This window comes from Cinclus cinclus, chromosome Z (genome assembly GCF_963662255.1).
Source record: "Cinclus cinclus chromosome Z, bCinCin1.1, whole genome shotgun sequence".
In the NCBI taxonomy this organism is placed as follows: Eukaryota; Metazoa; Chordata; class Aves; order Passeriformes; family Cinclidae; genus Cinclus; species Cinclus cinclus.
Genome location: NC_085084.1, coordinates 38,257,774 through 38,326,138, shown reverse-complemented (window position 1 = coordinate 38,326,138; position 68,365 = coordinate 38,257,774). Strand labels below are relative to the sequence as shown.

The 68,365-nt window shown below is 52.6% G+C and overlaps 4 protein-coding genes across 4 annotated transcripts; all 4 read right to left on the bottom strand.

Annotated features, from left to right (window-relative positions):
* Nucleotides 1-8,583: 8,583 nt before the first annotated feature.
* Nucleotides 8,584-18,054, bottom strand: LOC134056960 (serine/threonine-protein kinase PAK 3-like). Its single transcript, XM_062513922.1, has 11 exons — nt 17,979-18,054; nt 17,039-17,076; nt 15,456-15,639; nt 14,438-14,501; nt 13,124-13,172; nt 11,814-11,926; nt 11,170-11,287; nt 10,433-10,532; nt 9,790-9,986; nt 9,062-9,199; nt 8,584-8,673 (listed from the first exon to the last, which is right to left on the bottom strand). The coding sequence occupies exons 1-11, from the start codon at nt 18,052-18,054 to the stop codon at nt 8,584-8,586; spliced, it is 1,167 nt and encodes a 388-aa protein (XP_062369906.1).
* A 4,846-nt stretch (nt 18,055-22,900) lies between these two features.
* Nucleotides 22,901-32,355, bottom strand: LOC134056959 (serine/threonine-protein kinase PAK 3-like). Its single transcript, XM_062513921.1, has 11 exons — nt 32,280-32,355; nt 31,279-31,372; nt 29,847-29,926; nt 28,753-28,816; nt 27,439-27,487; nt 26,131-26,243; nt 25,487-25,604; nt 24,750-24,849; nt 24,107-24,303; nt 23,379-23,516; nt 22,901-22,990 (listed from the first exon to the last, which is right to left on the bottom strand). The coding sequence occupies exons 1-11, from the start codon at nt 32,353-32,355 to the stop codon at nt 22,901-22,903; spliced, it is 1,119 nt and encodes a 372-aa protein (XP_062369905.1).
* A 4,923-nt stretch (nt 32,356-37,278) lies between these two features.
* On the bottom strand, nt 37,279-46,732 carry LOC134056958 (serine/threonine-protein kinase PAK 3-like). The gene is made up of 10 exons (XM_062513920.1): nt 46,657-46,732; nt 45,690-45,755; nt 43,139-43,202; nt 41,821-41,869; nt 40,509-40,621; nt 39,865-39,982; nt 39,128-39,227; nt 38,485-38,681; nt 37,757-37,894; nt 37,279-37,368 (listed from the first exon to the last, which is right to left on the bottom strand). Exons 1-10 carry the CDS (start codon nt 46,730-46,732, stop codon nt 37,279-37,281), a joined length of 1,011 nt encoding a protein of 336 aa, XP_062369904.1.
* A 4,842-nt stretch (nt 46,733-51,574) lies between these two features.
* On the bottom strand, nt 51,575-61,055 carry LOC134056957 (serine/threonine-protein kinase PAK 3-like). Its single transcript, XM_062513919.1, has 11 exons — nt 60,980-61,055; nt 59,985-60,078; nt 58,550-58,629; nt 57,428-57,491; nt 56,110-56,158; nt 54,805-54,917; nt 54,161-54,278; nt 53,424-53,523; nt 52,781-52,977; nt 52,053-52,190; nt 51,575-51,664 (listed from the first exon to the last, which is right to left on the bottom strand). The coding sequence occupies exons 1-11, from the start codon at nt 61,053-61,055 to the stop codon at nt 51,575-51,577; spliced, it is 1,119 nt and encodes a 372-aa protein (XP_062369903.1).
* Between the last annotated feature and the right edge of the window lie 7,310 nt (nt 61,056-68,365).

Below are 68,365 nucleotides of genomic sequence, written 5' to 3'. Positions count from 1 at the left end.
CAGCGCAGCGTCTGCACAGCTTTGCAGCTTGCCTGACATCACTCCGGCGACAGGTGACAGCAGCAAAGTACACAGCCCCTCCCTTTGAAGAAGCACCTGTGGCTGCACTCACCCTTTGCCAATAATTTCCAGTTCTGTATATTTAGCCTCCGGATCTCCTTCGCTCACCAGCATCCCTGTAAAAACCCAAAGGAAAGATGCTCACTTCAAAACTGAGATGCCAGCCTGCAGCAGATCACCAAGGCAGCCCCACTCTCTGGCCCACTGGGCCCTTTCAACTCCCTCACTGGACAAACAACAACACCATTGCCGCACCAGCACCACCAGCAGCACCACCAAAACAACAGCAGCAGGACAAGCAGCTCTGCAGCACATACGGTCTGCACTAAACTAGAAGCCTAAACTAAAATCTAAGCACGTGGAGAAACAGTCCAAGGACACAGAGATCAGAAGGCCACGACCAAGACAAGTGAGTGTGGTCTATAAAACCAAAACCTTTCTGTTCTTGGCCATGAACACTCTGTGCCATTCAACAAAAGCTGGCATCCTTGCAAGCAGCAAAGGCACCTTGGCTTCTGCAATCAATTTGTATCAACAGCTGCCCGCTCCAGAAGCGGAAGAATAGTGCCCAGTGCTTCCAGCAGAGGCATGATCTCCGCCTTGAAGCAGCACTTTACCTAAACAATGCCTTTCTGGCTTGCAAGAGCAGCAGCAGCAGCTGACGTTGCAACCTATTGCCATGGGCCTTAACAATGAGGTTCCTCAGCCTTCAGGAGAGGCTATGATCTGAAGATGACCTTGGCTGTGCCCCACAGGAGCTGGGCCCCACAGGAGCTCCCTGAAGTCGCCTCATTCACAAGGTCCCGGCCTCCTGCTCAGCCACAAACCATCTCTCTTTTGCCTTTTGTACTGAGGCAAGCTCAGGCAAAGCCAAAGCACGCCAGGCTGCCCTCAGAGGCAGCAGCAAGAGCCCGCTGTTCCTTCAGCACCTCCAAGCACAACAACAGCTCCTGTGTGGAGGCCGCAGCAGCCGACACTCAGCCCAGCAGGAACTGCAGGTGGGACAGCTCACGCTGACACACGATCACACAGGGCACTGCTCCAGCACACAGGCATCACAAAGGACATACTCAGCAGGGCCAGGCGCTCGTCCTCTGTCCTCTCTCTAAGCAGCTGCTCCATGCTGCCCGAGGAACTACTTGTGCTCCAGGTGCACGAGCTGCTCGCGCTTGACTTTCCAGCTTGGGGACAGGAGGCTTCTTCAGAGCCGGCAGCTGCAGCTCGTGCCGGCGCCAGGCCAGAGGAAGTGGAGCTCTGGGACAAGAAACAAATTTGGGTCAGAAACACGCCTGCCACAGATGCCCCTCCAATCCCATTTCAAATGCAAGCCCCTTGGAAGATGCTGCTGGCCACATCCTGGGCTCTTCACCTCTCGGCTTTTGCTGCCCCCTTCTCTCACACAAGGCGCAAATTCCAAAGGCTGCTTTTACCCGATGCACAACATGACCCCAAAGACACCGCTGACCAAAGCAGGTGCTTACTGATGTTGGCTGCTCAGGCCGTGGGCTGACAGCAGGGACAGGTTCATTAGCACCTTCCTCCTCTTCAGCCTCTTCCTTGACTCCAAGTTCAGCAAGAGCAGGGGCTGGTGCTGCCCCTGGGCTCTGGGCACAGACAGCAGCGGGAGGGACAGGAAAGAACCTGTCATTCAGAACCTGACAGATATTCCGCTACAGGCCCCTGCTGCAGCTTAGCTGCTCCTTGAGCTCCCCACAGCTGCTGATGAGCAGGGCCAGGTCCCTCCAGGGGACAGTGGCTCCTCCATATCCTGCAAGGCTGTCAAGTGCATCTTTGCACGGCTCTCCTCACCAGAGATAGGGAGCCTGCACAGCCACTGGCCACCAAGGGCCTCACTTGTACCCCAGCAGCATCTAAAGACACCCTAATGCTACCTCTTGTCTCTTGCTAAGAGGAATTCACAGCCCCTATCAGAGTGGTGGGGAACGGATGCCTAAATGTCCAAGTTCCACACCCCTTTCCCAGGGGTGAAACACTCTGCAAGTGCCAGAAAGATTCCAGCCTGACTCAGCATCTTCAACTACGCAGGGGAGGTGCTGTCTGATCAAAAACTTCCAGCTCTCCTTTGCTCCAGCCACAGGGCCACTCCCAGCTGCCACTTACTGATGCTGGATGCTCAGGCCCCACAGTAGCAGCAGCTGCAGCTTGGTGGGCATCTTCCTCCCCTTTGGCCTCTTCTTCAGGAAGATGCGCAGCCGCAGGAGGCTCTGAGGTTGCTTTTGGGCTCTGCAGACAGACAGCAACGGGAGGGACAGGCAACCTTCTTGATATTCAGCTCTAGAACCCAGATGCACTAAGGAGGAATCATCTGGATTCTAAGTTGCTCAGCCTCCAGCTAATTGGACCAATCAGAGCAGACTGCGCTCTCTTGCACAGGAGAAATTCCATCATGCATTCAAGCAACGAGCAACCCCACTTTCCACTGCTTAAAAGCTCTGAAATGGAACTGGGCAAAACAGACACACATCCTCCACACATTGCTGCTGCTGCTGCTGCTGCTGCTGCTGCTGCTGCTGCTGCTGCAGAGAGCCCGCACTGTACTTTCATTCATCCAAGCAGGCTGGCACTGGACTGCAGCAGGCCCAGCTCACAGCTTGCTCCACAGCTGTCCAATGCTACCAACGCCAAAGGCTCCTTTCCCACTCACCCAAGGGCTGGATTCTCTCCAGGCACGGGCGATGTGACCTGCAACACACAAAGGAAGAAGAACCCCATGCTGTGAGAAAACTGCCCGCTCTGGGAAAACCCACCAAAAAGTCAACCCAAAGCCAGAGCATATTGCTTTCACTCCATGCCTCCAGCAGCAAGCCTCGTGTCACACAGCAAGCACGACAACAGCACAAAGGATTGCCTCGTGTCTGTCTTTTGTCCTCTTTGGCCACTCAAGCCCCAGAAACCTGAGGCCCATGAAGTCCAAGTTCTGAAACAGTCATTGTTTCTGCCCTGCCCCACCCAGCAGGAGCTACAGCTCGTCTCCTTCCTGTATTTCAGTTTTCTGAAGAGATGCAAGCGTCAGTTGCCACGAGCTCGCTGAAAACTTTTGCCCCGAAACGCTTCAGCCCAAGCCCTTTAGCCATGGTGGCAGTTCTAATGTGACGCAGCACAGCAGCACCTCCTGTGCCCAGCAGCATACCGGAACTTGTCTGAAATGTCTATTTCAAGGGCCTTTCCCAAGCTGATTCTGTGATTTCCTCACAGAGGGAAGGGCTCTTTCAGCACACAGGAACTGTCAAGTCCCACACACATGTGCTGGGATGGGGGAATGCAGACAAGAAGAGGCTTCCCCTCAGTCCTGGAGAGCAGCGCAGTTTTTCCAAGCGCTCCTTCTAAGCTCTCCCTGTCTTCCCCTCTTAGAAGTTGTCATTCTTGAGCCAGCAAACGCAGGAGATTCCAGACTCCACTGCCACAGGCCATGCCGTGTGGGGAGAAGAAGCCCAGCAGGCTACATTACAAATGCAGCCCACGGCCCGCTGGCTAGAGACACCCCCTTGTCAGCTGCAGCTGCTGACAGCAGCTTTACCCAACAAAAGGCCTCTTCATGGCCTTTGGCCTTCCATCTGCTGCACCGAATAGAAGCGCCTACTTACGTGCCAGGTGGGTGAAAAAGTAGCCAGAATAAGCCACGGTAAAAGCCGTGCAAACTGCAGCACACACTCTCTCCATGGCGGGAGCTATGCTGCTCAAGTCAGCTCCAGACAGCACTTGTGGGGACAAACAAAAATCCTGCGAGAGCTCTCAGGGTGCAGCTGGCTGTCAGAGACCTCGTCAATCAGCAGGTTGCACCTGCAGGGAGCATGCCAAAGAGCTGCTCTGCCCACTGAGGCCTCCCGTGCCTGGGCACAGCAACTTTGCCTTGACAGCGCTGGGATGCGGCCGCTGACATCACAATAGCAGCTGCTCTAGGCTGCCTTGTGAAGTCATGCCGAGAAGCACACCTTCTCACTTCAGCTAAGGCCAAAAGGCACCTGCAAAGTTCTCCTCTGCTACAAAGCAACACAAAAAGGCCGCCTAGTTCCTAAGCTGTTGCTCAAGGCATCTGGGAGTAACACCAAGAACACAGGAAGCCCTTGTAGCCCACGCTGAGAAGCTGAACACGGAGGAGGGACCATGATGATGTGAGGAGAAACCAAAAAAGAGAACAGCACCTTTGGCCACTCATTGTCCTGTGTTAAATCATGAGGCTTGATGCAGGTGGGGCTCTAAAAGGCAGCATCAATGGAAATCCCCCCTTCAGTGCCAGCTGTGGGACAAAACCTCAGGAAGGCCTTTCAGAGCCCTTCTTCCTCACTTGTTTGCTGCAGAACAAGGTGGGACACAGGCCTAAAAAGGTACATTGATGAAAACATGGAAAGCTAAGCAACACATCCACTAAAATCACATCATCCTCCTGCTGCACTGCTGTGGCATTTCCAAGGAGGCTCGCCCATCTGAGGTGCACCTGAGGGAGCTTCCCTGGGCAAACGTGTGCCTCAGAGGGAGCTGCCTGCTGCAGATGGGAAGGAAGGAAGAAAGGAAGGAAAAGAAAGAAAGAAAGAAAGAAAGGAAGGAAGGAAAAGAAAGAAAAGAAAGAAAGAGAGAAAGAACGAAAGAGAGAAAGAAGGAAAAACAAAGAAAGAAAGAAAGAGAATAGAAGGTACCAGCATCATCGCTGTGGGCCGAGTCCCAAAGTGCTGGAAGGAGTAAAGCAGTGCGCCCAAGTGGGCTGGTCCCAGAGAAACTGAAGTTTTGAGGCAGAGACCAAATAGATCACGTGCTGGAGCAGCTACGGGAAGGCAGGCTGAGGAAAACAGAAAAACCACCGCCATTCCAAAACGTGGATGCTTCCTTCTCCCTCCTCCTCTTGCATTCCAACCTCTTTTGCTCTATTTGCCATGTTGTGGTTTAAGCCCAGGCAGCAAGCAAGTGCCACACACAGCCATTCTCACTCGATGCCCGGTCACCAGCAGGCTGGCCTGTGCAGAGAATTGGAAGGGTAGAAGCTGGAAAATTGCCAGGTGCAGAAATCAATTGAGCTGCATAGGGAATGCAGAAGCCTCATGCATAGGCCAAGAAACCCCTTTGAACTCATTCCCCATTTCCCAAGGGGAGGCAGGTGTTTCACATCTCCAGGACATCAGGGACCCCTCAAGCCTCACAGTGACTTGAGAAGACAAATGCCATCACTCCAAACATCCTTCCTCCTGCTGGTACCCAGCTTGAAATACTGAGCAGCATGTGGGATGGTCAGGAATATCTCTTTGGCCACTTTGGGTCCCCTGCCCTGGCTGTGTCTCCTGCCAGCCTCGTGTGCAGCATGACCCCAGGGAGCTCTGTCTGGGCAGCTCCTTCCCTAGTGCGGGGTGCCCAGCTGACACAGCCCTTGGCTCACACAGATCCAAACTGCAGAACTTTTCATCCCTCATCTTGGCCTCAGTTCCCGTAGCAGAACTCGTGTTCCCACCGTATCGGAAAAATAATATTAGGAGAAATGGGGCAACTGAGAGACTGGATAAAAAGTGCTTTCTAGCCTTATGGCATCAATCTCATAGAAAGGTGAGGCAATAAAGGTGTTACATCCAGTGCCATAGTATCAGAAGCCTTTCCCTTCTTCATTCCGATGCCTTATGTTCGTTTTTTCACTAGTCACATACTTCTGCAAAACTTGTGAACATCTTTTCATAGCAATCATTAATTCCTTACTTTCTGCAGCCTTGCCACAATGCATCATTTTTCAACCAATCATACAGCATTTCTAAATTCACATTGCTGCATCTTCATCTTTTCACTAACTTTAGAACAAGTTCTATTGCTACGTTTGAAAACCTTTTGCAACCTTACTTAACGTATTGCCTGGCTTGCATAACACATCTCTCCCTTTGCTTAAAACATATTTCCATTTCAAGTGCAAACCTGTATTCCTCTTTCCTGTCTGCTTCACTTTTTAGCTTGTAATTCTAAAGGCCTTCCCTAAAGTCTCAGGTTAAACATTGTATCCATCTCTACCTCTGAGCCTGGATGCACAAGGCCCGGAGAGCTCTCTGGGCTTTGCATTTCCCACAAGCGAATGAGCAAAGAGCTCATTTCCCATTTCCCAAGGTGTAATGGTTTCGTTTGTTTGTTTGTTTGTTTCCGGGCCAATGTACCAATAATGTAATAGTTTAAGGTTTGCCAGTTTTAATATCGTTACCTTTTGTGGTGAACTAGAATTAGGAGTAAAAGTAAAGCAGGCCAAACACTTACAAAGGGAATAAAGAAAAAGACTTTATTAACTACACAAAGAATAAGAATAATAAATTCAGAGCAGATTTTCAGACCAGCTCTTCTTTCCCCCTTTGTTACAGCTTAACAACATGCAGAGACACTTCTGTCAATTTCTTCCGTAAATTATCTTTTCCAGTTCACTTTAGGGAGAGGAGTTTCTTTTTCTTTAGCTATAAGGATCTTTTACTAAGAGAGGAAATTGCCAGTTCTCTTTTGACTCCACTTGCTCAGGATTCACAGCTGCCCGGGATCTGCTGTCAGGAAACTCCTCCCACTTCACAGTCTGTTCACAACTGAGTTGCGGGCCATGGTAAAAAGTCATGGGGTATTACTTGTAAGGATGAGCTACTCCAAGGCAAAAGTTCTCTTTAGCTCACTTCTCTCTCTGTTTATATATTATTCCCAGGAACAGAGATCCCCCTCTTTTCCTCAGGGCAAAGGATTCTTCAAACCCTTTACACCTTGCTCCACCCCCCCACCACCCCAGGTCTCTCTTTTTTTCCATGGTTTAAAGAAAATGTTTGTGAAGCACAGTCCACCCCTATAACTTACAAAAAAGATATTTCAGCCCACCTTCATGGAGTCTCTTCATTCTCCTTCCATTTAGAAACTTAGCTTTGACTTCATTGACTTTGGTGTATCTTTTCTGTTCTTCTTCCTCTCACCCACGGGAAGATGAAAGGCGGTAAGTCTTATCTGAGCATTGGAAAAAAACTTAAAATCTCCCACAGAAGTTGCAGGAGATGGGCCCGGCCATGCGGCAGCTGTGTCAGGAGCTCAGGCCGCCCAGGCCACGCTGGAGGGGCAGGACGAAAACTGCAAAGTCCAGCCAGAGGAGAAATGGGTGCCAAGGCTCTGGCTCCATGGCTTTCTTCCGGCTCTCACTGCACCCGGCTCCAGCTGCAGGCCGGGGGTTCTCCCTCTGCCTTGCCCAGCACACAAAGCCGTGGGGGGCTCTCCCAAACCGGGCCCAGCTGCCTCCCCCCAGGCCGTGAGGGCGGCCGGGCGGGCTCGGCCACCCCAGGGCTGCTCCGAGTCGGGGCAGGGCAGGGCCCCGCCTAGCCACGGCCGCACCGGGAAAAGGCGAGGATCCCAGCAATGGGCCTCTCCTCCTCTTGACCACTGGGGCCCCTGCTTAAAGACGGGGCCCGGCAGCCTCTGGAGCTTGGCGCTGTGCCTGGCCCGGGCCCCGTACTAGAAGGGACCGGTGCTAGGCCAATGCCACACCTTAAGAGGCCAAAAATGCAAGAGAGCGTTCCCTGGGGTTACCTGCTTCAAATGTGATGCACGGAGCAAACCGACTTTTCCAATTCTTTTCTCAGGCTGTCAACAACTAAACCAGCCTCCAATTGGTCCCATCAATCCACAGAGGAAGTTCTCATGGGGAAAAACTTGCTAGTGGGCCCGCCCGCCAGGGTAAAACCAGCACACAAGGGGAGGCAGGTGTTTCACATCTCCAGGACATCAGGGACCCCTCAAGCCTCACAGTGACTTGAGAAGACAAATGCCATCACTCCAAACATCCTTCCTCCTGCTGGTACCCAGCTTGAAATACTGAGCAGCATGTGGGATGGTCAGGAATATCTCTTTGGCCACTTTGGGTCCCCTGCCCTGGCTGTGTCTCCTGCCAGCCTCGTGTGCAGCATGACCCCAGGGAGCTCTGTCTGGGCAGCTCCTTCCCTAGTGCGGGGTGCCCAGCTGACACAGCCCTTGGCTCACACAGATCCAAACTGCAGAACTTTTCATCCCTCATCTTGGCCTCAGTTCCCGTAGCAGAACGCATGTTCCTGCTGGACACTCACCTGCGCCTGAGCCTGTGGAGAAGCCTGGCTGCCTTCCTCTCTGCCCAGGGCAGCACAGACACTCCCAAACTTTCCCAGCAGCTGCCACACAACCACGGCCACAGCGGCGTCCCCAGCAGTGACACCCCTGCTCTGCTCTGTTTTGCCCTCTTCTGCTCCTCTATTCACAGCTAAAAGCCTGTATCTCCACAAGGAGGTTTGTTCTGGAGGAAGACCTCCGCCCACTTCCAAACTGACTCCCAAACCCCATCCCTCTATCTTCCCATGCTTTAGAAACACCTGACCATTCAGACTCAAATTTACAGCTTATTCACAGAAGGAAGGGAAGCTTCCAACACAGTGATGGTTTTACAGTATTTATTTTGACTATCAGTCTAAACTATCTACAAACTACAAACTACAAACTACTCCTTCCAACCTACAAACTCAAAAGAACAACAAACAACAACGGCCTCTTGCACGGCTAGAATCTTCTGTCAGCCATAAACTGCTGCGCTGCCATGATCAGAGGCGTCAGGCTGGAGGTCGGCTTGGCTGAAGTTACAAACGGATGCTGCCCAAAGAGAAAAAGAACAAATGGACTTCTGCTTTCCTCACAGGCTGAAGCAGCCTTTCTCTGGCTTCCAGAGACATACAGAAACGAGGGCAGTCTGTGCACCTCTGTCTCCCTGTCCAGGACTTTCCTGCCACAGGCAAACATGGCTTCCAATTCCACAAATGCATGAAGCCAGAGGTCTGCAGCTTAAGGAGATTTAGTCTAATTGTCATTGCAAGGCTCCTTCCAAGCCATGGCAGGCCGGGATTCTCCTTGTTTTTCCTTTGGAAAGCCCCCAGAATGGAGATTCTTAGGAGCGGGGCCCACCTGACGCCTTGGACTTGAGCAGAGGAGGAGCCCCTGGCAGTGGGTAGCTGGCACAGCCTGTAGCTGCTCTGCCTTTTACCTGCAGAAGTTCCTGGGCAGACCAGCGCCTGTCCTCGTCTGTCTCCAGGCAGCAGTGCAGAAAGTCTCGCAACCAAGCCGACTGCTGCCTGGGCTTCTGCAGCTTCGGGGTGCCCCCGGTGCTGATCAGCTGTCGAGCCTAGAGAAGAAGGCAACGCCACACTCCACCTGTCTCCTTCGCACCCAAAACTGCTCACCCACACCCCGCTGGCCAAGCTGCACTCTCACAAGTGGCCCTTTCCTCCCTGCCAGAGGCTGCGACATGCCTTTCCCACCCCAACCAACTGAACCCAAAGCCAGAGGCAACCACAGCCAGTCCAATGTGCAAAGGCTCCTGCCTTCAGCCCTGATTTCATGGGCTGATTGGGAATCAGGAGCAAATCCATCAGCAAAAGCACACTCGGCTTCTCCGAGGACTGACACCAGCTCTACCGCCGCTTTGGAAGAGGGACTTTGGTCTAACTCTACTCTTCCCAAGGATTCTTCCGTAACATGCAGCTTGGCGCTGCTCACTGCTCCCTTAGGCAAAGCTGCCAGCAAGCAAATGGCATCAGCGTACTTTGGGCCGTTCCTAGTTCAAGGGCAAGGGGAATAATACAGGGCAAGAAGCACAAGAGACTATGCAGGCCGGGAGCTATGGTCTTCAGGTGTTACCAAGCTTGGCAGGCAGAAGAACGGGGGCAGATTTTCTTAGAGGGACAGGAGCATCTGAGAAAAGTTGCAGCGCACCGTGCGGGAGGTTTCCATCAGGTAAGGAGGAGCTCCTTCCACCATCTCCATCCCCACGATGCCAAAGGACCAGATGTCCACTTTGGGGCCGTAGGGCTTCCTGGTGAAAATTTCAGGCGCCATCCAGTAAGTAGTCCCGACAGCCGATCTGCGTTTGCTCTGCTCAGCCGTGAGCTGAGCAGCGAGGCCAAAATCAGCTGAGGAGAAAAAACACACTCGGATCAAGCCAGCGTGAAGTAGGAAAGCAAAGAGAAGAAGTCCCCACTCTCCCAGTGCCCAAGAAGGCAGTGTGGAATCCAAAGGGAATGCAAACAGGAATGGCATGCTGGCATTCCTAACAGCTGCAGCTGAGGAAATAGCAGATGGGCCACTTAGCAAAAGCCCCCCGTTTCACACAGTGGCTTTTAGTTCCCTGAAGCTCCAGACTGAAACTGCCTTGCTTGCCAGAGGACACACACAGCCCAAAGCCCCTCCTGACACCTTCTTCCCAGCCACACCGCCCTGCACCTTGTGGCTGTGCTCTGCGCTTGCAGCAGGGCAGCCTGCACTGCCACAGGCACCACTCTTGGGCAACTGGAAGTCACTCAAATGCACCCCCAGCCCACAGCCCACCACGGCTGGGCCTGCCCTTAACAACACCCACCCAGCTTGACAGATCCATCCAAGCCCAGGAGAATGTTGTGGCTTTTGATATCTCGGTGGATCACTTGCTTGCAGTGAAGGAAATCCAGGCCTTGCAGGCACTGAGGGAGGAAAAACAAACAGGAGATCTGACTTCGTCCCTCATGCAGTGCAGTGGCACATCTGCAAGACTGACTTGCTGGGGGACGCCGAGCCATGGCAGGCAAGGCTGAGGGGAGGGCAAGAGCTTGCTGCTGCAACATGACGACAGCAGTGCCTTTCTAAGAGAGGGTGTATTCGCTTTGAAAGAGAAAGGGCAATGCTTTTTCTGGCCAGTGCCCTGCAAACACAGACTGAAGGAGCACCGCTGCAGTGCCTGTGCTCTCTCCAGCCAGATGACAGCAAATGCCTTTGCAAATGCCCCTTTGGGTGCAAAGCTCTCCTTGGAGGCTGAGCTCTGGCAGAGTCCTGTGAGTGTCTCTTTGTCTTTGCCACTCGGCTGACACTGTGCCACCAGCACGGCTGCTCTTACAGGGAAGGAATGCAGCACACACAGGCAGCAGGCAAGTGTTTGCAGAGGCCAACGCAAACAAACGCACTAGAAGAAGGGCCCGCACCTTGGCAGGCCCTCCAGATGCACTTGCCCCCGCTCTGCCAGTCACAAGAGATAGGCAGAAAGGAAGCTCGGAAGATGAAATCAATCCTCCCCTTCCCACCCATTCCACCCAAGCCATGGCAAGCACCAACGCAATCCCTTACCTCGCGGGACACAGCTGCTATCTCTCCTTCTGCCATTTGGATCTCCCTAATGACATCGTGCAAAGACCCTCCGTCCATGTATTCCATCACGAGCCAGAGTTCCTCGTGCAGCAGGTAGCTGAAAGGAGGAAACAACCACCTGCAGGTGAATGCGTGCGCTTGCGTGACCTGATGGACCCTTTTGTCCGTGTCTCTCTCTGAGGAAGACAGGACAAAGGGAATAGGCATTCACAAGGCTCTACAGGGCTTGAACTCTGTGCAGTAGAAAAGACTGCTTGGTATGCACAGCTGTGCAGCAGGCCATGGGAAATACCATCTCCAGTGCTTTGTCAGAACTCAAGAACCTTGGGGGAAAAATCAAACACCAAACCCAACAGGACAATGGGCACGGAGGGCAGGGACTTGGAGGCTGCTGACGCAGTAAAATTGGGCCGAGACCTGCTCTTTGAAAGCGCACTTCAAACTAGATATGCCGCAAAAGATAAATGCAGCCCCCATGCAAACTCCTCCAAGATGCTGTGGATCAGCCCAGAAAGGGGAAGGAATTAACAGCTCCACCCTCTGCCAGCAACCAAAGGAGTGCTTGAACCTCTGGCTTGCAGCACGTCAGTGACCCTTCACGGCAGAAGAGCAGAACCACTCACCTGTCTACATAGTTCACCACATTGGCGTTCTTATTGTCCCGCATGACCTGGATTTCATTCACGCACAGTTCGTTGCTCTTCACTTGCAACAGACTGATTTTCTTTATGGCCACCTAAAACGACATGCAAACCATGGATCAAAGAAGTCGATGGCACAGGAACACAAGGCCAACAGGGACACTGTGATTTTGGGATGATACAGCTGCGCTGTGCCAAAATGCCTTGGGACTGGACATCAGAGGAACCGGAAGCTGAGCTTGCAAGAGCCCTTTACACTGCTTCCTTGGTCGCCACTCCCAGGACACACAGCCAGAAACCCTTTGCCTTGCAAACCTGGCAGAAACACAGTCTCAACTCTTCAGCTCAAAGCTCTAACCACCCTCGCTGCACCCACATTCTTCCCCCAGGGCCTCACTTTATCATCCCCATTTTGAATTCACGCACCACTTGCAAGCAGGAAACAACTTAGGCCTAGGAAAAATGGAGCAAAACTCCTGGGAAACCTTGGCCATTTCTAGGGGGCTTGATCATTACTCCGGTGGCCACCGGCATTCTTCACTGCACAACAACAGGGCAAACCCTTACAGATATGACAGATAAAATGCTGCCCTACAAACATCTTGACCGTCCCCCCCACCCCACCCCACACCCCCCAGAGAAATAAAAACCGACAGATTTTATGGAAAAATTGTTGTCATGATGAGAACATCATTAAGGACACATCAAAAAAAAACAAGGCTAGCACATCCTCACTTCAGCAATTTTCCATTTGTTCTGCTAAAATGCTTTTTAGCACACCAGTGACATTTGCAATTCCTGACTGATTCTAAAAAGAAATAGCTCATGCCTTGATCCTCTAGCGATACACACCAGGCTCTGAGCAGGGCTTAGGCCCTCGAGAGACTCCTTGCGGACCTCTCTCTCTAAGCACAGTTCCCAAGGGCAGCACTGCACGTGCCTAAGGAACTACCATCAAAATTCCCATGGATTTGGTGACAGCGCGAAAGGAGAATTCGGGAACCGCGAGCCAAAGCCCCAAAGGGCACCGCCATTCTCTAAGACACCGCCTTGCCACTAAGAACCAGCTAGCGTGTCCTCCTCAGAAAGACAGCCCTTGGCCTCCTTGCATTGCTTGCGGCAGCTCAGAAGGACACAGTCTGTCCCCACTGGGCTTGGCAGGCAGACCCTGCTCTGCACTTCAGTTGCCTTTGCAGCAAAGCTCTACTGGCGACCCAAAGCTCAGGCACAGCTCACAGCACAGGGGAGGGCACTCGAGAGCTGCACAAGCTGCAGCACTGCTTGACACTTACCTCTTCTCCTGTGGCAGTCTCCACTGCCGTGCACACAGTGCCGAAACCCCTAGAAACAAAACAGCAGCAGAGAAAGGAGAAGTCCTTTAGTCCCTGCAGAAGCCAGACACTGTGGCCCAAGGAGGAAAAAGAGGCCAGGGACAAACAGCAAATGCACCGCGACACATTCTGCTCTGGCTCCTTTCCCCCTTTCTCTTTCTGTGTCCGTGCGTGTCTGTGATTTTTCCAGACACACACACACACACACACACACACACACGGCCGTTGGGCCTGCTCACACTTCTCCTTGCAGTGGATGTGCCACACTCAGGCACCTCCACACAGGCCTTCTGAGAAGCCTGAAGCCATGTCACAGACATCAGAAGAAAACCTCTCAACACACATCCTTTCTGCAGCTGACAAGGAAAGTAGTCTCCAGCCACAGCTGCAGCCACAGGCAGAGCAGGCACAGGTCTCCACTGCTGCACACACAAATGGAGAAGTGCTCAAAGCAGAAGATCCTCAGACAGCTGCCTTCTGGCTCCAGAGCCATGGGCAGCTGCTTCTCTTGGGTGCAGCAGACACAGGAAGCACTCTACTTTTCAGGGGACTTCTTCTACATTTGGCTCCTCCCAGAGGAAATGTTGCAAATCAATCCCACTGACAGTCAGCAGAGCTGGCTTTCAGTAGGGAATAGCTTGGTGCTTTCTTTGCAGGAAAGGCCGCAACCCCACGGGATCCACGAGGGCTCTCCCCTCAGGCACTCGATGCCTTTTCCTCTAGAGTGCATTGGCATTGGACACTGGCCTGAAGCTTTGGCTTTTGCCACCTCAGCTACAAAAGAGAGCTGCTTCTTTTGTGTCTGCTTTTGGCTTCTAGACTAGCTAGGTGGTCATCCTGACCACTGAACCTTGTTTTCAGCAAAACGCTGGAACAAAGCTTCCTGAGAGCTGTTCCCTGACAGCCCGCAGCTGCTACCTTGACCTTGGAGGCAATGAAGTTTTTCCTCCTTTCATTGCCACGGATCCTGTATCCTTTTGGGACACAGAGAAATGATTTGTCCCAAGAAAAGCGGCAAGAGGGGGAAAGACACTTGAGGGACAGGAGATGTGCCAGGTGCTGCTCCTTGCTGCAGAAAGGACCATTCCAGCATCCAGGTGTCTTTGCCATGCCTTCAGACCACAGCTATCAATGCTGACCAAAACTGAGGCATAGCAGCGTCTCAGCGCAGCGTCTGCACAGCTTTGCAGCTTGCCTGACATCACTCCGGCGACAGGTGACAGCAGCAAAGTACACAGCCCCTCCCTTTGAAGAAGCACCTGTGGCTGCACTCACCCTTTGCCAATAATTTCCAGTTCTGTATATTTAGCCTCCGGATCTCCTTCGCTCACCAGCATCCCTGTAAAAACCCAAAGGAAAGATGCTCACTTCAAAACTGAGATGCCAGCCTGCAGCAGATCACCAAGGCAGCCCCACTCTCTGGCACACTGGGCCCTTTCAACTCCCTCACTGGACAAACAACAACACCATTGCCGCACCAGCACCACCAGCAGCACCACCAAAACAACAGCAGCAGGACAAGCAGCTCTCCAGCACATACGGTCTGCACTAAACTAGAAGCCTAAACTAAAATCTAAGCACGTGGAGAAACAGTCCAAGGACATAGAGATCAGAAGGCCACGACCAAGACAAGTGAGTGTGGTCTATAAAACCCAAACCTTTCTGTTCTTGGCCATGAACACTCTGTGCCATTCAACAAAAGCTGGCATCCTTGCAAGCAGCAAAGGCACCTTGGCTTCTGCAATCAATTTGTATCAACAGCTGCCTGCTCCAGAAGCGGAAGAATAGTGCCCAGTGCTTCCAGCAGAGGCATGATCTCCGCCTTGAAGCAGCACTTTACCTAAACAATGCCTTTCTGGCTTGCAAGAGCAGCAGCAGCAGCTGACGTTGCAACCTATTGCCATGGGCCTTAACAGTGAGGTTCCTCAGCCTTCAGGAGAGGCTATGATCTGAAGATGACCTTGGCTGTGCCCCACAGGAGCTGGGCCCCACAGGAGCTCCCTGAAGTCGCCTCATTCACAAGGTCCCGGCCTCCTGCTCAGCCACAAACCATCTCTCTTTTGCCTTTTGTACTGAGGCAAGCTCAGGCAAAGCCAAAGCACGCCAGGCTGCCCTCAGAGGCAGCAGCAAGAGCCCGCTGTTCCTTCAGCACCTCCAAGCACAACAACAGCTCCTGTGTGGAGGCCGCAGCAGCCGACACTCAGCCCAGCAGGAACTGCAGGTGGGACAGCTCACGCTGACACACGATCACACAGGGCACTGCTCCAGCACACAGGCATCACAAAGGACATACTCAGCAGGGCCAGGCGCTCGTCCTCTGTCCTCTCTCTAAGCAGCTGCTCCATGCTGCCCGAGGAACTACTTGTGCTCCAGGTGCACGAGCTGCTCGCGCTTGACTTTCCAGCTTGGGGACAGGAGGCTTCTTCAGAGCCGGCAGCTGCAGCTCGTGCCGGCGCCAGGCCAGAGGAAGTGGAGCTCTGGGACAAGAAACAAATTTGGGTCAGAAACACGCCTGCCACAGATGCCCCTCCAATCCCATTTCAAATGCAAGCCCCTTGGAAGATGCTGCTGGCCACATCCTGGGCTCTTCACCTCTCGGCTTTTGCTGCCCCCTTCTCTCACACAAGGCGCAAATTCCAAAGGCTGCTTTTACCCGATGCACAACATGACCCCAAAGACACCGCTGACCAAAGCAGGTGCTTACTGATGTTGGCTGCTCAGGCCGTGGGCTGACAGCAGGGACAGGTTCATTAGCACCTTCCTCCTCTTCAGCCTCTTCCTTGACTCCAAGTTCAGCAAGAGCAGGGGCTGGTGCTGCCCTTGGGCTCTGGGCACAGACAGCAGCGGGAGGGACAGGAAAGAACCTGTCATTCAGAACCTGACAGATATTCAGCTACAGGCCCCTGCTGCAGCTTAGCTGCTCCTTGAGCTCCCCACAGCTGCTGATGAGCAGGGCCAGGTCCCTCCGGGGGACAGTGGCTCCTCCATATCCTGCAAGGCTGTCAAGTGCATCTTTGCACGGCTCTCCTCACCAGAGATAGGGAGCCTGCACAGCCACTGGCCACCAAGGGCCTCACTTGTACCCCAGCAGCATCCCAAGACACCCTAATGCTACCTCTTGTCTCTTGCTAAGAGGAATTCACAGCCCCTATCAGAGTGGTGGGGAACGGATGCCTAAATGTCCAAGTTCCACACCCCTTTCCCAGGGGTGAAACACTCTGCAAGTGCCAGAAAGATTCCAGCCTGACTCAGCATCTTCAACTACGCAGGGGAGGTGCTGTCTGATCAAAAACTTCCAGCTCTCCTTTGCTCCAGCCACAGGGCCACTCCCAGCTGCCACTTACTGATGCTGGATGCTCAGGCCCCACAGTAGCAGCAGCTGCAGCTTGGTGGGCATCTTCCTCCCCTTTGGCCTCTTCTTCAGGAAGATGCGCAGCCGCAGGAGGCTCTGAGGTTGCTTTTGGGCTCTGCAGACAGACAGCAACGGGAGGGACAGGCAACCTTCTTGATATTCAGCTCTAGAACCCAGATGCACTAAGGAGGAATCATCTGGATTCTAAGTTGCTCAGCCTCCAGCTAATTGGACCAATCAGAGCAGACTGCGCTCTCTTGCACAGGAGAAATTCCATCATGCATTCAAGCAACGAGCAACCCCACTTTCCACTGCTTAAAAGCTCTGAAATGGAACTGGGCAAAACAGACACACATCCTCCACACATTGCTACTGCTGCTGCTCCTGCTGCTGCTGCTGCAGAGAGCCCGCACTGTACTTTCATTCATCCAAGCAGGCTGGCACTGGACTGCAGCAGGCCCAGCTCACAGCTTGCTCCACAGCTGTCCAATGCTACTAACGCCAAAGGCTCCTTTCCCACTCACCCAAGGGCTGGATTCTCTCCAGGCACGGGCAATGTGACCTGCAACACACAAAGGAAAAAGAACCCCATGCTGTGAGAAAACTGCCCGCTCTGGGAAAACCCACCAAAAAGTCAACCCAAAGCCAGAGCATATTGCTTTCACTCCATGCCTCCAGCAGCAAGCCTCGTGTCACACAGCAAGCAAGACAACAGCACAAAGGATTGCCTCGTGTCTGTCTTTTGTCCTTTTTGGCCACTCAACCCTCAGAAACCTGAGGCCCATGAAGTCCAAGTTCTGAAACAGTCATTGTTTCTGCCCTGCCCCACCCAGCAGGAGCTACAGCTCGTCTCCTTCCTGTATTTCAGTTTTCTGAAGAGATGCAAGCGTCAGTTGCCACGAGCTTGCTGAAAACTTTTGCCCAGAAATGCTTCAGCCCAAGCCCTTTAGCCATGGTGGCAGTTCTAATGTGACGCTGCACAGCAACACCTCCTGTGCCCAGCAGCATACCGGAACTTGTCTGAAATGTCTATTTCAAGGGCCTTTCCCAAGCTGATTCTGTGATTTCCTCACAGAGGGAAGGGCTCTTTCAGCACACAGGAACTGTCAAGTCCCACACACATGTGCTGGGATGGGGGAATGCAGACAAGAAGAGGCTTCCCCTCAGTCCTGGAGAGCAGCGCAGTTTTTCCAAGCGCTCCTTCTAAGCTCTCCCTGTCTTCCCCTCTTAGAAGTTGTCAGTCTTGAGCCAGCAAATGCAGGAGATTCCAGACTCCACTGCCACAGGCCATGCCGTGTGGGGAGAAGAAGCCCAGCAGGCTACATTACAAATGCAGCCCACGGCCCGCTGGCTAGAGACACCCCCTTGTCAGCTGCAGCTGCTGACAGCAGCTTTACCCAACAAAAGGCCTCTTCATGGCCTTTGGCCTTCCATCTGCTGCACCGAATAGAAGCGCCTACTTACGTGCCAGGTGGGTGAAAAAGTAGCCAGAATAAGCCACGGTAAAAGCCGTGCAAACTGCAGCACACACTCTCTCCATGGCGGGAGCTATGCTGCTCAAGTCGGCACCAGACAGCACTTGTGGGGACAAACAAAAATCCTGCAAGAGCTCTCAGGGTGCAGCTGGCTGTCAGAGACCTCGTCGATCAGCAGGTTGCACCTGCAGGGAGCATGCCAAAGAGCTGCTCTGCCCACTGAGGCCTCCCGTGCCTGGGCACAGCAACTTTGCCTTGACAGCGCTGGGATGCGGCCGCTGACATCACAATAGCAGCTGCTCTAGGCTGCCTTGTGAAGTCACGCCGAGAAGCACACCTTCTCACTTCAGCTAAGGCCAAAAGGCACCTGCAAAGTTCTCCTCTGCTACAAAGCAACACAAAAAGGCCGCCTAGTCCATAAGCTGTTGCTCAAGGCATCTGGGAGTAACACCAAGAACACAGGAAGCCCTTGTAGCCCACGCTGAGAAGCTGAACACGGAGAAGGGACCATGATGATGTGAGGAGAAACCAAAAAAGAGAACAGCACCTTTGGCCACTCATTGTCCTGTGTTAAATCATGAGGCTTGATGCAGGTGGGGCTCTAAAAGGCAGCACCAATGGAAATCCCCCCTTCAGTGCCAGCTGTGGGACAAAACCTCAGGAAGGCCTTTCAGAGCCCTTCTTCCTCACTTGTTTGCTGCAGAACAAGGTGGGACACAGGCCTAAAAAGGTACATTGATGAAAACATGGAAAGCTAAGCAACACATGCACTAAAATCACATCATCCTCCTGCTGCACTGCTGTGGCATTTCCAAGGAGGCTCGCCCATCTGAGGTGCACCTGAGGGAGCTTCCCTGGGCAAACGTGTGCCTCAGAGGGGGCTGCCTGCTGCAGATGGGAAGGAAGGAAGAAAGGAAGGAAAAGAAAGAAAGAAAGAAAGAAAGGAAGGAAGGAAAAGAAAGAAAAGAAAGAAAGAGAGAAAGAAAGAAAGAGAGAAAGAAAGAAAAACAAAGAAAGAAAGAAAGAGAATAGAAGGTACCAGCATCATCGCTGTGGGCCGAGTCCCAAAGTGCTGGAAGGAGTAAAGCAGTGTGCCCAAGTGGGCTGGTCCCAGAAAAACTGAAGTTTTGAGGCAGAGACCAAATAGATCACGTGCTGGAGCAGCTACGGGAAGGCAGGCTGAGGAAAACAGAAAAACCACCGCCATTCCAAAACGTGGATGCTTCCTTCTCCCTCCTCCTCTTGCATTCCAACCTCTTTTGCTCTATTTGCCATGTTGTGGTATAAGCCCAGGCAGCAAGCAAGTGCCACACACAGCCATTCTCACTCGATGCCCGGTCACCAGCAGGCTGGCCTGTGCAGAGAATTGGAAGGGTAGAAGCTGGAAAATTGCCAGGTGCAGAAAACAATTGAGCTGCATAGGGAATGCAGAAGCCTCATGCATAGGCCAAGAAACCCCTTTGAACTCATTCCCCATTTCCCAAGTGGAGGCAGGTGTTTCACATCTCCAGGACATCAGGGACCCCTCAAGCCTCACAGTGACTTGAGAAGACAAATGCCATCACTCCAAACATCCTTCCTCCTGCTGGTACCCAGCTTGAAATACTGAGCAGCATGTGGGATGGTCAGGAATATCTCTTTGGCCACTTTGGGTCCCCTGCCCTGGCTGTGTCTCCTGCCAGCCTCGTGTGCAGCATGACCCCAGGGAGCTCTGTCTGGGCAGCTCCTTCCCTAGTGCGGGGTGCCCAGCTGACACAGCCCTTGGCTCACACAGATCCAAACTGCAGAACTTTTCATCCCTCATCTTGGCCTCAGTTCCCGTAGCAGAACTCGTGTTCCCACCGTATCGGAAAAATAATATTAGGAGAAATGGGGCAACTGAGAGACTGGATAAAAAGTGCTTTCTAGCCTTATGGCATCCATCTCATAGAAAGGTGAGGCATTAAAGGTGTTACATCCAGTGCCATAGTATCAGAAGCCTTTCCCTTCTTCATTCCGATGCCTTATGTTCGTTTTTTCACTAGTCACATACTTCTGCAAAACTTGTGAACATCTTTTCATAGCAATCATTAATTCCTTACTTTCTGCAGCCTTGCCACAATGCATCATTTTTCAACCAATCATACAGCATTTCTAAATTCACATTGCTGCATCTTCATCTTTTCACTAACTTTAGAACAAGTTCTATTGCTACGTTTGAAAACCTTTTGCAACCTTACTTAACGTATTGCCTGGCTTGCATAACACATCTTTCCCTTTGCTTAAAACATATTTCCATTTCAAGTGCAAACCTGTATTCCTCTTTCCTGTCTGCTTCACTTTTTAGCTTGTAATTCTAAAGGCCTTCCCTAAAGTCTCAGGTTAAATAAACATTGTATCCATCTCTACCTCTGAGCCTGGATGCACAAGGCCCGGAGAGCTCCCTGGGCTTTGCATTTCCCACAAGCAAATGAGCAAAGAGCTCATTTCCCATTTCCCAAGGTGTAATGGTTTCGTTTGTTTGTTTGTTTGTTTCCGGGCCAATGTACCAATAATGTAATAGTTTAAGGTTTGCCAATTTTAATATCGTTACCTTTTGTGGTGAACTAGAATTAGGAGTAAAAGTAAAGCAGGCCAAACACTTACAAAGGGAATAAAGAAAAAGACTTTATTAACTACACAAAGAATAAGAATAATAAATTCAGAGCAGATTTTCAGACCAGCTCTTCTTTCCCCCTTTGTTACAGCTTAACAACATGCAGAGACACTTCCGTCAATTTCTTCCGTAAATTATCTTTTCCAGTTCACTTTAGGGAGAGGAGTTTCTTTTTCTTTAGCTATAAGGATCTTTTACTAAGAGAGGAAATTGCCAGTTCTCTTTTGACTCCACTTGCTCAGGATTCACAGCTGCCCGGGATCTGCTGTCAGGAAACTCCTCCCACTTCACAGTCTGTTCACAACTGAGTTGCGGGCCATGGTAAAAAGTCATGGGGTATGACTTGTAAGGATGAGCTACTCCAAGGCAAAAGTTCTCTTTAGCTCACTTCTCTCTCTGTTTATATATTATTCCCAGGAACAGAGATCCCCCTCTTTTCCTCAGGGCAAAGGATTCTTCAAACCCTTTACACCTTGCTCCACCCCCCCACCACCCCAGGTCTCTCTTTTTTTCCATGGTTTAAAGAAAATGTTTGTGAAGCACAGTCCACCCCTATAACTTACAAAAAAGATATTTCAGCCCACCTTCATGGAGTCTCTTCATTCTCCTTCCATTTAGAAACTTAGCTTTGACTTCATTGACTTTGGTGTATCTTTTCTGTTCTTCTTCCTCTCACCCACGGGAAGATGAAAGGCGGTAAGTCTTATCTGAGCATTGGAAAAAAACTTAAAATCTCCCACAGAAGTTGCAGGAGATGGGCCCGGCCATGCGGCAGCTGTGTCAGGAGCTCAGGCCGCCCAGGCCACGCTGGAGGGGCAGGACGAAAACTGCAAAGTCCAGCCAGAGGAGAAATGGGTGCCAAGGCTCTGGCTCCATGGCTTTCTTCCGGCTCTCACTGCACCCGGCTCCAGCTGCAGGCCGGGGGTTCTCCCTCTGCCTTGCCCAGCACACAAAGCCGTGGGGGGCTCTCCCAAACGGGGCCCAGCTGCCTCCCCCCAGGCCGTGAGGGCGGCCGGGCGGGCTCGGCCACCCCAGGGCTGCTCCGAGTCGGGGCAGGGCAGGGCCCCGCCGAGCCACGGCCGCACCGGGAAAAGGCGAGGATCCCAGCAATGGGCCTCTCCTCCTCTTGACCACTGGGGCCCCTGCTTAAAGACGGGGCCCGGCAGCCTCTGGAGCTTGGCCCTGTGCCTGGCCCGGGCCCCGTACTAGAAGGGACCGGTGCTAGGCCAATGCCACACCTTAAGAGGCCAAAAATGCAAGAGAGCGTTCCCGGGGCTTACCTGCTTCAAATGTGATGCACGGAGCAAACCGACTTTTCCAATTCTTTTCTCAGGCTGTCAACAACTAAACCAGCCTCCAATTGGTCCCATCAATCCACAGAGGAAGTTCTCATGGGGAAAAACTTGCTAGTGGGCCCGCCCGCCAGGGTAAAACCAGCACACAAGGGGAGGCAGGTGTTTCACATCTCCAGGACATCAGGGACCCCTCAAGCCTCACAGTGACTTGAGAAGACAAATGCCATCACTCCAAACATCCTTCCTCCTGCAGGCACCCAGCTTGAAATACTGAGCAGCATGTGGGATGGTCAGGAATATCTCTTTGGCCACTTTGGGTCCCCTGCCCTGGCTGTGTCTCCTGCCAGCCTCGTGTGCAGCATGACCCCAGGGAGCTCTGTCTGGGCAGCTCCTTCCCTAGTGCGGGGTGCCCAGCTGACACAGCCCTTGGCTCACACAGATCCAAACTGCAGAACTTTTCATCGCTCATCTTGGCCTCAGTTCCCGTAGGAGAACGCATGTTCCTGCTGGACACTCACCTGCGCCTGAGCCTGTGGAGAAGCCTGGCTGCCTTCCTCTCTGCCCAGGGCAGCACAGACACTCCCAAACTTTCCCAGCAGCTGCCACACAACCACGGCCACAGCGGCGTGCCCAGCAGTGACACCCCTGCTCTGCTCTGTTTTGCCCTCTTCTGCTCCTCTATTCACAGCTAAAAGCCTGTATCTCCACAAGGAGGTTTGTTCTGGAGGAAGACCTCCGCCCACTTCCAAACTGACTCCCAAACCCCATCCCTCTATCTTCCCATGCTTTAGAAACACCTGACCATTCAGACTCAAATTTACAGCTTATTCACAGAAGGAAGGGAAGCTTCCAACACAGTGATGGTTTTACAGTATTTATTTTGACTATCAGCCTAAACTATCTACAAACTACAAACTACAAACTACTCCTTCCAACCTACAAACTCAAAAGAACAACAAACAACAACGGCCTCTTGCACGGCTAGAATCTTCTGTCAGCCATAAGCTGCTGCGCTGCCATGATCAGAGGCGTCAGGCTGGAGGTCGGCTTGGCTGAAGTTACAAACGGATGCTGCCCAAAGAGAAAAAGAACAAATGAACTTCTGCTTTCCTCACAGGCTGAAGCAGCCTTTCTCTGGCTACCAGAGACACAGAGAAACGAGGGCAGTCTGTGCACCTCTGTCTCCCTGTCCAGGACTTTCCTGCCACAGGCAAACATGGCTTCCAATTCCACAAATGCATGAAGCCAGAGGTCTGCAGCTTAAGGAGATTTAGTCTAATTGTCATTGCAAGGCTCCTTCCAAGCCATGGCAGGCCGGGATTCTCCTTGTTTTTCCTTTGGAAAGCCCCCAGAATGGAGATTCTTAGGAGCGGGGCCCACCTGACGCCTTGGACTTGAGCAGAGGAGGAGCCCCTGGCAGTGGGTAGCTGGCACAGCCTGTAGCTGCTCTGCCTTTTACCTGCAGAAGTTCCTGGGCAGACCAGCGCCTGTCCTCGTCTGTCTCCAGGCAGCAGTGCAGAAAGTCTCGCAACCAAGCCGACTGCTGCCTGGGCTTCTGCAGCTTCGGGGTGCCCCCGGTGCTGATCAGCTGTCGAGCCTAGAGAAGAAGGCAACGCCACACTCCACCTGTCTCCTTCACACCCAAAACTGCTCACCCACACCCCGCTGGCCAAGCTGCACTCTCACAAGTGGCCCTTTCTTCCCCGCCAGAGGCTGTGACATGCCTTTCCCACCCCAACCAACTGAACCCAAAGCCAGAGGCAACCGCAGCCAGTCCAATGTGCAAAGGCTCCTGCCTTCAGCCCTGATTTCATGGGCTGATTGGGAATCAGGAGCAAATCCATCAGCAAAAGCACACTCGGCTTCTCCGAGGACTGACACCAGCTCTACCGCCAATTTGGAAGAGGGACTTTGGTCTAACTCTATTCTTCACAAGGATTCTTCCGTAACATGCAGCTTGGCGCTGCTCACTGCTCCCTTAGGCAAAGCTGCCAGCAAGCAAATGGCATCAGCGTACTTTGGGCCGTTCCTAATTCAAGGGCAAGGGGAATAATACAGGGCAAGAAGCACAAGAGACTATGCAGCCCGGGAGCTATGGTCTTCAGGTGTTACCAAGCTTGGCAGGCAGAAGAACGGGGGCAGATTTTCTTAGAGGGACAGGAGCATCTGAGAGAAGTTGCAGCGCACCATGCGGGAGGTTTCCATCAGGTAAGGAGGAGCTCCTTCCACCATCTCCATCCCCACGATGCCAAAGGACCAGATGTCCACTTTGGGGCCGTAGGGCTTCCTGGTGAAAATTTCAGGCGCCATCCAGTAAGTAGTCCCGACAGCCGATCTGCGTTTGCTCTGCTCAGCCGTGAGCTGAGCAGCGAGGCCAAAATCAGCTGAGGAGAAAAAACACACTCGGATCAAGCCAGCGTGAAGTAGGAAAGCAAAGAGAAGAAGTCCCCACTCTCCCAGTGCCCAAGAAGGCAGTGTGGAATCCAAAGGGAATGCAAACAGGAATGGCATGCTGGCATTCCTAACAGCTGCAGCTGAGGAAATAGCAGATGGGCCACTTAGCAAAAGCCCCCCGTTTCACACAGTGGCTTTTAGTTCCCTGAAGCTCCAGACTGAAACTGCCTTGCTTGCGTGAGGGCACACACAGCCCAAAGCCCCTCCTGACACCTTCTTCCCAGCCACACCGCCCTGCACCTTGTGGCTGTGCTCTGCGCTTGCAGCAGGGCAGCCTGCACTGCCACAGGCACCACTCTTGGGCAACTGGAAGTCACTCAAATGCACCCCCAGCCCACAGCCCACCACGGCTAGGCCTGCCCTTAACAACACCCACCCAGCTTGACAGATCCATCCAAGCCCAGGAGAATGTTGTGGCTTTTGATGTCTCGGTGGATCACTTGCTTGCAGTGAAGGAAATCCAGGCCTTGCAGGCACTGAGGGAGGAAAAACAAACAGGAGATCTGACTTCGTCCCTCATGCAGTGCAGTGGCACATCTGCAAGACTGACTTGCTGGGGGACGCCGAGCCATGGCAGGCAAGGCTGAGGGGAGGGCAAGAGCTTGCTGCTGCAACATGACGACAGCAGGGCCTTTCTAAGAGAGGGTGTATTCGCTTTGAAAGAGAAAGGACAATGCTTTTTCTGGCCAGTGCCCTGCAAACACAGACTGAAGGAGCACCGCTGCAGTGCCTGTGCTCTCTCCAGCCAGATGACAGCAAATGCCTTTGCAAATGCCCCTTTGGGTGCAAAGCTCTCCTTGGAGGCTGAGCTCTGGCAGAGTCCTGTGAGTGTCTCTTTGTCTTTGCCACTCGGTTGATACTGTGCCACCAGCACGGCTGCTCTTACAGGGAAGGAATGCAGCACACACAGGCAGCAGGCAAGTGTTTGCAGAGGCCAACGCAAACAAACGCACTAGAAGAAGGGCCCGCACCTTGGCAGGCCCTCCAGATGCACTTGCCCCCGCTCTGCCAGTCACAAGAGATAGGCAGAAAGGAAGCTCGGAAGATGAAATCAATCCTCCCCTTCCCACCCATTCCACCCAAGCCATGGCAAGCACCAACGCAATCCCTTACCTCGCGGGACACAGCTGCTATCTCTCCTTCTGCCATTTGGATCTCCCTAATGACATCGTGCAAAGACCCTCCGTCCATGTATTCCATCACGAGCCAGAGTTCCTCGTGCAGCAGGTAGCTGAAAGGAGGAAACAACCACCTGCAGGTGAATGCGTGCGCTTGCGTGACCTGATGGACCCTTTTGTCCGTGTCTCTCTCCGAGGAAGACAGGACGAAGGGAATAGGCATTCACAAGGCTCTACAGGGCTTGAACTCTGTGCAGTAGAAAAGACTGCTTGGTATGCACAGCTGTGCAACAGGCCATGGGAAATACCATCTCCAGTGCTTTGTCAGAACTCAAGAACCTTGGGGGAAAAATCAAACACCAAACCCAACAGGACAATGGGCACGGAGGGCAGGAACTTGGAGGCTGCTGACGCAGTAAAATTGGGCCGAGACCTGCTCTTTGAAAGCGCACTTCAAACTAGATATGCCGCAAAAGATAAATGCAGCCCCCATGCAAACTCCTCCAAGATGCTGTGGATCAGCCCAGAAAGGGGAAGGAATTAACAGCTCCACCCTCTGCCAGCAACCAAAGGAGTGCTTGAACCTCTGGCTTGCAGCACGTCAGTGACCCTTCACGGCAGAAGAGCAGAACCACTCACCTGTCTACATAGTTCACCACATTGGCGTTCTTATTGTCCCGCATGACCTGGATTTCATTCACGCACAGTTCGTTGCTCTTCACTTGCAACAGACTGATTTTCTTTATGGCCACCTAAAACGACATGCAAACCATGGATCAAAGAAGTCTATGGCACAGGAACACAAGGCCAACAGGGACACTGTGATTTAGGGATGATACAGCTGCGCTGTGCCAAAATGCCTTGGGACTGGACATCAGAGGAACCGGAAGCTGAGCTTGCAAGAGCCCTTTACACTGCTTCCTTGGTCGCCACTCCCAGGACACACAGCCAGAAACCCTTTGCCTTGCAAACCTGGCAGAAACACAGTCTCAACTCTCCAGCTCAAAGCTCTAACCACCCTCGTTGCACCCACATTCTTCCCCCAGGGCCTCACTTTATCATCCCCATTTTGAATTCACGCACCACTTGCAAGCAGGAAACAACTTAGGCCTAGGAAAAATGGAGCAAAACTCCTGGGAAAGCTTGGCCATTTCTAGGGGGCTTGATCATTACTCCGGTGGCCACCGGCATTCTTCACTGCACAACAACAGGGCAAACCCTTACAGATATGACAGATAAAATGCCGCCTTACAAACATCCTGACCGTCCCCCCCAGCCCACCCCACCCCCCAGAGAAATAAAAACCGACAGATTTTATGGAAAAATTGTTGTCATGATGAGAACATCATTAGGGACACATCAAAAAAAAACAAGGCTAGCACATCCTCACTTCAGCAATTTTCCATTTGTTCTGCTAAAATGCTTTCTAGCACACCAGTGACATTTGCAATTCCTGACTGATTCTAAAAAGAAATAGCTCATGCCTTGATCCTCTAGCGATACACACCAGGCTCTGAGCAGGGCTTAGGCCCTCGAGAGACTCCTTGCAGACCTCTCTCTCTAAGCACAGTTCCCAAGGGCAGCACTGCACGTGCCTAAGGAACTACCATCAAAATTCCCATGGATTTGCTGACAGCGCGAAAGGAGAAGTCGGGAACCGCGAGCCAAAGCCCCAAAGGGCACCGCCATTCTCTAAGACACCGCCTTGCCACTAAGAACCAGCTAGCGTGTCCTCCTCAGAAAGACAGCCCTTGGCCTCCTTGCATTGCTTGCGGCAGCTCAGAAGGACACAGTCTGTCCCCACTGGGCTTGGCAGGCAGACCCTGCTCTGCACTTCAGTTGCCTTTGCAGCAAAGCTCTAGTGGCAACCCAAAGCTCAGGCACAGCTCACAGCACAGGGGAGGGCACTCGAGAGCTGCACAAGCTGCAGCACCGCTTGACACTTACCTCTTCTCCTGTGGCAGTCTCCACTGCCGTGCACACAGTGCCGAAACCCCTAGAAACAAAACAGCAGCAGAGAAAGGAGAAGTCCTTTAGTCCCTGCAGAAGCCAGACACTGTGGCCCAAGGAGGAAAAAGAGGCCAGGGACAAACAGCAAATGCACCGCGACACATTCTGCTCTGGCTCCTTTCCCCCTTTCTCTTTCTGTGTCCGTGCGTGTCTGTGATTTTTCCAGACACACACACACACACACACACACACACATGGCCGTTGGGCCTGCTCACACTTCTCCTTGCAGTGGATGTGCCACACTCAGGCACCTCCACACAGGCCTTCTGAGAAGCCTGAAGCCATGTCACAGACATCAGAAGAAAACCTCTCAACACACATCCTTTCTGCAGCTGACAAGGAAAGTAGTCTCCAGCCACAGCTGCAGCCACAGGCAGAGCAGGCACAGGTCTCCACTGCTGCACACACAAATGGAGAAGTGCTCAAAGCAGAAGATCCTCAGACAGCTGCCTTCTGGCTCCAGAGCCATGGGCAGCTGCTTCTCTTGGGTGCAGCAGACACAGGAAGCACTCTACTTTTCAGGGGACTTCTTCTACATTTGGCTCCTCCCAGAGGAAATGTTGCAAATCAATCCCACTGACAGTCAGCAGAGCTGGCTTTCAGTAGGGAATAGCTTGGTGCTTTCTTTGCAGGAAAGGCCGCAACCCCACGGGATCCACGAGGGCTCTCCCCTCAGGCACTCGATGCCTTTTCCTCTAGAATGCATTGGCATTGGACACTGGCCTGAAGCTTTGGCTTTTGCCACCTCAGCTACAAAAGAGAGCTGCTGCTTTTGTGTCTGCTTTTGGCTTCTAGACTAGCTAGGTGGTCATCCTGACCACTGAACCTTGTTTTCAGCAAAACGCTGGAACAAAGCTTCCTGAGAGCTGTTCCCTGACAGCCCGCAGCTGCTACCTTGACCTTGGAGGCAATGAAGTTTTTCCTCCTTTCATTGCCACGGATCCTGTATCCTTTTGGGACACAGAGAAATGATTTGTCCCAAGAAAAGCGGCAAGAGGGGGAAAGACACTTGAGGGACAGGAGATGTGCCAGGTGCTGCTCCTTGCTGCAGAAAGGACCATTCCAGCATCCAGGTGTCTTTGCCATGCCTTCAGACCACAGCTATCAATGCTGACCAAAACTGAGACATAGCAGCGTCTCAGCGCAGCGTCTGCACAGCTTTGCAGCTTGCCTGACATCACTCCGGCGACAGGTGACAGCAGCAAAGTACACAGCCCCTCCCTTTGAAGAAGCACCTGTGGCTGCACTCACCCTTTGCCAATAATTTCCAGTTCTGTATATTTAGCCTCCGGATCTCCTTCGCTCACCAGCATCCCTGTAAAAACCCAAAGGAAAGATGCTCACTTCAAAACTGAGATGCCAGCCTGCAGCAGATCACCAAGGCAGCCCCACTCTCTGGCACACTGGGCCCTTTCAACTCCCTCACTGGACAAACAACAACACCATTGCCGCACCAGCACCACCAGCAGCACCACCAAAACAACAGCAGCAGGACAAGCAGCTCTCCAGCACATACGGTCTCTAAGCACGTGGAGAAACAGTCCAAGGACACAGAGATCAGAAGGCCACGACCAAGACAAGTGAGTGTGGTCTATAAAACCCAAACCTTTCTGTTCTTGGCCATGAACACTCTGTGCCATTCAACAAAAGCTTGCATCCTTGCAAGCAGCAAAGGCACCTTGGCTTCTGCAATCAATTTGTATCAACAGCTGCCCGCTCCAGAAGCGGAAGAATAGTGCCCAGTGCTTCCAGCAGAGGCATGATCTCCGCCTTGAAGCAGCACTTTACCTAAACAATGCCTTTCTGGCTTGCAAGAGCAGCAGCAGCAGCTGACGTTGCAACCTATTGCCATGGGCCTTAACAATGAGGTTCCTCAGCCTTCAGGAGAGGCTATGATCTGAAGATGACCTTGGCTGTGCCCCACAGGAGCTGGGCCCCACAGGAGCTCCCTGAAGCCGCCTCATTCACAAGGTCCCGGCCTCCTGCTCAGCCACAAACCATCTCTCTTTTGCCTTTTGTACTGAGGCAAGCTCAGGCAAAGCCAAAGCACGCCAGGCTGCCCTCAGAGGCAGCAGCAAGAGCCCGCTGTTCCTTCAGCACCTCCAAGCACAACAACAGCTCCTGTGTGGAGGCCGCAGCAGCCGACACTCAGCCCAGCAGGAACTGCAGGTGGGACAGCTCACGCTGACACACGATCACACAGGGCACTGCTCCAGCACACAGGCATCACAAAGGACATACTCAGCAGGGCCAGGCACTCGTCCTCTGTCCTCTCTCTAAGCAGCTGCTCCATGCTGCCCGAGGAACTACTTGTGCTCCAGGTGCACGAGCTGCTCGCGCTTGACTTTCCAGCTTGGGGACAGGAGGCTTCTTCAGAGCCGGCAGCTGCAGCTCGTGCCGGCGCCAGGCCAGAGGAAGTGGAGCTCTGGGACAAGAAACAAATTTGGGTCAGAAACACGCCTGCCACAGATGCCCCTCCAATCCCATTTCAAATGCAAGCCCCTTGGAAGATGCTGCTGGCCACATCCTGGGCTCTTCACCTCTCGGCTTTTGCTGCCCCCTTCTCTCACACAAGGCGCAAATTCCAAAGGCTGCTTTTACCCCATGCACAACATGACCCCAAAGACACCGCTGACCAAAGCAGGCGCTTACTGATGTTGGCTGCTCAGGCCGTGGGCTGACAGCAGGGACAGGTTCATTAGCACCTTCCTCCTCTTCAGCCTCTTCCTTGACTCCAAGTTCAGCAAGAGCAGGGGCTGGTGCTGCCCTTGGGCTCTGGGCACAGACAGCAGCGGGAGGGACAGGAAAGAACCTGTCATTCAGAACCTGACAGATATTCAGCTACAGGCCCCTGCTGCAGCTTAGCTGCTCCTTGAGCTCCCCACAGCTGCTGATGAGCAGGGCCAGGTCCCTCCAGGGGACAGTGGCTCCTCCATATCCTGCAAGGCTGTCAAGTGCATCTTTGCACGGCTCTCCTCACCAGAGATAGGGAGCCTGCACAGCCACTGGCCACCAAGGGCCTCACTTGTACCCCAGCAGCATCCCAAGACACCCTAATGCTACCTCTTGTCTCTTGCTAAGAGGAATTCACAGCCCCTATCAGAGTGGTGGGGAACGGATGCCTAAATGTCCAAGTTCCACACCCCTTTCCCAGGGGTGAAACACTCTGCAAGTGCCAGAAAGATTCCAGCCTGACTCAGCATCTTCAACTACGCAGGGGAGGTGCTGTCTGATCAAAAACTTCCAGCTCTCCTTTGCTCCAGCCACAGGGCCACTCCCAGCTGCCACTTACTGATGCTGGATGCTCAGGCCCCACAGTAGCAGCAGCTGCAGCTTGGTGGGCATCTTCCTCCCCTTTGGCCTCTTCTTCAGGAAGATGCGCAGCCGCAGGAGGCTCTGAGGTTGCTTTTGGGCTCTGCAGACAGACAGCAACGGGAGGGACAGGCAACCTTCTTGATATTCAGCTCTAGAACCCAGATGCACTAAGGAGGAATCATCTGGATTCTAAGTTGCTCAGCCCCCAGCTAATTGCACCAATCAGAGCAGACTGCGCTCTCTTGCACAGGAGAAATTCCATCATGCATTCAAGCAACGAGCAACCCCACTTTCCACTGCTTAAAAGCTCTGAAATGGAACTGGGCAAAACAGACACACATCCTCCACACATTGCTGCTGCTGCTGCTGCTGCTGCTGCTGCTGCTGCTGCTGCAGAGAGCCCGCACTGTACTTTCATTCATCCAAGCAGGCTGGCACTGGACTGCAGCAGGCCCAGCTCACAGCTTGCTCCACAGCTGTCCAATGCTACCAACGCCAAAGGCTCCTTTCCCACTCACCCAAGGGCTGGATTCTCTCCAGGCACGGGCGATGTGACCTGCAACACACAAAGGAAAAAGAACCCCATGCTGTGAGAAAACTGCCCGCTCTGGGAAAACCCACCAAAAAGTCAACCCAAAGCCAGAGCATACTGCTTTCATTCACTCCATGCCTCCAGCAGCAAGCCTCGTGTCACACAGCAAGCAAGACAACAGCACAAAGGATTGCCTCGTGTCTGTCTTTTGTCCTCTTTGGCCACTCAAGCCCCAGAAACCTGAGGCCCATGAAGTCCAAGTTCTGAAACAGTCATTGTTTCTGCCCTGCCCCACCCAGCAGGAGCTACAGCTCGTCTCCTTCCTGTATTTCTGTTTTCTGAAGAGATGCAAGCGTCAGTTGCCACGAGCTTGCTGAAAACTTTTGCCCAGAAAACGCTTCAGCCCAAGCCCTTTAGCCATGGTGGCAGTTCTAATGTGACGCCGCACAGCAACACCTCCTGTGCCCAGCAGCATACAGGAACTTGTCTGAAATGTCTATTTCAAGGGCCTTTCCCAAGCTGATTCTGTGATTTCCTCACAGAGGGAAGGGCTCTTTCAGCACACAGGAACTGTCAAGTCCCACACACATGTGCTGGGATGGGGGAATGCAGACAAGAAGAGGCTTCTCCTCAGTCCTGGAGAGCAGCGCAGTTTTTCCAAGTGCTCCTTCTAAGCTCTCCCTGTCTTCCTCTCTTAGAAGTTGTCATTCTTGAGCCAGCAAACGCAGGAGATTCCAGACTCCACCGCCACAGGCCATGCCGTGTGGGGAGAAGAAGCCCAGCAGGCTACATTACAAATGCAGCCCACGCCCCGCTGGCTAGAGACACCCCCTTGTCAGCTGCAGCTGCTGACAGCAGCTTTACCCAACAAAAGGCCTCTTCATGGCCTTTGGCCTTCCATCTGCTGCACCGAATAGAAGCGCCTACTTACGTGCCAGGTGGGTGAAAAAGTAGCCAGAATAAGCCACGGTAAAAGCCGTGCAAACTGCAGCACACACTCTCTCCATGGCGGGAGCTATGCTGCTCAAGTCGGCACCAGACAGCACTTGTGGGGACAAACAAAAATCCTGCGAGAGCTCTCAGGGTGCAGCTGGCTGTCAGAGACCTCGTCGATCAGCAGGTTGCACCTGCAGGGAGCATGCCAAAGAGCTGCTCTGCCCACTGAGGCCTCCCGTGCCTGGGCACAGCAACTTTGCCTTGACAGCGCTGGGATGCGGCCGCTGACATCACAATAGCAGCTGCTCTAGGCTGCCTTGTGAAGTCACGCCGAGAAGCACACCTTCTCACTTCAGCTAAGGCCAAAAGGCACCTGCAAAGTTCTCCTCTGCTACAAAGCAACACAAAAAGGCCGCCTAGTCCATAAGCTGTTGCTCAAGGCATCTGGGAGTAACACCAAGAACACAGGAAGCCCTTGTAGCCCACGCTGAGAAGCTGAACACGGAGAAGGGACCATGATGATGTGAGGAGAAACCAAAAAAGAGAACAGCACCTTTGGCCACTCATTGTCCTGTGTTAAATCATGAGGCTTGATGCAGGTGGGGCTCTAAAAGGCAGCATCAATGGAAATCCCCCCTTCAATGCCAGCTGTGGGACAAAACCTCAGGAAGGCCTTTCAGAGCCCTTCTTCCTCACTTGTTTGCTGCAGAACAAGGTGGGACACAGGCCTAAAAAGGTACATTGATGAAAACATGGAAAGCTAAGCAACACATCCACTAAAATCACATCATCCTCCTGCTGCACTGCTGTGGCATTTCCAAGGAGGCTCGCCCATCTGAGGTGCACCTGAGGGAGCTTCCCTGGGCAAACGTGTGCCTCAGAGGGAGCTGCCTGCTGCAGATGGGAAGGAAGGAAGAAAGGAAGGAAAAGAAAGAAAGAAAGAAAGAAAGAAAGAAAGAAAGAAAGAAAGAAAGAAAGAAAGAAAGAAAGAAAGAAAGAAAGAAAGAAAGAAAGAAAAGAAAGAAAGAAAAGAAAGAAAGAAAAGAAAGAAAGAAAGAAAGAAAGAAAGAAAAGAAAGAAAGAAAGAAAAACAAAGAAAGAAAGAAAGAGAATAGAAGGTACCAGCATCATCGCTGTGGGCCGAGTCCCAAAGTGCTGGAAGGAGTAAAGCAGTGCGCCCAAGTGGGCTGGTCCCAGAAAAACTGAAGTTTTGAGGCAGAGACCAAATAGATCACATGCTGGAGCAGCTACGGGAAGGCAGGCTGAGGAAAACAGAAAAACCACCGCCATTCCAAAACGTGGATGCTTCCTTCTCCCTCCTCCTCTTGCATTCCAACCTCTTTTGCTGTATTTGCCATGTTGTGGTATAAGCCCAGGCAGCAAGCAAGTGCCACACACAGCCATTCTCACTCGATGCCTGGTCACCAGCAGGCTGGCCTGTGCAGAGAATTGGAAGGGTAGAAGCTGGAAAATTGCCAGGTGCAGAAAACAATTGAGCTGCATAGGGAGTGCAGAAGCCTCATGCATAGGCCAAGAAACCCCTTTGAACTCATTCCCCATTTCCCAAGGGGAGGCAGGTGTTTCACATCTCCAGGACATCAGGGACCCCTCAAGCCTCACAGTGAATTGAGAAGACAAATGCCATCACTCCAAACATCCTTCCTCCTGCTGGTACCCAGCTTGAAATACTGAGCAGCATGTCGGATGGTCAGGAATATCTCTTTGGCCACTTTGGGTCCCCTGCCCTGGCTGTGTCTCCTGCCAGCCTCGTGTGCAGCATGACCCCAGGGAGCTCTGTCTGGGCAGCTCCTTCTCTAGTGCGGGGTGCCCAGCTGACACAGCCCTTGGCTCACACAGATCCAAACTGCAGAACTTTTCATCCCTCATCTTGGCCTCAGTTCCCGTAGCAGAACTCGTGTTCCCACCGTATCGGAAAAATAATGTTAGGAGAAATGGGGCAACTGAGAGACTGGATAAAAAGTGCTTTCTAGCCTTATGGCATCAATCTCATAGAAAGGTGAGGCATTAAAGGTGTTACATCCAGTGCCATAGTATCAGAAGCCTTTCCCTTCTTCATTCCGATGCCTTATGTTCGTTTTTTCACTAGTCACATACTTCTGCAAAACTTGTGAGCGTCTTTTCATAGCAATCATTAATTCCTTACTTTCTGCAGCCTTGCCACAATGCATCATTTTTCAACCAATCATACAGCATTTCTAAATTCACATTGCTGCATCTTCATCTTTTCACTAACTTTAGAACAAGTTCTATTGCTACGTTTGAAAACCTTTTGCTACCTTACTTAACGTATTGCCTGGCTTGCATAACACATCTTTCTCTTTGCTTAAAACATATTTCCATTTCAAGTGCAAACCTGTATTCCTCTTTCCTGTCTGCTTCACTTTTTAGCTTGTAATTCTAAAGGCCTTCCCTAAAGTCTCAGGTTAAATAAACATTGTATCCATCTCTACCTCTGAGCCTGGATGCACAAGGCCCGGAGAGCTCTCTGGGCTTTGCATTTCCCACAAGCAAATGAGCAAAGAGCTCATTTCCCATTTCCCAAGGTGTAATGGTTTCGTTTGTTTGTTTGTTTGTTTCCGGGCCAATGTACCAATAATGTAATAGTTTAAGGTTTGCCAATTTTAATATCGTTACCTTTTGTGGTGAACTAGAATTAGGAGTAAAAGTAAAGCAGGCCAAACGCTTACAAAGGGAATAAAGAAAAAGACTTTATTAACTACACAAAGAATAAGAATAATAAATTCAGAGCAGATTTTCAGACCAGCTCTTCTTTCCCCCTTTGTTACAGCTTAACAACATGCAGAGACACTTCCGTCAATTTCTTCCGTAAATTATCTTTTCCAGTTCACTTTAGGGAGAGGAGTTTCTTTTTCTTTAGCTATAAGGATCTTTTACTAAGAGAGGAAATTGCCAGTTCTCTTTTGACTCCACTTGCTCAGGATTCACAGCTGCCCGGGATCTGCTGTCAGGAAACTCCTCCCACTTCACAGTCTGTTCACAACTGAGTTGCGGGCCATGGTAAAAAGTCATGGGGTATTACTTGTAAGGATGAGCTACTCCAAGGCAAAAGTTCTCTTTAGCTCACTTCTCTCTCTGTTTATATATTATTCCCAGGAACAGAGATCCCCCTCTTTTCCTCAGGGCAAAGGATTCTTCAAACCCTTTACACCTTGCTCCACCCCCCCACCACCCCAGGTCTCTCTTTTTTTCCATGGTTTAAAGAAAATGTTTGTGAAGCACAGTCCACCCCTATAACTTACAAAAAAGATATTTCAGCCCACCTTCATGGAGTCTCTTCATTCTCCTTCCATTTAGAAACTTAGCTTTGACTTCATTGACTTTGGTGTATCTTTTCTGTTCTTCTTCCTCTCACCCACGGGAAGATGAAAGGCGGTAAGTCTTATCTGAGCATTGGAAAAAAACTTAAAATCTCCCACAGAAGTTGCAGGAGATGGGCCCGGCCATGCGGCAGCTGTGTCAGGAGCTCAGGCCGCCCAGGCCACGCTGGAGGGGCAGGACGAAAACTGCAAAGTCCAGCCAGAGGAGAAATGGGTGCCAAGGCTCTGGCTCCATGGCTTTCTTCTGGCTCTCACTGCACCCGGCTCCAGCTGCAGGCCGGGGGTTCTCCCTCTGCCTTGCTCAGCACACAAAGCCGTGGGGGTCTCTTCCAAACGGGGCCCAGCTGCCTCCCCCCAGGTCGTGAGGGCGGCCGGGCGGGCTCGGCCACCCCAGGGCTGCCCCGAGCCGGGGCAGGGCAGGGCCCCGCCGAGCCACGGCCGCACCGGGAAAAGGCGAGGATCCCAGCAATGGGCCTCTCCTCCTCTTGACCACTGGGGCCCCTGCTTAAAGACAGGGCCCAGCAGCCTCTGGAGCTTGGCCCTGTGCCTGGCCCGGGCCCCGTACTAGAAGGGACCGGCGCTAGGCCAATGCCACACCTTAAGAGGCCGAAAATGCAAGAGAGCGTTCCCGGGGCTTACCTGCTTCAAATGTGATGCACGGAGCAAACCGACTTTTCCAATTCTTTTCTCAGGCTGTCAACAACTAAACCAGCCTCCAATTGGTCCCATCAATCCACAGAGGAAGTTCTCATGGGGAAAAACTTGCTAGTGGGCCCGCCCGCCAGGGTAAAACCAGCACACACGGGGAGGCAGGTGTTTCACATCTCCAGGACATCAGGGACCCCTCAAGCCTCACAGTGACTTGAGAAGACAAATGCCATCACTCCAAACATCCTTCCTCCTGCTGGTACCCAGCTTGAAATACTGAGCAGCATGTGGGATGGTCAGGAATATCTCTTTGGCCACTTTGGGTCCCCTGCCCTGGCTGTGTCTCCTGCCAGCCTCGTGTGCAGCATGACCCCAGGGAGCTCTGTCTGGGCAGCTCCTTCCCTAGTGCGGGGTGCCCAGCTGACACAGCCCTTGGCTCTCACAGATCCAAACTGCAGAACTTTTCATCGCTCATCTTGGCCTCAGTTCCCGTAGGAGAACGCATGTTCCTGCTGGACACTCACCTGCGCCTGAGCCTGTGGAGAAGCCTGGCTGCCTTCCTCTCTGCCCAGGGCAGCACAGACACTCCCAAACTTTCCCAGCAGCTGCCACACAACCACGGCCACAGCGGCGTCCCCAGCAGTGACACCCCTGCTCTGCTCTGTTTTGCCCTCTTCTGCTCCTCTATTCACAGCTAAAAGCCTGTATCTCCACAAGGAGGTTTGTTCTGGAGGAAGACCTCCACCCACTTCCAAACTGACTCCCAAACCCCATCCCTCTATCTTCCCATGCTTTAGAAACACCTGACCATTCAGACTCAAATTTACAGCTTATTCACAGAAGAAAGGGAAGCTTCCAACACAGTGATGGTTTTACAGTATTTATTTTGACTATCAGCCTAAACTATCTACAAACTACAAACTACAAACTACTCCTTCCAACCTACAAACTCAAAAGAACAACAAACAACAACGGCCTCTTGCACGGCTAGAATCTTCTGTCAGCCATAAACTGCTGCGCTGCCATGATCAGAGGCGTCAGGCTGGAGGTCGGCTTGGCTGAAGTTACAAACGGATGCTGCCCAAAGAGAAAAAGAACAAATGAACTTCTGCTTTCCTCACAGGCTGAAGCAGCCTTTCTCTGGCTACCAGAGACACAGAGAAACGAGGGCAGTCTGTGCACCTCTGTCTCCCTGTCCAGGACTTTCCTGCCACAGGCAAACATGGCTTCCAATTCCACAAATGCATGAAGCCAGAGGTCTGCAGCTTAAGGAGATTTAGTCTAATTGTCATTGCAAGGCTCCTTCCAAGCCATGGCAGGCCGGGATTCTCCTTGTTTTTCCTTTGGAAAGCCCCCAGAATGGAGATTCTTAGGAGCGGGGCCCACCTGACGCCTTGGACTTGAGCAGAGGAGGAGCCCCTGGCAGTGGGTAGCTGGCACAGCCTGTAGCTGCTCTGCCTTTTACCTGCAGAAGTTCCTGGGCAGACCAGCGCCTGTCCTCGTCTGTCTCCAGGCAGCAGTGCAGAAAGTCTCGCAACCAAGCCGACTGCTGCCTGGGCTTCTGCAGCTTCGGGGTGCCCCCGGTGCTGATCAGCTGTCGAGCCTAGAGAAGAAGGCAACGCCACACTCCACCTGTCTCCTTCGCACCCAAAACTGCTCACCCACACCCCGCTGGCCAAGCTGCACTCTCACAAGTGGCCCTTTCTTCCCCGCCAGAGGCTGTGACATGCCTTTCCCACCCCAACCAACTGAACCCAAAGCCAGAGGCAACCACAGCCAGGCCAATGTGCAAAGGCTCCCGCCTTCAGCCCTGATTTCATGGGCTGATTGGGAATCAGGAGCAAATCCATCAGCAAAAGCACACTCGGCTTCTCCGAGGACTGACACCAGCTCTACCGCCGCTTTGGAAGAGGGACTTTGGTCTAACTCTACTCTTCCCAAGGATTCTTCCGTAACATGCAGCTTGGCGCTGCTCACTGCTCCCTTAGGCAAAGCTGCCAGCAAGCAAATGGCATCAGCGTACTTTGGGCCGTTCCGAATTCAAGGGCAAGGGGAATAATACAGGGCAAGAAGCACAAGAGACTATGCAGGCCGGGAGCTATGGTCTTCAGGTGTTACCAAGCTTGGCAGGCAGAAGAACGGGGGCAGATTTTCTTAGAGGGACAGGAGCATCTGAGAGAAGTTGCAGCGCACCGTGCGGGAGGTTTCCATCAGGTAAGGAGGAGCTCCTTCCACCATCTCCATCCCCACGATGCCAAAGGACCAGATGTCCACTTTGGGGCCGTAGGGCTTCCTGGTGAAAATTTCAGGCGCCATCCAGTAAGTAGTCCCGACAGCCGATCTGCGTTTGCTCTGCTCAGCCGTGAGCTGAGCAGTGAGGCCAAAATCAGCTGAGGAGAAAAAACACATTCGGATCAAGCCAGCGTGAAGTAGGAAAGCAAAGAGAAGAAGTCCCCACTCTCCCAGTGCCCAAGAAGGCAGTGTGGAATCCAAAGGGAATGCAAACAGGAATGGCATGCTGGCATTCCTAACAGCTGCAGCTGAGGAAATAGCAGATGGGCCACTTAGCAAAAGCCCCCCGTTTCACACAGTGGCTTTTAGTTCCCTGAAGCTCCAGACTGAAACTGCCTTGCTTGCGTGAGGGCACACACAGCCCAAAGCCCCTCCTGACACCTTCTTCCCAGCCACACCTCCCTGTACCTTGTGGCTGTGCTCTGCGCTTGCAGCAGGGCAGCCTGCACTGCCACAGGCACCACTCTTGGGCAACTGGAAGTCACTCAAATGCACCCCCAGCCCACAGCCCACCACGGCTGGGCCTGCCCTTAACAACACCCACCCAGCTTGACAGATCCATCCAAGCCCAGGAGAATGTTGTGGCTTTTGATGTCTCGGTGGATCACTTGCTTGCAGTGAAGGAAATCCAGGCCTTGCAGGCACTGAGGGAGGAAAAACAAACAGGAGATCTGACTTTGTCCCTCATGCAGTGCAGTGGCACATCTGCAAGACTGACTTGCTGGGGGACGCCGAGCCATGGCAGGCAAGGCTGAGGGGAGGGCAAGAGCTTGCTGCTGCAACATGACGACAGCAGGGCCTTTCTAAGAGAGGGTGTATTCGCTTTGAAAGAGAAAGGACGATGCTTTTTCTGGCCAGTGCCCTGCAAACACAGACTGAAGGAGCACCGCTGCAGTGCCTGTGCTCTCTCCAGCCAGATGACAGCAAATGCCTTTGCAAATGCCCCTTTGGGTGCAAAGCTCTCCTTGGAGGCTGAGCTCTGGCAGAGTCCTGTGAGTGTCTCTTTGTCTTTGCCACTCGGTTGACACTGTGCCAGCAGCACGGCTGCTCTTACAGGGAAGGAATGCAGCACACACAGGCAGCAGGCAAGTGTTTGCAGAGGCCAACGCAAACAAACGCACTAGAAGAAGGGCCCGCACCTTGGCAGGCCCTCCAGATGCACTTGCCCCCGCTCTGCCAGTCACAAGAGATAGGCAGAAAGGAAGCTCGGAAGATGAAATCAATCCTCCCCTTCCCACCCATTCCACCCAAGCCATGGCAAGCACCAACGCAATCCCTTACCTCGCGGGACACAGCTGCTATCTCTCCTTCTGCCATTTGGATCTCCCTAATGACATCGTGCAAAGACCCTCCGTCCATGTATTCCATCACGAGCCAGAGTTCCTTGTGCACCAGGTAGCTGAAAGGAGGAAACAACCACCTGCAGGTGAATGCGTGCGCTTGCGTGACCTGATGGACCCTTTTGTCCGTGTCTCTCTCCGAGGAAGACAGGACGAAGGGAATAGGCATTCACAAGGCTCTACAGGGCTTGAACTCTGTGCAGTAGAAAAGACTGCTTGGTATGCACAGCTGTGCAACAGGCCATGGGAAATACCATCTCCAGTGCTTTGTCAGAACTCAAGAACCTTGGGGGAAAAATCAAACACCAAACCCAACAGGACAATGGGCACGGAGGGCAGGAACTTGGAGGCTGCTGACGCAGTAAAATTGGGCCGAGACCTGCTCTTTGAAAGCGCACTTCAAACTAGATATGCCGCAAAAGATAAATGCAGCCCCCATGCAAACTCCTCCAAGATGCTGTGGATCAGCCCAGAAAGGGGAAGGAATTAACAGCTCCACCCTCTGCCAGCAACCAAAGGAGTGCTTGAACCTCTGGCTTGCAGCACGTCAGTGACCCTTCACGGCAGAAGAGCAGAACCACTCACCTGTCTACATAGTTCACCACACTGGCGTTCTTATTGTCCCGCATGACCTGGATTTCATTCACGCACAGTTCGTTGCTCTTCACTTGCAACAGACTGATTTTCTTTATGGCCACCTAAAACGACATGCAAACCATGGATCAAAGAAGTCGATGGCACAGGAACACAAGGCCAACAGGGACACTGTGATTTTGGGATGATACAGCTGCGCTGTGCCAAAATGCCTTGGGACTGGACATCAGAGGAACCGGAAGCTGAGCTTGCAAGAGCCCTTTACACTGCTTCCTTGGTCGCCACTCCCAGGACACACAGCCAGAAACCCTTTGCCTTGCAAACCTGGCAGAAACACAGTCTCAACTCTCCAGCTCAAAGCTCTAACCACCCTCGCTGCACCCACATTCTTCCCCCAGGGCCTCACTTTATCATCCCCATTTTGAATTCACACACCACTTGCAAGCAGGAAACAACTTAGGCCTAGGAAAAATGGAGCAAAACTCCTGGGAAACCTTGGCCATTTCTAGGGGGCTTGATCATTACTCCGGTGGCCACCGGCATTCTTCACTGCACAACAACAGGGCAAACCCTTACAGATATGACAGATAAAATGCCGCCCTACAAACATCCTGACCGTCCCCCCCAGCCCACCCCACACCCCCACCAGAGAAATAAAAACCGACAGATTTTATGGAAAAATTGTTGTCATGATGAGAACATCATTAAGGACACATCAAAAAAAAACAAGGCTAGCACATCCTCACTTCAGCAATTTTCCATTTGTTCTGCTAAAATGCTTTCTAGCACACCAGTGACATTTGCAATTCCTGACTGATTCTAAAAAGAAATAGCTCATGCCTTGATCCTCTAGTGATACACACCAGGCTCTGAGCAGGGCTTAGGCCCTCGAGAGACTCCTTGCAGACCTCTCTCTCTAAGCACAGTTCCCAAGGGCAGCACTGCACGTGCCTAAGGAACTACCATCAAAATTCCCATGGATTTGTTGACAGCGCGAAAGGAGAACTCGGGAACCGCGAGCCAAAGCCCCAAAGGGCACCGCCATTCTCTAAGACACCGCCTTGCCACTAAGAACCAGCTAGCGTGTCCTCCTCAGAAAGACAGCCCTTGGCCTCCTTGCATTGCTTGCGGCAGCTCAGAAGGACACAGTCTGTCCCCACTGGGCTTGGCAGGCAGACCCTGCTCTGCACTTCAGTTGCCTTTGCAGCAAAGCTCTAGTGGCGACCCAAAGCTCAGGCACAGCTCACAGCACAGGGGAGGGCACTCGAGAGCTGCACAAGCTGCAGCACCGCTTGACACTTACCTCTTCTCCTGTGGCAGTCTCCACTGCCGTGCACACAGTGCCGAAACCCCTAGAAACAAAACAGCAGCAGAGAAAGGAGAAGTCCTTTAGTCCCTGCAGAAGCCAGACACTGTGGCCCAAGGAGGAAAAAGAGGCCAGGGACAAACAGCAAATGCACCGCGACACATTCTGCTCTGGCTCCTTTCCCCCTTTCTCTTTCTGTGTCCGTGCGTGTCTGTGATTTTTCCAGACACACACACACACACACACACACACACACACACGGCCGTTGGGCCTGCTCACACTTCTCCTTGCAGTGGATGTGCCACACTCAGGCACCTCCACACAGGCCTTCTGAGAAGCCTGAAGCCATGTCACAGACATCAGAAGAAAACCTCTCAACACACATCCTTTCTGCAGCTGACAAGGAAAGTAGTCTCCAGCCACAGCTGCAGTCACAGGCAGAGCAGGCACAGGTCTCCACTGCTGCACACACAAATGGAGAAGTGCTCAAAGCAGAAGATCCTCAGACAGCTGCCTTCTGGCTCCAGATCCATGGGCAGCTGCTTCTCTTGGGTGCAGCAGACACAGGAAGCACTCTACTTTTCAGGGGACTTCTTCTACATTTGGCTCCTCCCAGAGGAAATGTTGCAAATCAATCCCACTGACAGTCAGCAGAGCTGGCTTTCAGTAGGGAATAGCTTGGTGCTTTCTTTGCAGGAAAGGCCGCAACCCCACAGGATCCACGAGGGCTCTCCCCTCAGGCACTCGATGCCTTTTCCTCTAGAGTGCATTGGCATTGGACACTGGCCTGAAGCTTTGGCTTTTGCCACCTCAGCTACAAAAGAGAGCTGCTGCTTTTGTGTCTGCTTTTGGCTTCTAGACTAGCTAGGTGGTCATCCTGACCACTGAACCTTGTTTTCAGCAAAACGCTGGAACAAAGCTTCCTGAGAGCTGTTCCCTGACAGCCCGCAGCTGCTACCTTGACCTTGGAGGCAATGAAGTTTTTCCTCCTTTCATTGCCACGGATCCTGTATCCTTTTGGGACACAGAGAAATGATTTGTCCCAAGAAAAGCGGCAAGAGGGGGAAAGACACTTGAGGGACAGGAGATGTGCCAGGTGCTGCTCCTTGCTGCAGAAAGGACCATTCCAGCATCCAGGTGTCTTTGCCATGCCTTCAGACCACAGCTATCAATGCTGACCAAAACTGAGGCATAGCAGCGTCTCAGCGCAGCGTCTGCACAGCTTTGCAGCTTGCCTGACATCACTCCGGCGACAGGTGACAGCAGCAAAGTACACAGCCCCTCCCTTTGAAGAAGCACCTGTGGCTGCACTCACCCTTTGCCAATAATTTCCAGTTCTGTATATTTAGCCTCCGGATCTCCTTCGCTCACCAGCATCCCTGTAAAAACCCAAAGGAAAGATGCTCACTTCAAAACTGAGATGCCAGCCTGCAGCAGATCACCAAGGCAGCCCCACTCTCTGGCCCACTGGGCCCTTTCAACTCCCTCACTGGACAAACAACAACACCATTGCCGCACCAGCACCACCAGCAGCACCACCAAAACAACAGCAGCAGGACAAGCAGCTCTCCAGCACATACGGTCTCTAAGCACGTGGAGAAACAGTCCAAGGACACAGAGATCAGAAGGCCACGATCAAGACAAGTGAGTGTGGTCTATAAAACCCAAACCTTTCTGTTCTTGGCCATGAACACTCTGCGCCATTCAACAATTGCTGGCATCCTTGCAAGCAGCAAAGGCACCTTGGCTTCTGCAATCAATTTGTATCAACAGCTGCCCGCTCCAGAAGCGGAAGAATAGTGCGCAGTGCTTCCAGCAGAGGCATGATCTCCGCCTTGAAGCAGCACTTTACCTAAACAATGCCTTTCTGGCTTGCAAGAGCAGCAGCAGCAGCTGACGTTGCAACCTATTGCCATGGGCCTTAACAATGAGGTTCCTCAGCCTTCAGGAGAGGCTATGATCTGAAGATGACCTTGGCTGTGCCCCACAGGAGCTGGGCCCCACAGGAGCTCCCTGAAGTCGCCTCATTCACAAGGTCCCGGCCTCCTGCTCAGCCACAAACCATCTCTCTTTTGCCTTTTGTACTGAGGCAAGCTCAGGCAAAGCCAAAGCACGCCAGGCTGCCCTCAGAGGCAGCAGCAAGAGCCCGCTGTTCCTTCAGCACCTCCAAGCACAACAACAGCTCCTGTGTGGAGGCCGCAGCAGCCGACACTCAGCCCAGCAGGAACTGCAGGTGGGACAGCTCACGCTGACACACGATCACACAGGGCACTGCTCCAGCACACAGGCATCACAAAGGACATACTCAGCAGGGCCAGGCACTCGTCCTCTGTCCTCTCTCTAAGCAGCTGCTCCATGCTGCCCGAGGAACTACTTGTGCTCCAGGTGCACGAGCTGCTCGCGCTTGACTTTCCAGCTTGGGGACAGGAGGCTTCTTCAGAGCCGGCAGCTGCAGCTCGTGCCGGCGCCAGGCTAGAGGAAGTGGAGCTCTGGGACAAGAAACAAATTTGGGTCACAAACACGCCTGCCACAGATGCCCCTCCAATCCCATTTCAAATGCAAGCCCCTTGGAAGATGCTGCTGGCCACATCCTGGGCTCTTCACCTCTCGGCTTTTGCTGCCCCCTTCTCTCACACAAGGCGCAAATTCCAAAGGCTGCTTTTACCCGATGCACAACATGACCCCAAAGACACCGCTGACCAAAGCAGGTGCTTACTGATGTTGGCTGCTCAGGCCGTGGGCTGACAGCAGGGACAGGTTCATTAGCACCTTCCTCCTCTTCAGCCTCTTCCTTGACTCCACGTTCAGCAAGAGCAGGGGCTGGTGCTGCCCTTGGGCTCTGGGCACAGACAGCAGCGGGAGGGACAGGAAAGAACCTGTCATTCAGAACCTGACAGATATTCAGCTACAGGCCCCTGCTGCAGCTTAGCTGCTCCTTGAGCTCCCCACAGCTGCTGATGAGCAGGGCCAGGTCCCTCCAGGGGACAGTGGCTCCTCCATATCCTGCAAGGCTGTCAAGTGCATCTTTGCACGGCTCTCCTCACCAGAGATAGGGAGCCTGCACAGCCACTGGCCACCAAGGGCCTCACTTGTACCCCAGCAGCATCCCAAGACACCCTAATGCTACCTCTTGTCTCTTGCTAAGAGGAATTCACAGCCCCTATCAGAGTGGTGGGGAACGGATGCCTAAATGTCCAAGTTCCACACCCCTTTCCCAGGGGTGAAACACTCTGCAAGTGCCAGAAAGATTCCAGCCTGACTCAGCATCTTCAACTACGCAGGGGAGGTGCTGTCTGATCAAAAACTTCCAGCTCTCCTTTGCTCCAGCCACAGGGCCACTCCCAGCTGCCACTTACTGATGCTGGATGCTCAGGCCCCACAGTAGCAGCAGCTGCAGCTTGGTGGGCATCTTCCTCCCCTTTGGCCTCTTCTTCAGGAAGATGCGCAGCCGCAGGAGGCTCTGAGGTTGCTTTTGGGCTCTGCAGACAGACAGCAACGGGAGGGACAGGCAACCTTCTTGATATTCAGCTCTAGAACCCAGATGCACTAAGGAGGAATCATCTGGATTCTAAGTTGCTCAGCCTCCAGCTAATTGGACCAATCAGAGCAGACTGCGCTCTCTTGCACAGGAGAAATTCCATCATGCATTCAAGCAACGAGCAACCCCACTTTCCACTGCTTAAAAGCTCTGAAATGGAACTGGGCAAAACAGACACACATCCTCCACACATTGCTGCTGCTGCTGCTGCTGCTGCTGCTGCTGCTGCTGCAGAGAGCCCGCACTGTACTTTCATTCATCCAAGCAGGCTGGCACTGGACTGCAGCAGGCCCAGCTCACAGCTTGCTCCACAGCTGTCCAATGCTACCAACGCCAAAGGCTCCTTTCCCACTCACCCAAGGGCTGGATTCTCTCCAGGCACGGGCGATGTGACCTGCAACACACAAAGGAAAAAGAACCCCATGCTGTGAGAAAACTGCCCGCTCTGGGAAAACCCACCAAAAATCAACCCAAAGCCAGAGCATATTGCTTTCACTCCATGCCTCCAGCAGCAAGCCTCGTGTCACACAGCAAGCAAGACAACAGCACAAAGGATTGCCTCGTGTCTGTCTTTTGTCCTTTTTGGCCACTCAACCCTCAGAAACCTGAGGCCCATGAAGTCCAAGTTCTGAAACAGTCATTGTTTCTGCCCTGCCCCACCCAGCAGGAGCTACAGCTCGTCTCCTTCCTGTATTTCAGTTTTCTGAAGAGATGCAAGCGTCAGTTGCCACGAGCTTGCTGAAAACTTTTGCCCCGAAATGCTTCAGCCCAAGCCCTTTAGCCATGGTGGCAGTTCTAATGTGACGCTGCACAGCAACACCTCCTGTGCCCAGCAGCATACCGGAACTTGTCTGAAATGTCTATTTCAAGGGCCTTTCCCAAGCTGATTCTGTGATTTCCTCACAGAGGGAAGGGCTCTTTCAGCACACAGGAACTGTCAAGTCCCACACACATGTGCTGGGATGGGGGAATGCAGACAAGAAGAGGCTTCCCCTCAGTCCTGGAGAGCAGCGCAGTTTTTCCAAGCGCTCCTTCTAAGCTCTCCCTGTCTTCCCCTCTTAGAAGTTGTCATTCTTGAGCCAGCAAACGCAGGAGATTCCAGACTCCACTGCCACAGGCCATGCCGTGTGGGGAGAAGAAGCCCAGCAGGCTACATTACAAATGCAGCCCACGTCCCACTGGCTAGAGACACCCCCTTGTCAGCTGCAGCTGCTGACAGCAGCTTTACCCAACAAAAGGCCTCTTCATAGCCTTTGGCCTTCCATCTGCTGCACCGAATAGAAGCGCCTACTTACGTGCCAGGTGGGTGAAAAAGTAGCCAGAATAAGCCACGGTAAAAGCCGTGCAAACTGCAGCACACACTCTCTCCATGGCGGGAGCTATGCTGCTCAAGTCAGCTCCAGACAGCACTTGTGGGGACAAACAAAAATCCTGCGAGAGCTCTCAGGGTGCAGCTGGCTGTCAGAGACCTCGTCGATCAGCAGGTTGCACCTGCAGGGAGCATGCCAAAGAGCTGCTCTGCCCACTGAGGCCTCCCGTGCCTGGGCACAGCAACTTTGCCTTGACAGCGCTGGGATGCGGCCGCTGACATCACAATAGCAGCTGCTCTAGGCTGCCTTGTGAAGTCATGCAGAGAAGCACACCTTCTCACTTCAGCTAAGGCCAAAAGGCACCTGCAAAGTTCTCCTCTGCTACAAAGCAACACAAAAAGGCCACCTAGTCCATAAGCTGTTGCTCAAGGCATCTGGGAGTAACACCAAGAACACAGCAAGCCCTTGTAGCCCACGCTGAGAAGCTGAACACGGAGAAGGGACCATGATGATGTGAGGAGAAACCAAAAAAGAGAACAGCACCTTTGGCCACTCATTGTCCTGTGTTAAATCATGAGGCTTGGTGCAGGTGGGGCTCTAAAAGGCAGCACCAATGGAAATCCCCCCTTCAGTGCCAGCTGTGGGACAAAACCTCAGGAAGGCCTTTCAGAGCCCTTCTTCCTCACTTGTTTGCTGCAGAACAAGGTGGGACACAGGCCTAAAAAGGTACATTGATGAAAACATGGAAAGCTAAGCAACACATCCACTAAAATCACATCATCCTCCTGCTGCACTGCTGTGGCATTTCCAAGGAGGCTCGCCCATCTGAGGTGCACCTGAGGGAGCTTCCCTGGGCAAACGTGTGCCTCAGAGGGAGCTGCCTGCTGCAGATGGGAAGGAAGGAAGAAAGGAAGGAAAAGAAAGAAAGAAAGAAAGAAAGGAAGGAAGGAAAAGAAAGAAAAGAAAGAAAGAGAGAAAGAAAGAAAGAGAGAAAGAAAGAAAAACAAAGAAAGAAAGAAAGAGAATAGAAGGTACCAGCATCATCGCTGTGGGCCGAGTCCCAAAGTGCTGGAAGGAGTAAAGCAGTGCGCCCAAGTGGGCTGGTCCCAGAAAAACTGAAGTTTTGAGGCAGAGACCAAATAGATCACGTGCTGGAGCAGCTACGGGAAGGCAGGCTGAGGAAAACAGAAAAACCACCGCCATTCCAAAACGTGGATGCTTCCTTCTCCCTCCTCCTCTTGCATTCCAACCTCTTTTGCTCTATTTGCCATGTTGTGGTATAAGCCCAGGCAGCAAGCAAGTGCCACACACAGCCATTCTCATTCGATGCCCGGTCACCAGCAGGCTGGCCTGTGCAGAGAATTGGAAGGGTAGAAGCTGGAAAATTGCCAGGTGCAGAAAACAATTGAGCTGCATAGGGAATGCAGAAGCCTCATGCATAGGCCAAGAAACCCCTTTGAACTCATTCCCCATTTCCCAAGGGGAGGCAGGTGTTTCACATCTCCAGGACATCAGGGACCCCTCAAGCCTCACAGTGACTTGAGAAGACAAATGCCATCACTCCAAACATCCTTCCTCCTGCAGGCACCCAGCTTGAAATACTGAGCAGCATGTGGGATGGTCAGGAATATCTCTTTGGCCACTTTGGGTCCCCTGCCCTGGCTGTGTCTCCTGCCAGCCTCGTGTGCAGCATGACCCCAGGGAGCTCTGTCTGGGCAGCTCCTTCCCTAGTGCGGGGTGCCCAGCTGACACAGCCCTTGGCTCACACAGATCCAAACTGCAGAACTTTTCATCCCTCATCTTGGCCTCAGTTCCCGTAGCAGAACTCGTGTTCCCACCGTATCGGAAAAATAATGTTAGGAGAAATGGGGCAACTGAGAGACTGGATAAAAAGTGCTTTCTAGCCTTATGGCATCAATCTCATAGAAAGGTGAGGCATTAAAGGTGTTACATCCAGTGCCATAGTATCAGAAGCCTTTCCCTTCTTCATTCCGATGCCTTATGTTCGTTTTTTCACTAGTCACATACTTCTGCAAAACTTGTGAACATCTTTTCATAGCAATCATTAATTCCTTACTTTCTGCAGCCTTGCCAGAATGCATCATTTTTCAACCAATCATACAGCATTTCTAAATTCACATTGCTGCATCTTCATCTTTTCACTAACTTTAGAACAAGTTCTATTGCTACGTTTGAAAACCTTTTGCAACCTTACTTAACGTATTGCCTGGCTTGCATAACACATCTTTCCCTTTGCTTAAAACATATTTCCATTTCAAGTGCAAACCTGTATTCCTCTTTCCTGTCTGCTTCACTTTTTAGCTTGTAATTCTAAAGGCCTTCCCTAAAGTCTCAGGTTAAACATTGTATCCATCTCTACCTCTGAGCCTGGATGCACAAGGCCCGGAGAGCTCTCTGGGCTTTGCATTTCCCACAAGCAAATGAGCAAAGAGCTCATTTCCCATTTCCCAAGGTGTAATGGTTTCGTTTGTTTGTTTGTTTGTTTCCGGGCCAATGTACCAATAATGTAATAGTTTAAGGTTTGCCAATTTTAATATCGTTACCTTTTGTGGTGAACTAGAATTAGGAGTAAAAGTAAAGCAGGCCAAACGCTTACAAAGGGAATAAAGAAAAAGACTTTATTAACTACACAAAGAATAAGAATAATAAATTCAGAGCAGATTTTCAGACCAGCTCTTCTTTCCCCCTTTGTTACAGCTTAACAACATGCAGAGACACTTCCGTCAATTTCTTCCGTAAATTATCTTTTCCAGTTCACTTTAGGGAGAGGAGTTTCTTTTTCTTTAGCTATAAGGATCTTTTACTAAGAGAGGAAATTGCCAGTTCTCTTTTGACTCCACTTGCTCAGGATTCACAGCTGCCCGGGATCTGCTGTCAGGAAACTCCTCCCACTTCACAGTCTGTTCACAACTGAGTTGCGGGCCATGGTAAAAAGTCATGGGGTATGACTTGTAAGGATGAGCTACTCCAAGGCAAAAGTTCTCTTTAGCTCACTTCTCTCTCTGTTTATATATTATTCCCAGGAACAGAGATCCCCCTCTTTTCCTCAGGGCAAAGGATTCTTCAAACCCTTTACACCTTGCTCCACCCCCCCACCACCCCAGGTCTCTCTTTTTTTCCATGGTTTAAAGAAAATGTTTGTGAAGCACAGTCCACCCCTATAACTTACAAAAAAGATATTTCAGCCCACCTTCATGGAGTCTCTTCATTCTCCTTCCATTTAGAAACTTAGCTTTGACTTCATTGACTTTGGTGTATCTTTTCTGTTCTTCTTCCTCTCACCCACGGGAAGATGAAAGGCGGTAAGTCTTATCTGAGCATTGGAAAAAAACTTAAAATCTCCCACAGAAGTTGCAGGAGATGGGCCCGGCCATGCTGCAGCTGTGTCAGGAGCTCAGGCCGCCCAGGCCACGCTGGAGGGGCAGGACGAAAACTGCAAAGTCCAGCCAGAGGAGAAATGGGTGCCAAGGCTCTGGCTCCATGGCTTTCTTCTGGCTCTCACTGCACCCGGCTCCAGCTGCAGGCCGGGGGTTCTCCCTCTGCCTTGCCCAGCACACAAAGCCGTGGGGGGCTCTCCCAAACGGGGCCCAGCTGCCTCCCCCCAGGCCGTGAGGGCGGCCGGGCGGGCTCGGCCACCCCAGGGCTGCTCCCAGCCGGGGCAGGGCAGGGCCCCGCCGAGCCACGGCCGCACAGGGAAAAGGCGAGGATCCCAGCAATGGGCCTCTCCTCCTCTTGACCACTGGGGCCCCTGCTTAAAGACGGGGCCCAGCAGCCTCTGGAGCTTGGCCCTGTGCCTGGCCCGGGCCCCGTACTAGAAGGGACCGGTGCTAGGCCAATGCCACACCTTAAGAGGCCGAAAATGCAAGAGAGCGTTCCCGGGGCTTACCTGCTTCAAATGTGATGCACGGAGCAAACCGACTTTTCCAATTCTTTTCTCAGGCTGTCAACAACTAAACCAGCCTCCAATTGGTCCCATCAATCCACAGAGGAAGTTCTCATGGGGAAAAACTTGCTAGTGGGCCCGCCCGCCAGGGTAAAACCAGCACACACGGGGAGGCAGGTGTTTCACATCTCCAGGACATCAGGGACCCCTCAAGCCTCACAGTGACTTGAGAAGACAAATGCCATCACTCCAAACATCCTTCCTCCTGCAGGCACCCAGCTTGAAATACTGAGCAGCATGTGGGATGGTCAGGAATATCTCTTTGGCCACTTTGGGTCCCCTGCCCTGGCTGTGTCTCCTGCCAGCCTCGTGTGCAGCATGACCCCAGGGAGCTCTGTCTGGGCAGCTCCTTCCCTAGTGCAGGGTGCCCAGCTGACACAGCCCTTGGCTCTCACAGATCCAAACTGCAGAACTTTTCATCCCTCATCTTGGCCTCAGTTCCCGTAGGAGAACGCATGTTCCTGCTGGACACTCACCTGCGCCTGAGCCTGTGGAGAAGCCTGGCTGCCTTCCTCTCTGCCCAGGGCAGCACAGACACTCCCAAACTTTCCCAGCAGCTGCCACACAACCACGGCCACAGCGGCGTCCCCAGCAGTGACACCCCTGCTCTGCTCTGTTTTGCCCTCTTCTGCTCCTCTATTCACAGCTAAAAGCCTGTATCTCCACAAGGAGGTTTGTTCTGGAGGAAGACCTCCACCCACTTCCAAACTGACTCCCAAACCCCATCCCTCTATCTTCCCATGCTTTAGAAACACCTGACCATTCAGACTCAAATTTACAGCTTATTCACAGAAGAAAGGGAAGCTTCCAACACAGTGATGGTTTTACAGTATTTATTTTGACTATCAGCCTAAACTATCTACAAACTACAAACTACAAACTACTCCTTCCAACCTACAAACTCAAAAGAACAACAAACAACAACGGCCTCTTGCACGGCTAGAATCTTCTGTCAGCCATAAACTGCTGCGCTGCCATGATCAGAGGCGTCAGGCTGGAGGTCGGCTTGGCTGAAGTTACAAACGGATGCTGCCCAAAGAGAAAAAGAACAAATGAACTTCTGCTTTCCTCACAGGCTGAAGCAGCCTTTCTCTGGCTACCAGAGACACAGAGAAACGAGGGCAGTCTGTGCACCTCTGTCTCCCTGTCCAGGACTTTCCTGCCACAGGCAAACATGGCTTCCAATTCCACAAATGCATGAAGCCAGAGGTCTGCAGCTTAAGGAGATTTAGTCTAATTGTCATTGCAAGGCTCCTTCCAAGCCATGGCAGGCCGGGATTCTCCTTGTTTTTCCTTTGGAAAGCCCCCAGAATGGAGATTCTTAGGAGCGGGGCCCACCTGACGCCTTGGACTTGAGCAGAGGAGGAGCCCCTGGCAGTGGGTAGCTGGCACAGCCTGTAGCTGCTCTGCCTTTTACCTGCAGAAGTTCCTGGGCAGACCAGCGCCTGTCCTCGTCTGTCTCCAGGCAGCAGTGCAGAAAGTCTCGCAACCAAGCCGACTGCTGCCTGGGCTTCTGCAGCTTCGGGGTGCCCCCGGTGCTGATCAGCTGTCGAGCCTAGAGAAGAAGGCAACGCCACACTCCACCTGTCTCCTTCGCACCCAAAACTGCTCACCCACACCCCGCTGGCCAAGCTGCACTCTCACAAGTGGCCCTTTCTTCCCCGCCAGAGGCTGCGACATGCCTTTCCCACCCCAACCAACTGAACCCAAAGCCAGAGGCAACCACAGCCAGTCCAATGTGCAAAGGCTCCTGCCTTCAGCCCTGATTTCATGGGCTGATTGGGAATCAGGAGCAAATCCATCAGCAAAAGCACACTCGGCTTCTCCGAGGACTGACACCAGCTCTACCGCCAATTTGGAAGAGGGACTTTGGTCTAACTCTACTCTTCCCAAGGATTCTTCCGTAACATGCAGCTTGGCGCTGCTCACTGCTCCCTTAGGCAAAGCTGCCAGCAAGCAAATGGCATCAGCGTACTTTGGGCCGTTCCGAATTCAAGGGCAAGGGGAATAATACAGGGCAAGAAGCACAAGAGACTATGCAGCCCGGGAGCTATGGTCTTCAGGTGTTACCAAGCTTGGCAGGCAGAAGAACGGGGGCAGATTTTCTTAGAGGGACGGGAGCATCTGAGAGAAGTTGCAGCGCACCGTGCGGGAGGTTTCCATCAGGTAAGGAGGAGCTCCTTCCACCATCTCCATCCCCACGATGCCAAAGGACCAGATGTCCACTTTGGGGCCGTAGGGCTTCCTGGTGAAAATTTCAGGCGCCATCCAGTAAGTAGTCCCGACAGCCGATCTGCGTTTGCTCTGCTCAGCCGTGAGCTGAGCAGCGAGGCCAAAATCAGCTGAGGAGAAAAAACACACTCGGATCAAGCCAGCGTGAAGTAGGAAAGCAAAGAGAAGAAGTCCCCACTCTCCCAGTGCCCAAGAAGGCAGTGTGGAATCCAAAGGGAATGCAAACGGGAATGGCATGCTGGCATTCCTAACAGCTGCAGCTGAGGAAATAGCAGATGGGCCACTTAGCAAAAGCCCCCCGTTTCACACAGTGGCTTTTAGTTCCCTGAAGCTCCAGACTGAAACTGCCTTGCTTGCGTGAGGGCACACACAGCCCAAAGCCCCTCCTGACACCTTCTTCCCAGCCACACCGCCCTGCACCTTGTGGCTGTGCTCTGCGCTTGCAGCAGGGCAGCCTGCACTGCCACAGGCACCACTCTTGGGCAACTGGAAGTCACTCAAATGCACCCCCAGCCCACAGCCCACCACGGCTGGGCCTGCCCTTAACAACACCCACCCAGCTTGACAGATCCATCCAAGCCCAGGAGAATGTTGTGGCTTTTGATGTCTCGGTGGATCACTTGCTTGCAGTGAAGGAAATCCAGGCCTTGCAGGCACTGAGGGAGGAAAAACAAACAGGAGATCTGACTTCGTCCCTCATGCAGTGCAGTGGCACATCTGCAAGACTGACTTGCTGGGGGACGCCGAGCCATGGCAGGCAAGGCTGAGGGGAGGGCAAGAGCTTGCTGCTGCAACATGACGACAGCAGGGCCTTTCTAAGAGAGGGTGTATTCGCTTTGAAAGAGAAAGGACGATGCTTTTTCTGGCCAGTGCCCTGCAAACACAGACTGAAGGAGCACCGCTGCAGTGCCTGTGCTCTCTCCAGCCAGATGACAGCAAATGCCTTTGCAAATGCCCCTTTGGGTGCAAAGCTCTCCTTGGAGGCTGAGCTCTGGCAGAGTCCTGTGAGTGTCTCTTTGTCTTTGCCACTCGGTTGACACTGTGCCACCAGCACGGCTGCTCTTACAGGGAAGGAATGCAGCACACACAGGCAGCAGGCAAGTGTTTGCAGAGGCCAACGCAAACAAACGCACTAGAAGAAGGGCCCGCACCTTGGCAGGCCCTCCAGATGCACTTGCCCCCGCTCTGCCAGTCACAAGAGATAGGCAGAAAGGAAGCTCGGAAGATGAAATCAATCCTCCCCTTCCCACCCATTCCACCCAAGCCATGGCAAGCACCAACGCAATCCCTTACCTCGCGGGACACAGCTGCTATCTCTCCTTCTGCCATTTGGATCTCCCTAATGACATCGTGCAAAGACCCTCCGTCCATGTATTCCATCACGAGCCAGAGTTCCTTGTGCACCAGGTAGCTGAAAGGAGGAAACAACCACCTGCAGGTGAATGCGTGCGCTTGCGTGACCTGATGGACCCTTTTGTCCGTGTCTCTCTCCGAGGAAGACAGGACGAAGGGAATAGGCATTCACAAGGCTCTACAGGGCTTGAACTCTGTGCAGTAGAAAAGACTGCTTGGTATGCACAGCTGTGCAACAGGCCATGGGAAATACCATCTCCAGTGCTTTGTCAGAACTCAAGAACCTTGGGGGAAAAATCAAACACCAAACCCAACAGGACAATGGGCACGGAGGGCAGGAACTTGGAGGCTGCTGACGCAGTAAAATTGGGCCGAGACCTGCTCTTTGAAAGCGCACTTCAAACTAGATATGCCGCAAAAGATAAATGCAGCCCCCATGCAAACTCCTCCAAGATGCTGTGGATCAGCCCAGAAAGGGGAAGGAATTAACAGCTCCACCCTCTGCCAGCAACCAAAGGAGTGCTTGAACCTCTGGCTTGCAGCACGTCAGTGACCCTTCACGGCAGAAGAGCAGAACCACTCACCTGTCTACATAGTTCACCACATTGGCGTTCTTATTGTCCCGCATGACCTGGATTTCATTCACGCACAGTTCGTTGCTCTTCACTTGCAACAGACTGATTTTCTTTATGGCCACCTAAAACGACATGCAAACCATGGATCAAAGAAGTCGATGGCACAGGAACACAAGGCCAACAGGGACACTGTGATTTTGGGATGATACAGCTGCGCTGTGCCAAAATGCCTTGGGACTGGACATCAGAGGAACCGGAAGCTGAGCTTGCAAGAGCCCTTTACACTGCTTCCTTGGTCGCCACTCCCAGGACACACAGCCAGAAACCCTTTGCCTTGCAAACCTGGCAGAAACACAGTCTCAACTCTCCAGCTCAAAGCTCTAACCACCCTCGCTGCACCCACATTCTTCCCCCAGGGCCTCACTTTATCATCCCCATTTTGAATTCACACACCACTTGCAAGCAGGAAACAACTTAGGCCTAGGAAAAATGGAGCAAAACTCCTGGGAAACCTTGGCCATTTCTAGGGGGCTTGATCATTACTCCGGTGGCCACCGGCATTCTTCACTGCACAACAACAGGGCAAACCCTTACAGATATGACAGATAAAATGCCGCCCTACAAACATCCTGACCGTCCCCCCCACCCCACACCCCCCAGAGAAATAAAAACCGACAGATTTTATGGAAAAATTGTTGTCATGATGAGAACATCATTAAGGACACATCAAAAAAAAACAAGGCTAGCACATCCTCACTTCAGCAATTTTCCATTTGTTCTGCTAAAATGCTTTCTAGCACACCAGTGACATTTGCAATTCCTGACTGATTCTAAAAAGAAATAGCTCATGCCTTGATCCTCTAGTGATACACACCAGGCTCTGAGCAGGGCTTAGGCCCTCGAGAGACTCCTTGCAGACCTCTCTCTCTAAGCACAGTTCCCAAGGGCAGCACTGCACGTGCCTAAGGAACTACCATCAAAATTCCCATGGATTTGGTGACAGCACGAAAGGAGAACTCGGGAACCGCGAGCCAAAGCCCCAAAGGGCACCGCCATTCTCTAAGACACCGCCTTGCCACTAAGAACCAGCTAGCGTGTCCTCCTCAGAAAGACAGCCCTTGGCCTCCTTGCATTGCTTGCGGCAGCTCAGAAGGACACAGTCTGTCCCCACTGGGCTTGGCAGGCAGACCCTGCTCTGCACTTCAGTTGCCTTTGCAGCAAAGCTCTACTGGCGACCCAAAGCTCAGGCACAGCTCACAGCACAGGGGAGGGCACTCGAGAGCTGCACAAGCTGCAGCACCGCTTGACACTTACCTCTTCTCCTGTGGCAGTCTCCACTGCCGTGCACACAGTGCCGAAACCCCTAGAAACAAAACAGCAGCAGAGAAAGGAGAAGTCCTTTAGTCCCTGCAGAAGCCAGACACTGTGGCCCAAGGAGGAAAAAGAGGCCAGGGACAAACAGCAAATGCACCGCGACACATTCTGCTCTGGCTCCTTTCCCCCTTTCTCTTTCTGTGTCCGTGCGTGTCTGTGATTTTTCCAGACACACACACACACACACACACACACACACACATGGCCGTTGGGCCTGCTCACACTTCTCCTTGCAGTGGATGTGCCACACTCAGGCACCTCCACACAGGCCTTCTGAGAAGCCTGAAGCCATGTCACAGACATCAGAAGAAAACCTCTCAACACACATCCTTTCTGCAGCTGACAAGGAAAGTAGTCTCCAGCCACAGCTGCAGCCACAGGCAGAGCAGGCACAGGTCTCCACTGCTGCACACACAAATGGAGAAGTGCTCAAAGCAGAAGATCCTCAGACAGCTGCCTTCTGGCTCCAGAGCCATGGGCAGCTGCTTCTCTTGGGTGCAGCAGACACAGGAAGCACTCTACTTTTCAGGGGACTTCTTCTACATTTGGCTCCTCCCAGAGGAAATGTTGCAAATCAATCCCACTGACAGTCAGCAGAGCTGGCTTTCAGTAGGGAATAGCTTGGTGCTTTCTTTGCAGGAAAGGCCGCAACCCCACAGGATCCACGAGGGCTCTCCCCTCAGGCACTCGATGCCTTTTCCTCTAGAGTGCATTGGCATTGGACACTGGCCTGAAGCTTTGGCTTTTGCCACCTCAGCTACAAAAGAGAGCTGCTGCTTTTGTGTCTGCTTTTGGCTTCTAGACTAGCTAGGTGGTCATCCTGACCACTGAACCTTGTTTTCAGCAAAACGCTGGAACAAAGCTTCCTGAGAGCTGTTCCCTGACAGCCCGCAGCTGCTACCTTGACCTTGGAGGCAATGAAGTTTTTCCTCCTTTCATTGCCACGGATCCTGTATCCTTTTGGGACACAGAGAAATGATTTGTCCCAAGAAAAGCGGCAAGAGGGGGAAAGACACTTGAGGGACAGGAGATGTGCCAGGTGCTGCTCCTTGCTGCAGAAAGGACCATTCCAGCATCCAGGTGTCTTTGCCATGCCTTCAGACCACAGCTATCAATGCTGACCAAAACTGAGGCATAGCAGCGTCTCAGCGCAGCGTCTGCACAGCTTTGCAGCTTGCCTGACATCACTCCGGCGACAGGTGACAGCAGCAAAGTACACAGCCCCTCCCTTTGAAGAAGCACCTGTGGCTGCACTCACCCTTTGCCAATAATTTCCAGTTCTGTATATTTAGCCTCCGGATCTCCTTCGCTCACCAGCATCCCTGTAAAAACCCAAAGGAAAGATGCTCACTTCAAAACTGAGATGCCAGCCTGCAGCAGATCACCAAGGCAGCCCCACTCTCTGGCACACTGGGCCCTTTCAACTCCCTCACTGGACAAACAACAACACCATTGCCGCACCAGCACCACCAGCAGCACCACCAAAACAACAGCAGCAGGACAAGCAGCTCTGCAGCACATACGGTCTGCACTAAACTAGAAGCCTAAACTAAAATCTAAGCACGTGGAGAAACAGTCCAAGGACACAGAGATCAGAAGGCCACGATCAAGACAAGTGAGTGTGGTCTATAAAACCCAAACCTTTCTGTTCTTGGCCATGAACACTCTGCGCCATTCAACAAAAGCTTGCATCCTTGCAAGCAGCAAAGGCACCTTGGCTTCTGCAATCAATTTGTATCAACAGCTGCCCGCTCCAGAAGCGGAAGAATAGTGCCCAGTGCTTCCAGCAGAGGCATGATCTCCGCCTTGAAGCAGCACTTTACCTAAACAATGCCTTTCTGGCTTGCAAGAGCAGCAGCAGCAGCTGACGTTGCAACCTATTGCCATGGGCCTTAACAATGAGGTTCCTCAGCCTTCAGGAGAGGCTATGATCTGAAGATGACCTTGGCTGTGCCCCACAGGAGCTGGGCCCCACAGGAGCTCCCTGAAGTCGCCTCATTCACAAGGTCCCGGCCTCCTGCTCAGCCACAAACCATCTCTCTTTTGCCTTTTGTACTGAGGCAAGCTCAGGCAAAGCCAAAGCACGCCAGGCTGCCCTCAGAGGCAGCAGCAAGAGCCCGCTGTTCCTTCAGCACCTCCAAGCACAACAACAGCTCCTGTGTGGAGGCCGCAGCAGCCGACACTCAGCCCAGCAGGAACTGCAGGTGGGACAGCTCACGCTGACACACGATCACACAGGGCACTGCTCCAGCACACAGGCATCACAAAGGACATACTCAGCAGGGCCAGGCACTCGTCCTCTGTCCTCTCTCTAAGCAGCTGCTCCATGCTGCCCGAGGAACTACTTGTGCTCCAGGTGCACGAGCTGCTCGCGCTTGACTTTCCAGCTTGGGGACAGGAGGCTTCTTCAGAGCCGGCAGCTGCAGCTCGTGCCGGCGCCAGGCCAGAGGAAGTGGAGCTCTGAGACAAGAAACAAATTTGGGTCAGAAACACGCCTGCCACAGATGCCCCTCCAATCCCATTTCAAATGCAAGCCCCTTGGAAGATGCTGCTGGCCACACCCTGGGCTCTTCACCTCTCGGCTTTTGCTGCCCCCTTCTCTCACACAAGGCGCAAATTCCAAAGGCTGCTTTTACCCGATGCACAACATGACCCCAAAGACACCGCTGACCAAAGCAGGTGCTTACTGATGTTGGCTGCTCAGGCCGTGGGCTGACAGCAGGGACAGGTTCATTAGCACCTTCCTCCTCTTCAGCCTCTTCCTTGACTCCACGTTCAGCAAGAGCAGGGGCTGGTGCTGCCCTTGGGCTCTGGGCACAGACAGCAGCGGGAGGGACAGGAAAGAACCTGTCATTCAGAACCTGACAGATATTCAGCTACAGGCCCCTGCTGCAGCTTAGCTGCTCCTTGAGCTCCCCACAGCTGCTGATGAGCAGGGCCAGGTCCCTCCAGGGGACAGTGGCTCCTCCATATCCTGCAAGGCTGTCAAGTGCATCTTTGCACGGCTCTCCTCACCAGAGATAGGGAGCCTGCACAGCCACTGGCCACCAAGGGCCTCACTTGTACCCCAGCAGCATCCCAAGACACCCTAATGCTACCTCTTGTCTCTTGCTAAGAGGAATTCACAGCCCCTATCAGAGTGGTGGGGAACGGATGCCTAAATGTCCAAGTTCCACACCCCTTTCCCAGGGGTGAAACACTCTGCAAGTGCCAGAAAGATTCCAGCCTGACTCAGCATCTTCAACTACGCAGGGGAGGTGCTGTCTGATCAAAAACTTCCAGCTCTCCTTTGCTCCAGCCACAGGGCCACTCCCAGCTGCCACTTACTGATGCTGGATGCTCAGGCCCCACAGTAGCAGCAGCTGCAGCTTGGTGGGCATCTTCCTCCCCTTTGGCCTCTTCTTCAGGAAGATGCGCAGCCGCAGGAGGCTCTGAGGTTGCTTTTGGGCTCTGCAGACAGACAGCAACGGGAGGGACAGGCAACCTTCTTGATATTCAGCTCTAGAACCCAGATGCACTAAGGAGGAATCATCTGGATTCTAAGTTGCTCAGCCTCCAGCTAATTGGACCAATCAGAGCAGACTGCGCTCTCTTGCACAGGAGAAATTCCATCATGCATTCAAGCAACGAGCAACCCCACTTTCCACTGCTTAAAAGCTCTGAAATGGAACTGGGCAAAACAGACACACATCCTCCACACATTGCTGCTGCTGCTGCTGCTGCTGCTGCTGCTGCTGCTGCTGCTGCAGAGAGCCCGCACTGTACTTTCATTCATCCAAGCAGGCTGGCACTGGACTGCAGCAGGCCCAGCTCACAGCTTGCTCCACAGCTGTCCAATGCTACCAACGCCAAAGGCTCCTTTCCCACTCACCCAAGGGCTGGATTCTCTCCAGGCACGGGCGATGTGACCTGCAACACACAAAGGAAAAAGAACCCCATGCTGTGAGAAAACTGCCCGCTCTGGGAAAACCCACCAAAAATCAACCCAAAGCCAGAGCATATTGCTTTCACTCCATGCCTCCAGCAGCAAGCCTCGTGTCACACAGCAAGCAAGACAACAGCACAAAGGATTGCCTCGTGTCTGTCTTTTGTCCTTTTTGGCCACTCAACCCTCAGAAACCTGAGGCCCATGAAGTCCAAGTTCTGAAACAGTCATTGTTTCTGCCCTGCCCCACCCAGCAGGAGCTACAGCTCGTCTCCTTCCTGTATTTCAGTTTTCTGAAGAGATGCAAGCGTCAGTTGCCACGAGCTTGCTGAAAACTTTTGCCCCGAAATGCTTCAGCCCAAGCCCTTTAGCCATGGTGGCAGTTCTAATGTGACGCTGCACAGCAACACCTCCTGTGCCCAGCAGCATACCGGAACTTGTCTGAAATGTCTATTTCAAGGGCCTTTCCCAAGCTGATTCTGTGATTTCCTCACAGAGGGAAGGGCTCTTTCAGCACACAGGAACTGTCAAGTCCCACACACATGTGCTGGGATGGGGGAATGCAGACAAGAAGAGGCTTCCCCTCAGTCCTGGAGAGCAGCGCAGTTTTTCCAAGCGCTCCTTCTAAGCTCTCCCTGTCTTCCCCTCTTAGAAGTTGTCATTCTTGAGCCAGCAAACGCAGGAGATTCCAGACTCCACTGCCACAGGCCATGCCGTGTGGGGAGAAGCAGCCCAGCAGGCTACATTACAAATGCAGCCCACGCCCCACTGGCTAGAGACACCCCCTTGTCAGCTGCAGCTGCTGACAGCAGCTTTACCCAACAAAAGGCCTCTTCATAGCCTTTGGCCTTCCATCTGCTGCACCGAATAGAAGCGCCTACTTACGTGCCAGGTGGGTGAAAAAGTAGCCAGAATAAGCCACGGTAAAAGCCGTGCAAACTGCAGCACACACTCTCTCCATGGCGGGAGCTATGCTGCTCAAGTCAGCTCCAGACAGCACTTGTGGGGACAAACAAAAATCCTGCGAGAGCTCTCAGGGTGCAGCTGGCTGTCAGAGACCTCGTCGATCAGCAGGTTGCACCTGCAGGGAGCATGCCAAAGAGCTGCTCTGCCCACTGAGGCCTCCCGTGCCTGGGCACAGCAACTTTGCCTTGACAGCGCTGGGATGCGGCCGCTGACATCACAATAGCAGCTGCTCTAGGCTGCCTTGTGAAGTCATGCAGAGAAGCACACCTTCTCACTTCAGCTAAGGCCAAAAGGCACCTGCAAAGTTCTCCTCTGCTACAAAGCAACACAAAAAGGCCGCCTAGTCCATAAGCTGTTGCTCAAGGCATCTGGGAGTAACACCAAGAACACAGCAAGCCCTTGTAGCCCACGCTGAGAAGCTGAACACGGAGAAGGGACCATGATGATGTGAGGAGAAACCAAAAAAGAGAACAGCACCTTTGGCCACTCATTGTCCTGTGTTAAATCATGAGGCTTGGTGCAGGTGGGGCTCTAAAAGGCAGCACCAATGGAAATCCCCCCTTCAGTGCCAGCTGTGGGACAAAACCTCAGGAAGGCCTTTCAGAGCCCTTCTTCCTCACTTGTTTGCTGCAGAACAAGGTGGGACACAGGCCTAAAAAGGTACATTGATGAAAACATGGAAAGCTAAGCAACACATCCACTAAAATCACATCATCCTCCTGCTGCACTGCTGTGGCATTTCCAAGGAGGCTCGCCCATCTGAGGTGCACCTGAGGGAGCTTCCCTGGGCAAACGTGTGCCTCAGAGGGAGCTGCCTGCTGCAGATGGGAAGGAAGGAAGAAAGGAAGGAAAAGAAAGAAAGAAAGAAAGAAAGGAAGGAAGGAAAAGAAAGAAAAGAAAGAAAGAGAGAAAGAAAGAAAGAGAGAAAGAAAGAAAAACAAAGAAAGAAAGAAAGAGAATAGAAGGTACCAGCATCATCGCTGTGGGCCGAGTCCCAAAGTGCTGGAAGGAGTAAAGCAGTGCGCCCAAGTGGGCTGGTCCCAGAAAAACTGAAGTTTTGAGGCAGAGACCAAATAGATCACGTGCTGGAGCAGCTACGGGAAGGCAGGCTGAGGAAAACAGAAAAACCACCGCCATTCCAAAACGTGGATGCTTCCTTCTCCCTCCTCCTCTTGCATTCCAACCTCTTTTGCTGTATTTGCCATGTTGTGGTATAAGCCCAGGCAGCAAGCAAGTGCCACACACAGCCATTCTCATTCGATGCCCGGTCACCAGCAGGCTGGCCTGTGCAGAGAATTGGAAGGGTAGAAGCTGGAAAATTGCCAGGTGCAGAAAACAATTGAGCTGCATAGGGAATGCAGAAGCCTCATGCATAGGCCAAGAAACCCCTTTGAACTCATTCCCCATTTCCCAAGGGGAGGCAGGTGTTTCACATCTCCAGGACATCAGGGACCCCTCAAGCCTCACAGTGACTTGAGAAGACAAATGCCATCACTCCAAACATCCTTCCTCCTGCTGGTACCCAGCTTGAAATACTGAGCAGCATGTGGGATGGTCAGGAATATCTCTTTGGCCACTTTGGGTCCCCTGCCCTGGCTGTGTCTCCTGCCAGCCTCGTGTGCAGCATGACCCCAGGGAGCTCTGTCTGGGCAGCTCCTTCCCTAGTGCGGGGTGCCCAGCTGACACAGCCCTTGGCTCACACAGATCCAAACTGCAGAACTTTTCATCCCTCATCTTGGCCTCAGTTCCCGTAGCAGAACTCGTGTTCCCACCGTATCGGAAAAATAATGTTAGGAGAAATGGGGCAACTGAGAGACTGGATAAAAAGTGCTTTCTAGCCTTATGGCATCAATCTCATAGAAAGGTGAGGCATTAAAGGTGTTACATCCAGTGCCATAGTATCAGAAGCCTTTCCCTTCTTCATTCCGATGCCTTATGTTCGTTTTTTCACTAGTCACATACTTCTGCAAAACTTGTGAACATCTTTTCATAGCAATCATTAATTCCTTACTTTCTGCAGCCTTGCCAGAATGCATCATTTTTCAACCAATCATACAGCATTTCTAAATTCACATTGCTGCATCTTCATCTTTTCACTAACTTTAGAACAAGTTCTATTGCTACGTTTGAAAACCTTTTGCAACCTTACTTAACGTATTGCCTGGCTTGCATAACACATCTTTCCCTTTGCTTAAAACATATTTCCATTTCAAGTGCAAACCTGTATTCCTCTTTCCTGTCTGCTTCACTTTTTAGCTTGTAATTCTAAAGGCCTTCCCTAAAGTCTCAGGTTAAACATTGTATCCATCTCTACCTCTGAGCCTGGATGCACAAGGCCCGGAGAGCTCTCTGGGCTTTGCATTTCCCACAAGCGAATGAGCAAAGAGCTCATTTCCCATTTCCCAAGGTGTAATGGTTTCGTTTGTTTGTTTGTTTGTTTCCGGGCCAATGTACCAATAATGTAATAGTTTAAGGTTTGCCAATTTTAATATCGTTACCTTTTGTGGTGAACTAGAATTAGGAGTAAAAGTAAAGCAGGCCAAACGCTTACAAAGGGAATAAAGAAAAAGACTTTATTAACTACACAAAGAATAAGAATAATAAATTCAGAGCAGATTTTCAGACCAGCTCTTCTTTCCCCCTTTGTTACAGCTTAACAACATGCAGAGACACTTCCGTCAATTTCTTCCGTAAATTATCTTTTCCAGTTCACTTTAGGGAGAGGAGTTTCTTTTTCTTTAGCTATAAGGATCTTTTACTAAGAGAGGAAATTGCCAGTTCTCTTTTGACTCCACTTGCTCAGGATTCACAGCTGCCCGGGATCTGCTGTCAGGAAACTCCTCCCACTTCACAGTCTGTTCACAACTGAGTTGCGGGCCATGGTAAAAAGTCATGGGGTATTACTTGTAAGGATGAGCTACTCCAAGGCAAAAGTTCTCTTTAGCTCACTTCTCTCTCTGTTTATATATTATTCCCAGGAACAGAGATCCCCCTCTTTTCCTCAGGGCAAAGGATTCTTCAAACCCTTTACACCTTGCTCCACCCCCCCACCACCCCAGGTCTCTCTTTTTTTCCATGGTTTAAAGAAAATGTTTGTGAAGCACAGTCCACCCCTATAACTTACAAAAAAGATATTTCAGCCCACCTTCATGGAGTCTCTTCATTCTCCTTCCATTTAGAAACTTAGCTTTGACTTTATTGACTTTGGTGTATCTTTTCTGTTCTTCTTCCTCTCACCCACGGGAAGATGAAAGGCGGTAAGTCTTATCTGAGCATTGGAAAAAAACTTAAAATCTCCCACAGAAGTTGCAGGAGATGGGCCCGGCCATGCTGCAGCTGTGTCAGGAGCTCAGGCCGCCCAGGCCACGCTGGAGGGGCAGGACGAAAACTGCAAAGTCCAGCCAGAGGAGAAATGGGTGCCAAGGCTCTGGCTCCATGGCTTTCTTCTGGCTCTCACTGCACCCGGCTCCAGCTGCAGGCCGGGGGTTCTCCCTCTGCCTTGCCCAGCACACAAAGCCGTGGGGGGCTCTCCCAAACGGGGCCCAGCTGCCTCCCCCCAGGCCGTGAGGGCGGCCGGGCGGGCTCGGCCACCCCAGGGCTGCTCCCAGCCGGGGCAGGGCAGGGCCCCGCCGAGCCACGGCCGCACCGGGAAAAGGCGAGGATCCCAGGAATGGGCCTCTCCTCCTCTTGACCACTGGGGCCCCTGCTTAAAGACGGGGCCCAGCAGCCTCTGGAGCTTGGCCCTGTGCCTGGCCCGGGCCCCGTACTAGAAGGGACCGGTGCTAGGCCAATGCCACACCTTAAGAGGCCGAAAATGCAAGAGAGCGTTCCCGGGGCTTACCTGCTTCAAATGTGATGCACGGAGCAAACCGACTTTTCCAATTCTTTTCTCAGGCTGTCAACAACTAAACCAGCCTCCAATTGGTCCCATCAATCCACAGAGGAAGTTCTCATGGGGAAAAACTTGCTAGTGGGCCCGCCCGCCAGGGTAAAACCAGCACACACGGGGAGGCAGGTGTTTCACATCTCCAGGACATCAGGGACCCCTCAAGCCTCACAGTGACTTGAGAAGACAAATGCCATCACTCCAAACATCCTTCCTCCTGCAGGCACCCAGCTTGAAATACTGAGCAGCATGTGGGATGGTCAGGAATATCTCTTTGGCCACTTTGGGTCCCCTGCCCTGGCTGTGTCTCCTGCCAGCCTCGTGTGCAGCATGACCCCAGGGAGCTCTGTCTGGGCAGCTCCTTCCCTAGTGCAGGGTGCCCAGCTGACACAGCCCTTGGCTCTCACAGATCCAAACTGCAGAACTTTTCATCCCTCATCTTGGCCTCAGTTCCCGTAGGAGAACGCATGTTCCTGCTGGACACTCACCTGCGCCTGAGCCTGTGGAGAAGCCTGGCTGCCTTCCTCTCTGCCCAGGGCAGCACAGACACTCCCAAACTTTCCCAGCAGCTGCCACACAACCACGGCCACAGCGGCGTCCCCAGCAGTGACACCCCTGCTCTGCTCTGTTTTGCCCTCTTCTGCTCCTCCATTCACAGCTAAAAGCCTGTATCTCCACAAGGAGGTTTGTTCTGGAGGAAGACCTCCGCCCACTTCCAAACTGACTCCCAAACCCCATCCCTCTATCTTCCCATGCTTTAGAAACACCTGACCATTCAGACTCAAATTTACAGCTTATTCACAGAAGGAAGGGAAGCTTCCAACACAGTGATGGTTTTACAGTATTTATTTTGACTATCAGTCTAAACTATCTACAAACTACAAACTACAAACTACTCCTTCCAACCTACAAACTCAAAAGAACAACAAACAACAACGGCCTCTTGCACGGCTAGAATCTTCTGTCAGCCATAAACTGCTGCGCTGCCATGATCAGAGGCGTCAGGCTGGAGGTCGGCTTGGCTGAAGTTACAAACGGATGCTGCCCAAAGAGAAAAAGAACAAATGAACTTCTGCTTTCCTCACAGGCTGAAGCAGCCTTTCTCTGGCTACCAGAGACACAGAGAAACGAGGGCAGTCTGTGCACCTCTGTCTCCCTGTCCAGGACTTTCCTGCCACAGGCAAACATGGCTTCCAATTCCACAAATGCATGAAGCCAGAGGTCTGCAGCTTAAGGAGATTTAGTCTAATTGTCATTGCAAGGCTCCTTCCAAGCCATGGCAGGCCGGGATTCTCCTTGTTTTTCCTTTGGAAAGCCCCCAGAATGGAGATTCTTAGGAGCGGGGCCCACCTGACGCCTTGGACTTGAGCAGAGGAGGAGCCCCTGGCAGTGGGTAGCTGGCACAGCCTGTAGCTGCTCTGCCTTTTACCTGCAGAAGTTCCTGGGCAGACCAGCGCCTGTCCTCGTCTGTCTCCAGGCAGCAGTGCAGAAAGTCTCGCAACCAAGCCGACTGCTGCCTGGGCTTCTGCAGCTTCGGGGTGCCCCCGGTGCTGATCAGCTGTCGAGCCTAGAGAAGAAGGCAACGCCACACTCCACCTGTCTCCTTCGCACCCAAAACTGCTCACCCACACCCCGCTGGCCAAGCTGCACTCTCACAAGTGGCCCTTTCTTCCCCGCCAGAGGCTGCGACATGCCTTTCCCACCCCAACCAACTGAACCCAAAGCCAGAGGCAACCACAGCCAGTCCAATGTGCAAAGGCTCCTGCCTTCAGCCCTGATTTCATGGGCTGATTGGGAATCAGGAGCAAATCCATCAGCAAAAGCACACTCGGCTTCTCCGAGGACTGACACCAGCTCTACCGCCAATTTGGAAGAGGGACTTTGGTCTAACTCTACTCTTCCCAAGGATTCTTCCATAACATGCAGCTTGGCGCTGCTCACTGCTCCCTTAGGCAAAGCTGCCAGCAAGCAAATGGCATCAGCGTACTTTGGGCCGTTCCGAATTCAAGGGCAAGGGGAATAATACAGGGCAAGAAGCACAAGAGACTATGCAGCCCGGGAGCTATGGTCTTCAGGTGTTACCAAGCTTGGCAGGCAGAAGAACGGGGGCAGATTTTCTTAGAGGGACGGGAGCATCTGAGAGAAGTTGCAGCGCACCGTGCGGGAGGTTTCCATCAGGTAAGGAGGAGCTCCTTCCACCATCTCCATCCCCACGATGCCAAAGGACCAGATGTCCACTTTGGGGCCGTAGGGCTTCGTGGTGAAAATTTCAGGCGCCATCCAGTAAGTAGTCCCGACAGCCGATCTGCGTTTGCTCTGCTCAGCCGTGAGCTGAGCAGCGAGGCCAAAATCAGCTGAGGAGAAAAAACACACTCGGATCAAGCCAGCGTGAAGTAGGAAAGCAAAGAGAAGAAGTCCCCACTCTCCCAGTGCCCAAGAAGGCAGTGTGGAATCCAAAGGGAATGCAAACGGAAATGGCATGCTGGCATTCCTAACAGCTGCAGCTGAGGAAATAGCAGATGGGCCACTTAGCAAAAGCCCCCCGTTTCACACAGTGGCTTTTAGTTCCCTGAAGCTCCAGACTGAAACTGCCTTGCTTGCGTGAGGGCACACACAGCCCAAAGCCCCTCCTGACACCTTCTTCCCAGCCACACCGCCCTGCACCTTGTGGCTGTGCTCTGCGCTTGCAGCAGGGCAGCCTGCACTGCCACGGGCACCACTCTTGGGCAACTGGAAGTCACTCAAATGCACCCCCAGCCCACAGCCCACCACGGCTGGGCCTGCCCTTAACAACACCCACCCAGCTTGACAGATCCATCCAAGCCCAGGAGAATGTTGTGGCTTTTGATGTCTCGGTGGATCACTTGCTTGCAGTGAAGGAAATCCAGGCCTTGCAGGCACTGAGGGAGGAAAAACAAACAGGAGATCTGACTTCGTCCCTCATGCAGTGCAGTGGCACATCTGCAAGACTGACTTGCTGGGGGACGCCGAGCCATGGCAGGCAAGGCTGAGGGGAGGGCAAGAGCTTGCTGCTGCAACATGACGACAGCAGGGCCTTTCTAAGAGAGGGTGTATTCGCTTTGAAAGAGAAAGGACGATGCTTTTTCTGGCCAGTGCCCTGCAAACACAGACTGAAGGAGCACCGCTGCAGTGCCTGTGCTCTCTCCAGCCAGATGACAGCAAATGCCTTTGCAAATGCCCCTTTGGGTGCAAAGCTCTCCTTGGAGGCTGAGCTCTGGCAGAGTCCTGTGAGTGTCTCTTTGTCTTTGCCACTCGGTTGACACTGTGCCACCAGCACGGCTGCTCTTACAGGGAAGGAATGCAGCACACACAGGCAGCAGGCAAGTGTTTGCAGAGGCCAACGCAAACAAACGCACTAGAAGAAGGGCCCGCACCTTGGCAGGCCCTCCAGATGCACT

What these genes read in the sequence shown, in the direction of transcription:
- LOC134056960 (XM_062513922.1), bottom strand. Translation starts at nt 18,054, where the DNA reads ATGGAGAGAGTGTGTGCTGCAGTTTGCACGGCTTTTACCGTGGCTTAT. An exon ending in GGATGGATCTGTCAAGCTGG is followed by an intron (nt 9,987 to 10,432) that starts GTGGGTGTTGTT and finishes TTTTCTCCTCAG; the next exon opens with CTGATTTTGGCCTCGCTGCT. An exon ending in TGATGGAAACCTCCCGCACG is followed by an intron (nt 9,200 to 9,789) that starts GTGCGCTGCAAC and finishes CTTCTTCTCTAG; the next exon opens with GCTCGACAGCTGATCAGCAC.
- LOC134056958 (XM_062513920.1), bottom strand. Translation starts at nt 46,732, where the DNA reads ATGGAGAGAGTGTGTGCTGCAGTTTGCACGGCTTTTACCGTGGCTTAT. An exon ending in GTGGTGAACTATGTAGACAG is followed by an intron (nt 39,983 to 40,508) that starts GTGAGTGGTTCT and finishes TCCTCCTTTCAG; the next exon opens with CTACCTGGTGCACAAGGAAC. An exon ending in TGATGGAAACCTCCCGCACG is followed by an intron (nt 37,895 to 38,484) that starts GTGCGCTGCAAC and finishes CTTCTTCTCTAG; the next exon opens with GCTCGACAGCTGATCAGCAC.
- LOC134056957 (XM_062513919.1), bottom strand. Translation starts at nt 61,055, where the DNA reads ATGGAGAGAGTGTGTGCTGCAGTTTGCACGGCTTTTACCGTGGCTTAT. An exon ending in GTGGTGAACTATGTAGACAG is followed by an intron (nt 54,279 to 54,804) that starts GTGAGTGGTTCT and finishes TCCTCCTTTCAG; the next exon opens with CTACCTGGTGCACAAGGAAC. An exon ending in GGATGGATCTGTCAAGCTGG is followed by an intron (nt 52,978 to 53,423) that starts GTGGGTGTTGTT and finishes TTTTCTCCTCAG; the next exon opens with CTGATTTTGGCCTCGCTGCT.
- LOC134056959 (XM_062513921.1), bottom strand. Translation starts at nt 32,355, where the DNA reads ATGGAGAGAGTGTGTGCTGCAGTTTGCACGGCTTTTACCGTGGCTTAT. An exon ending in GTGGTGAACTATGTAGACAG is followed by an intron (nt 25,605 to 26,130) that starts GTGAGTGGTTCT and finishes TCCTCCTTTCAG; the next exon opens with CTACCTGCTGCACGAGGAAC. An exon ending in TAGCAGCTGTGTCCCGCGAG is followed by an intron (nt 24,850 to 25,486) that starts GTAAGGGATTGC and finishes TTCCTCCCTCAG; the next exon opens with TGCCTGCAAGGCCTGGATTT.